The sequence below is a fragment of the Nicotiana tomentosiformis genome, chromosome 2 (assembly GCF_000390325.3).
Source record: "Nicotiana tomentosiformis chromosome 2, ASM39032v3, whole genome shotgun sequence".
Taxonomy (NCBI): domain Eukaryota; kingdom Viridiplantae; phylum Streptophyta; class Magnoliopsida; order Solanales; family Solanaceae; genus Nicotiana; species Nicotiana tomentosiformis.
In genome coordinates, this window is record NC_090813.1 from 120,791,119 (window position 1) to 120,863,207 (window position 72,089).

The window sequence follows — 72,089 nt, forward strand, 5'->3', positions numbered from 1 at the left end:
GACATACCAATCAGAGTTTTGAAAGCGGTACGATAGGCCCAGAGTGCATCATCTAACTTTCTTGCCCAATCCATTCTTGTAGCATTCATAGTCTTTGTCAAAACACTCTTTATCTCTCTGTTCGACACTTCTACTTGCCCACTCATTTGTGGATGATATGGGGTGGCAACTTTGTGACGTACACCATACTTTTCTAACAGCTTTGCGAAGGCTCGATTACAGAAGTGAGTGCCTTCGTCACTGATTATCACCCTTGGAGTGCCAAATCGGGTGAATATTTTCTTTCTCTAAAAGCCAATTACCCCCTTAGCATCATTTGTCGGGAGCGCTACAGCCTCCACCCATTTCGACATGTAGTACACAACTATGAGTATGTATTTGTTTCCATATGAGATGATGAAGGGCCCCATGAAATCGATTCCCCACACATCAAACACTTATACCTCTTGAATTGGGTTCATAGGCATCTCATGTCGGCGGGAAATATTCCCAGTTCATTGGCATTCGTCACAAACTTTCACCCATAAGTGTGCATCTTTGAACATTGTCGGCTAGTAGAAGCCCGATTCCAGCACTTTCGCAGCGGTCCTTACTCCCCTAAGTGGCCACCATATAGTGATGCATGACAAGCCTACAAAATAGAAGATTGGTCTATCTCGGGGATACATCTCCGGATCATGTTATCAACACAAATCCTGAATAGGTAAGGCTCATCCCAAAATACATGTGACAGTCACGAAAGAGCTTTTTCTTTTGAACAGAGGAAACATCATAGGGGACAACACCACTTGCTAGGTAGTTTGCAATGTCTGCATACCATGGTGTCTCCTCCAATGTCACTACTAGCAATTCTTCATCTGGGAATGTCTCAGTTATATCTTCTACCTCGACTTTCTTTTCAGCTCCTTCCAACCTTGAAAGGTGGTCTACCACTTGGTTATCTGTCCCTTTTCTATCGCGGATCTCCAAATTAAATTCTTGTAGCAAAAGAACCCAACGGATCAAGCGTGGCTTTGACTCCTTCTTTGCTATCAGGTACCTAAGTGCTGCATGGTCAGTATAAACAATCACTTTTGAACCATTCAAATAAGACCTGAATTTGTCGAATGCAAACACCACAACCAACATCTCTTTCTCAGTCACGGTATAATTGAGTTGTGCACCGCTTAACATTGTGCTTGCATAGTAAATTGGGTGCACCAGTTTGTCCCTCCGCTGCCCCAGGACTGCTCCTATAACATAGTCACTCGCATCACATATGAGATCAAACGGTTGCTCCCGGTTGGGTGCAACGATGATTGGTGCAGTCACCAGTCTCCTCTTCAGCTCCTCAAATGCTAACCTGCGGTCATCAGAAAACACAAAAGAATAATCCTTTTCAAGGAGTTTACATAAGGGGTTAGCAATTTTAGAGAAATCCTTTATAAACATCTTACTGCCTTGACTGAAGTGGGCGGTGGCAACTTCTCAATCACGTCAACCTTAGCATGGTCAACCTCAATACCCTTGCTGGACACTCGATGCCCCAACACTATACCTTCTTGTACCATAAAATGGCACTTCTCCTAGTTCGACACTAAATTTGTCTCCACACACCTTTTCAACACTGTTCTTAAGTTGTGAAGACAGTCTTCGAACGAATCCCCCACCACAGAGAAGTCATCCATAAAGACTTCCATAATATATTCAACCATATCAGTGAAAATGGATAACATACACCTCTAAAAGGTGGTCGGTGCATTGCATAGGCCAAACGGCATTCTCCGAAAGGCAAAGATGCCATACGGACAAGTGAATGATGTCTTCTCTCTATCCTCAGGGGCTATGGAAATCCGATTGTACCCTAAATACCCATCCAAAAATCAGAAGTGACACCTCCCTGCCAATCTATCAAACATTTGGTCAATGAATGGTAAAGGAAAATAGTCTTTCCGGGTGGCTGTGTTCAGTTTTCTATAATCCATACAAATTCGCCAACCCGTAACTGTATGAGTCGAGATCAACTCATTATTCTCATTGGGAACTATAGTCATTCCACCCTTCTTTGGCACACACTGAACTGGGCTGACCCAGTTACTGTCAGAGATTGGGAAGATGATTCCCGCATCTAACCACTTGATCACTTATTTCTTCACCACTTCTTTCATGTTAAGATTCAACCTTCTTTGATGTTCTCTGGAAGGTTTGTGCCCATCTTCCAGTAGAATCTTATGCATACAAAATGTCAGGCTGATCCCCTTAATATCTGTAATGGTCCAGCCAATTGTAGTCTTGCATTCCATTAACACCTGCAAAAGTTGTTATGCCTGCACATCTAACAAACTGGATGAGATAATAATAGATAAAGTGGATTTAGGTCCCAAGAAAACATACATGAGGTGAGACGGTAACGATTTTAGCTCCAACTGTGGTGGCTCTTCAATTGATGGCTTAGCTGGAGGTAGTTTTCTTTCTTCTAAGTGTAAGGTCTCAAATTCGAGCTCTCTTTTCCAGTACCCTCGCCCTTCAAGGGCCAAAACCCACTCTGCCAAGTTTTCACCATCCATTTCTTCTAAGTTCATGAGGCATGTAGCTAGAGGGTCTTTTGCATTCAGAGTGTCATCTTCCTCCTCCAAGATCACATCCACAGCTTCTATCATAGAGCAGTTAGCAAACTCACTGGGTCACCGCATAGATTTCTGCATCGTTCAGTCTCATATTTAGCTACCCAGTTTCAAAATCAATTAGGGCTCTCTCAGTGGCCAAGAATGGCCTTCCCCAAATTGGGGGAATCTCCTCGTCAACCCGGCAGTCTAGAATGAAAAAATCTGCTGGGAAAATAAACTTCCCCATCTGTACTAATACATCATCAAGGATACCATAGGGCCTCTTCACTGTCCGATCGGCCAACTGTAATAACATAGACGTGGGTCTAGATCTTCCAATGCCTAACCTTTTGTAGATAGCAAAGGGCATCAAGTTTATGCTTGCCCCAAATCACAAAGTGCCTTAGCAAACACATAGTTGCCTATTATGCATGGGATTGTGAAACTCCAAGGATCAGATAACTTCTCAGCTATGGGTCTTGTCACAACAACATTACATGCCTGAGTTAGTGTAACTGTGGCCAAGTATTGAAAGTCAAAATTACGAGACATCAGGTCCTTCATCATTTTAGCATAACCAGGCATTTCCTTTAAGGCGTCAATCAATGGAATGTTCACCTGAATTTGCTTCAACATCTCCAAGAATTTCTTATATTGCTTATATTTTTGATAGTTGGCCAATCTCTGGGGGAAGGGTGCTGGAGGCCGCTTCTTTCCTGTGATTTGATTTTGATCCTGCTCTGGAACTATTTCTACTGCTTTCTCTTTATCTGACTCGGTTTCCTTCGTGAACTCTTGTTCTTTGCTTGTTTCAGGTAGAGCATGTTGTACTGTCACCTCTGTTAACCCCGTTGAGTCATCTATCTCGATGGGTACTGGTATAAGTGTTTCAGTAGGCCGGCTTTCGCGAGCCATCTCTTGCTCCAGATCTAAGTCTCTACCATTTCGGAGACTCACTGCCATAAGCTGTTTCGGGCCCTGTTCTTTTAGATTGACTTGTGTATCTGCAGGTAACGTCCCTTGGGGATGATTGTTTAGGGCCAAAGAAATATGTCCTAATTGAATCTCAATACCCTTTATCGCTGATTCATGCGAGTCTACCCTCTGTTGTATTTTTCCCGTGGACCCAATCAATTGTTACATCATTCTATTGTTGTTGTCCAGCATTCTCTCAAGTTTAGTAAACCCATCATCTGGTCTCATAATCTATTGTTGTTGAGGTTGTTGATAAGCCAGCTGCTGATTTTGCTGGTTGTAGCCCCGTTGCCTTTGGTAAGGCGCAACTTGACCCAGTGGTCGCATAGCTCCAGGATTGTTGTTGTTATTGTACTGCTGCTGTGCTAGTCTATATTGTTGATTATGTTGACCCCAATTCTGACCACCTTGCCTCTGTCCCCCATAGTTGGCTACATAATTCATATCTTCCTGATATTATTGGTAGTCACCTTCCGCACTCCACGAGCAAACATATGGCTGGTTAATGCATGGTGTACATAAGCCCCCATTAGTTGTGTCAACTATGTGAACCTGCTGCTTCTGGCCTGATTCATCAATCTTTTTGGTGAGGATACTCATTTGTGTCATTAGAGTGGCCACATTCTTAACTTTGCAGTTGTTTGGGTCCAAAGCCACTGAGTGAACTATCGGAGTGATCGTAGAGGCTCTTGTCATCCATCCTGAGTTTTGGGCCATCGTATCAAGTGGGATCTTGCATTCTACGAACGTTGTACTCAGAAATGCTCCACCTAGTGAAGCATCAACATTGGCCTTTAAGCTGTCAGCCAGTCCTATGTAGAATATCTGCCCCAACATCTGATCTGGAATACCATGATGTGGACACTTAACCAGCATGCCCTTGAACCTCTCCCACATTTCTTGTAGTGATTCTGTTGGTCTCTCTGCATGTAGCTCAACATATCATCAATCTGTTGGGCAGTTTTATTTGGTGGGTAGAATTTGTTCAAAAATTGCTTGACTAATTCCTCCCAAGTAGTGATGGAATTTATGGGGAGTGAATTAAGCCAAGTCTGAGCTTCTCCTGTCACCGAGAATGGGAACAACAAAAGCGTTATTGCGTCTGGTGTCACGTTAGGTTGCCTTTGCGTTAAACATATTAACAGGAAATTCTTCAGGTGCTGCTGAGGATCTTCAATATGTGACCCTAAGAACAGTCCCTTGTTCTGCAACAAATGTAGCATATTGTTTGTGATTTGGAATGATTCTGCTTGTATCTGAGGGACTACAATTGCGGCTGCCAGATTATCGGCGGTGGGTTGTGCCCAATCATATAATGTTGTTTCTGGTACAAGAGGCACCACACTCCGATTGTTTGGTTCATTCTCATTGTTTTTGTTGTTGATTGGATTTTCTATTCTGTCATCTAAGTCTGGTTCGATTTGTTCTGTCGAGTTTCGTTGCCATTTGCTTTTCTTGTTTGCACGATTTAGTTCCTTGAAAACTTTCTCAGGATTTGATAATGCTTCGAGCAATTCACCAGTTCTTGAGGAGTTCCTAGGCATGCACCTGTAACACCCGAGACTACAAACGTTAAAATTTCAATGTATTTGGTTTAGAATGAAGAAAATTGACTGCACTAAGAATTCTAGCACTTCTTTTAGCTGCAATTAATAACACCGTTAATTCCGCGGCAACAGCGCCAAAAATTGATCACTCCCAACTATGCCTTATAAAAAGGACTTAGCGGTCGTTGCAAATATATTCCGGCTAATAAGTCTGGAGTCGAATCCCACAGGGAATTAACCTATCAAACACAACTACTAGACTCGCACAAATTCACGCAATCAAGCTTCAGAAATATTTAAGTAACAATTTGGGTTTTTATTAATTAAATATTACGTAATGAAAATAAAATAATTAATAACTAACTATGAACGGTTTGTAAACAAGAATTGGAATGATCTAAGGTTGTGATTTCCCCTATTGTCGGAATCTTTTCCACTACGTTTTTTACAAATTTGCCTAAGTCTTCTCTATCGACCATGAGCACTCTAACTGTCATAACTCTCTCCCAAGTAATTACCATAATTTACTAGATATATTCTCATGAATGACGCTAGCTGGCATTAAGTATAGCTCACTCAGATTGCACCAAGGTTTCGTTATCCCTAATCTCACCTTTAAACCTCCGTATTTATCCCTCATATACGTTTAGGAGTGATGTTGTTCCAAAACTACCTAAATATGCACTCTCTCCCCAGTAATATATACTAAATAGGCACAGCTAATTGAGGGCCCTTCAATCAACCACAAGACTAATATAGTTGAACAAATAGTGAAAATACTACGGCAAATTTATATCAACGTAACAAGAAAATCATCCTTCAATAGGTTTCATCAAAACCTTAGACTATGGATTTAGCTACTCATGATCAAAGTAACCATATCCAAAGTATGTTGCATAATTAAAGTACAAGATAAAGATAAAGTGATGTAGAAATTATTGACTCTAACTCCCGGCGGTTGTTCTATGAGCTATCCTTGCCTCCAGTGGCAAAACGTCCTTCCAAGTGGTGTTGTTAGGTCTATTTATATGTGTGAAAAAAGACCTAAACATGTAGGCCAAGTCCTAGTCAAACCCGAAAACGAATTAAGTCTTCAAAACTCGGATTGGACCTGGCCCCAGGCCTGGCGTCACCAGCCTAACGCATGATGAACCTGGCTCCAGGCCTGGCATCACAAGCCTAACGCCTAGTTCTGCTTGGCCTATGCCTTGCGTCGCCAGCCTAACGCCAGCTTCAAGCCTGGCGTCGCCAGGTTCTCTCATTCACTGCTCCCACGCACGCTTTCGACTTGTATGTCTCTTTTTTCTCCTACTTTCATCTCCAATTCACCTACACATAAAATGGACTCTATTACACGCAAATAAGGTGTACTTTATCATTAAAGCATATAAAAATGTAAGGCTAATTGTAAGCACGTAATTTTTGATCCGGCACGTTTTTGAGCTATTTTAGTGTTTAAAATATTTATTTAACTTAACTTTAATTTTTATAGAGTTTCAATCAATTTTTACTTCAAATTACAATTTAAAAACTCAAAAAATATTTTCATTTTTAGTTTAAGGTCAGTTAGTATATTTATGTTTATAGTATTTTAATTTTACCATGACTTTAGCCTATTTTCTCTATTTTTTACTTTATTATAACATTTAAAAATACAAAAATATAGTTTTACTTTTAATATTTAATTTTATTTTAGTAGTTTATTAAGAGTGATTTTTATAAATATATTATATTATTTTAGTCTTCTTAGCCCAAAATTAAAACCCAACAAGACATGGACCCAACCCAATTTCCTAAATCCAAGCCCAATCCCTTAACCCTAAGCCCCTTCTCCCTACCTAAAGATAAATACCTACTCTTCAACACCACCAAACAGACACACATATCAGAGGAGACCCTCCCCGCCCTAACATTAAGATCTCAGCAAGAAAAACAGCCGCAGCCTGCTAAAAAGGACATAGCTCTAGGATTGTTGTTGTTATTGTACTGTTGTTGTGCTGGTCTATATTGTTGATTCTATTGTCCCCAATTCTGACCACCTTGCCTCTGTTCCCCATAGTTGGCTACATAGTTCATATCTTCCTGATAGTGCTAGTTGTCACCTTCTGCACTCCACGAGCATACATAAGGTTGGTTAATGCATGGTGTACATAAGCCCCCATTAGTTGCGTCAACTATGTGTACTTGCTGCTTCTAGCCTGATTCATCGATATTTTTGGTGAGGATACTCATTTGCATCATTAGAGTGGTCATATTTTCAGCTATGGAGTTGTTTGGGTCCAAAGCCACTGAGTGAACTACATGAGTGATCGTAGAGTCTCTTGTCATCCATCCTGAGTTTTGGGCCATCTTATCAAGTAGGATCTTGCATTCTCTGAATGTTTTGCTCAAAATCGCTCCACCTGCTGAAGCATCAACATTGGCCGTTAAGCCGTCTGCCAGTCCCATATAGAACCTCTGCCCCAACATCTGATCTGGAATGCCATGATGTGGACACTTAACCATCATGCCCTTGAACCTCTCCCATGTTTCTTGTAATGATTCTGTCGGTCTCTGCCTGAAGCTCAATATATCATCAATTTATTTGGCAGTTTTATTGGGTAGGCAGAACCTTTTCAAAACTTGCTTGACTAATTCCTCCCAAGTAGTGATGGAATTTATGGGGAGTGAATTAAGCCAAGTCTGAGCTTCTCCTGTCACCGAGAATGGAAACACCAACAACTTTATAGCTTCCGGTGTCACATTAGGTTGCCTTTGCGTGACACATATCGACATGAAATTCTTCAGATGTTGCTAAGGATTGATAAGTAGGGATTTTAACCACTTATTTGCTCTCTTTTACTTGCGTTTTAGCTCAATAATGCTTAAAGGTATTCCCGAAAACTAATAAAATGTGCTTTTGTATAGGAACATTGGGAAACGAGCCAAAGGAGTCAAAATCAACTCATAAAGGAGTCAAAAGTGTACAAGGACCAAAACAAGGCAAAAGTCCTACAGTGTGGACCGCACAATACTGAGTGCGGCCGCAAAACAATGGAAGATCCATGTCAATTTTCTTTCAGAGTATGCGAACCGCACGAATATTATGCGGCCGCAGAAGAGGAGATTCAGAGAGCTGGTTTTGGGTAAGTTGAAGGACTGCGGACCACATCATAATTGTGCGGCCGCAGAATGACAAGTGTAACCACACTCAATATTATGCGGCCCACAGAAGTCAAAGATCAGAGAGATGGGATTTCAAGTTTAAGAAAAAATGCGGACCGTACCATTTTTGTGCGGCCGCATAATCAAGAGCATGGCCACACTCATTTTTATGCGATCCACAGAAGTCTCACACAACCAGAGCTTAAGATCAAAGAGTGCGGTCCGCACTATAATTGTGTGGCCACAGAAGCAAGAGTGCGGCCACACTCACAAATGTGCGGTCCACAGTAGTTGAAGGAATGCAGCCGCAATCCAGAATTGTGCGACCGTAGACCTATCAAGCCAAGTCTCGTTGTGCGGACCGCACATATAATTATGCAGCCGCACAACCTCCGCAGGGACATATTTGTCAAATATTTTCAGTTTAGTATAAATAGAATCTTTTGTCATTTTTAGGGTAAATTTTGTTTTAGGAGAGCACGTGAGCCATTTTCCTTTACTGTTTTGAGTAATATTGTACTAGATTAGCTTCTAAACATTAGATTTCCTTTCCCTAATCAATTATTATGCATTCTATCTTAATTTCTTCTTGTATTTCTTCATTTTTCATGAGTAGCTAAATTTCTAGCTAGGGCTGTGGTCCAACCCTAGTGTGGGTACTTAATGGGTGTTTGATTTAGGATTTGTTTGTGATTGGGTCAGTGATATTTAGCCTAGTTCTTTCTTGAATTCAAGAATTAATGGTTACAAACATTGATTCATGCCTAATTGACTTAGTCTCTACTTGAGAAAGAGAGACTAAGTCTAGGAAAACTTGGCTAACAAGAAATTGGGGTGAACTCAAGAAATTGATAGCCCCAATTAAAGGGTTGAATCTAGAGATAGTAAGACCCGACTTGAGCAGTTATCACTTGTTTTGTGCAATACCCATTTGGACTTGAGAAAGCCAAATTGGGCAAAACCACTTAAACTACCGAGAGGTATAAAGTGGGTAATTGTGTGTGATTGCTATATTACAACCCCAACCAATCAGGCTTGTCCTAGAGTTTTCAACCCATTAGGTAACCACCTAGGTGGAAGTCACGAACCTAGATCTTTTATCATTTGGAAAACAACCAAAACCAAAAATATTGTCTTCTAGTTTTATAATTGCAATCAATAGTCTAAAGTAGAAGTAGAAACAACAAACAAGAATATGGAAGTGTAATCTAAGGTATATTGTACAATTACACTAAATATATACCTAATCCCAATTCTAACTCCCTAAGGATTCGACCCCGACTTGCGTTGGGTTTTATTATTGCTTCGACTGCCTCACTACCTATATTTGTGGTGTGAGTTTGGGCGACATCAATTTTTGGCGCCGTTGCCGGGGAGTTAAACGGATTTAGCTATATATTTAAGTTTTTGTGTGATTTGTCTTCTTTTCCTTCCGAGTCACTAATTTTCTTTTTGAATTGCTTATAGGTACAATAATGGCTCTCAACAACGAGCCCATTGGTAATTTTCCATTGGGGGAGGAAGTGGACGATGAGCAAGGAGATGAGGTTCTTCCCGAACCTCAAGAAAATAGGCGAGGTCGACCGCCTAATGATAATGTTCCCGTCCCTCCCCCACCTCTACCAAGAGCGACAACGCACCGGGTGTTGCCGAACGAGGGTTATGCAAGTGCTATAGTCCCACCCCGCATTAGGGCGGGCAACTTCCAAATCACCAACGTGATGCTTACACTACTTGAGCAATGAGGATTCTTCACCCGGGCTCCAAATCAAAATGCTTACAAACATCTCAAGGGGTTTGTCGATACTTGTTGGGGGAGCAAGCAAACCAATGTTTCTGAGGACGCGCTGAGGCTGAGGCTATTTCCTTTCTCTTTACGGGGAAAAGCATTGGACTGGCTAGAGAGATTGCCCAATAATTCCATCCATACATGGGATGAGTTGGCCAAAATATTCATTGCCAAATTCTTCTCTCCGGGGCACATGGCTGCACTACGGGATGAAATTCTAGCATTCAAGCAAGAGTCCAATGAGCCATTGCATGAGATTTGGGAAAGATATCGTACCATGGTTAAAGAGTGCCCAAATAATGATATGACCGAGGCCATGATCCAACAAACCTTCTACAGGGGGATCAACACAACAAATCAATGTGTGGTAAATCAACTCGTCGGCGGGAACTTCATGAACACACCTTATGCCGAAGCTTGTGAAATTTTGGATGAGATGGCAGATACCTCATCTGCATGGCAAAGTAAGGCCAATGTTCCGCAAGGTGACCCCAATGTCATTCACCTACACAAGGAACTACATGATCATAGGCAAGCTATCACAGAGTTAACAACCACAATGAACCAATTGGCCAAAGCTCAGCTGCAACAAATTCAAGGTCCAAAACAAGTGAATGCGATGAAAGGTGTAAATATGATGATGAACAAGAGATGGCAAAAAGGTCAACAAGGGCAAAGCCGTACAGAACAATTCATGCAAGATGATAGTGGGTATGACCAAGGTGATTCATATATTGAGCTAGAAGAAGAAGTGCAATACGTCAACATTTATCAAGGTCAAAGAAACATTGCTCAAAATCAACAACAATGGAGATCACAAGGAAATCAAGGAAATTGGAACAACCAAGGCCACCAAGACAATTAGAGTGGTGGCAAAAACAATCAAAGCAATTGGAATAATCAAGGAAACCAAGACAATTGGGGTGGCAACAATCAAAGTAATTGGGGAGGTAATCAAGGAGGGTGGAACAACAACAATAACCGGGGGTCGGGGTTTCAAAGGCCCCCGATGTTCCAACAACCGAGCAATCCACCCCTATTCTTCTCAAGGCCCGAGCCCGAGCTCTTATAACAATGAGATGGGACAGATTGAAAGTATGTTCAAATAAATGATGGAGAAAAATACCGACTCCGATGCTCAATTAGCCTCCCACAACACTTCAATCCGTAATTTGGAGGCTTAACTTGGCCAAATCTCACAAACATTGAACACTCGTCCTAATGGGGCACTACCAAGTGATATAGTGGTGAATCCAATGGGGGGAGAATAATACGGGACATGCTATGACCATGATTACGAGAAGTGGAAAGGTGGAGATGCAACCACCTCAAATCAAAGAAGAATTATGGATGATGATGTTGTAGTTCAAGAAGATGAAATTCCAAGCAACGTGGTTCAAGCTAATGACGAAGTGAGAATTGATATTGATGAAAATGTGGAGGAGACGCAAGAAGAGGTGAACCCGTCTAGGGAGCACATGATTGACATACCGGAATCGGTAGTGCCAAAGGCTAAGGCATCAATGCCAAGGCCTCCTCCTCCATACCCCTAAAGGCTTGCAAAGCAAAATAGTGAGAACCAATTCAAAAAGTTTATTGACATGATGAAGAGTTTGTCTATCAATGTACCATTGGTTGAGGCGTTGGAACAAATGACGGGTTATGCAAAGTTCATGAAGGACTTGGTCACCAAGAAGAGGTCGATGAATTGCGAAACTATCAAGATGACACATCAAGTGAGTGCTATTGTGCACTCAATGGCTCCTAAATTGGAAGATTCGGGTGCTTTCATGATCCCTTGCACTATTGGGAGCGCCAACTTTGCCAAAGCTTTATGTGATTTGGGGGCAAGTATCAACTTGATGCCCTACTCCGTGTTCAAAACTTTGGGAATTGGGCAACCAAGACCCACATCTATGAGGTTGTAAATGACGGATCAGAGTATGAAGAGGCCATTGGGAATTATTGATGATGTGTTAGTCCGTGTTGATAAGTTCATCCGTCCAGCAGACTTTGTGATCCTTGATTATGAGGTGACTACGAGGTGCCTATTATCTTGGATAGACCTTTCCTTGCTACGGGGAAGGCTCTTGTTGATGTGGAAGCCGGTGAGCTCACTTTCCAGGTGGGTGACGAAAAGGTGGTTTTCCATGTGTGCACATTGATGAGGCAACCAAATAGCAATGAAGTCTGTTCATTCATGGATTTAGTGACCGAAGTAATTATTGATGATGCTAGTGCTGTAATGAATGTTGAGGATACCTTGGAAGCTGTGTTGCTAAATCATTATGATGATGAGAAGGAAGGATTTGTGGAATGTGTCAATGCTTTGCAAGGAATGGGGTCATATACTTATGAACCCCGATAATTGTCCTTAGATCTTAAGAACCGGAAGACTCCTCCAACAAAGCCCTCAATCGAGGAGCCTCCCACTTTGAAGTTAAAGCCTTTGCCTTCACATCTCAGGTATGAGTTTCTTGGCCCTTGTTCCACTTTACCTGTTATTCTTTCCTCTTGCTTGACTAACGCGCATGTAGATTATACTTTGGCGGTGCTCCAAAAGAGGAAGAAAGCGATAGGCTGGACATTGGCAGACTTTCGGGGTATAAGCCCCGCCTTTTGCATGCACAAGATTATTTTGGAGGAGGATGCCAAACCTTCTGTGGAGCATCAAAGAAGATTGAATGAAGCAATGCAAGAGTTAGTGAAGAAGGAGATAATAAAGTGGTTGGATGCCAGGGTTGTTTACCCCATTTTCGATGGCTCATGGACTTCTCCGGTGCAATGTGTCCCAAAGAAAGGGGGCATGACTGTGATAACTAATGACAAGAATGAATTGATACCCACAAGAACTGTCACCCGGTGGAGAGTGTGCATGGACTATAGGAAGCTTAACAAAGTCACTCGGAAAGATCATTTTCTGCTTCCATTTCTTGATCAAATGTTGGATAGGTTGGCCGGACGTGCCTTTTATTGCTTCCTGGATGGATACTCCGGCTACAATCAGATTCTTATTGCTCCTGAGGACCAAGATAAGACCACTTTCACTTGTCCATATGGTACCTTTGCATTCTCTAGGATGCCATTTGGGTTATGTAATGCACCGACGACTTTTCAAATAGAAGACTTTTTGGACAAGAAAGCTTGTAAGAATGGCCCCCACATGTAAAGACAAAGTAATAAAGTATAACTTGAAATAAAGAAAGCTTTACTTTGGAAAAAGCTTTTCAAAACCAAAATTTTACTCTTATGCTTCAAATGAAAAATCCCCTCTCAAGTGACCCACCAAATCAAGACTCAACGGAATATTTTCCTTTTCCTCTCACCAAAATCACAAGATCTGGCCGGGAAAGGAGCTTACTAATGGAGTCGGGTCAGAGGGTAACAAGATCAGACCGAAAACTACTTTGGAGATTTTAGAGAATATGATGAGTAAGATCGAAATAAATGGCTAAACCTCACGTATCTAAAATGAAAGTCAGAGATGGCCGAAAAAATCCGCCGAAGAAGTGGATGCCGAAAAAAGCAACTGGAAAAGGTGGTCAAAAAAATTCGCCGGAGTAGTGACTGCCGGAAAAAGCAATCGGAAAAAGTATTTGAGTCTCTACCGAGATCGTAGAGGCTCTGATACCATGTGAATTATGTAAATGTATTTCACTTCTTACTTCAAAAGAAAGATTACACCTAAAATATATACACAAAGCTAGAGACATAATTCAAAAGTGTATCCCTAAGATCATGGCTTTTACCCACAATCTTTGACTATACCATCAGATATAATCTAACATACAATCTAATTTTGAAATATTCTCTGACAAAATCTAAGTCTTAACAGAATTGAGAGTGAAACTTTGATGGATTTTGGTAGACAAAACTAAGAGGCATTGAAGAAAGATGGTGTAGAAGAAGTCATGTTTGCTTCTGTTTCTTCTTAAAATTGAGAAGATAAAAATAACTTTTATGAGAAATTACTGGGTGCTTCCATTTGTTTGATTGACATTGTGCTTACTTCTTTTTTGCTTTCTTTTTCTACCGCAGTACTATCACGACCCAAAATTGACCTAGTCGTGATGGTACCTAACTCAACCCGTCAGGTAAGCCAATTAATAACTATCCAATTAAATTAATATTTGACAGACTCTAATACACTCCCCAAGGATTGGTAGTACAAATCATGAGCTTCTAAGATTAGATTTTATAAAGCTAGTATGAAATAAATACATCATCTATTCGAAATGTACATAAACAGATTCTTATAAATCTAAGGCTACCTTGAACAAGAGGCAGCTACAACCGGAACACAGGTACATCTTCAAATCCAGCTCCCGTCAATCTCTACAACATTAGCATCCAACATCTACACGCAAGGTGCAGCAGTACAGTATGAGTACAACCGACCCCATGTACTTAATAAGTAACAAACCTAACCTAGGGTTGAAAGTAGTGACGAGCTAGAACAAAGGTCGGGTCCAACACCAATAGCCAACAACCGTCCATAACAACGTAAAGCAAGGAATAAAAGAAGTAACTCATAGATAAAAATACTCAGCTTCATTATGATTTCTGAAAATAGTTCTACCTTTCAAGTATATCAGTGAAAACCCAAATCGTTTACCGAAGTTGCCAAGAATATGAGTAAGTTTGAAAACAGTAATTTTCTCAAAAATTATTTCAACAATAAATAAGATGTTTCATTTTCTTTTCAGATAGCCAGTGTAAAATGCATCACTATGCCCATATGTCAATATGTGTGAGAAATCATGAATGATGTGATATCGTACAGCATGAGAAAAATGTATCTTTATGCCTATATGTCATGTGTGCATGCCAATGCAACGTATCCGTGAGATGAACTCATGTACTCACACTCTCAGAGTACTCAATCTCATTGTCTCACACTTTTCACTCATCATGCTCGATCACTCAGTACTGTATATGGCCACTCCGGCCCAGGAAAGATCCATCCCGAAATATATACATCAACTTACCATCGGTCACTCAGTACTAAGTAGGATCAATCCAACCCGTGGGGAAGATCCATCCCCAGGTATAAATGCTTCGGATAAGATCCATGTCCAGAGAAGATCCATCCCTCAATATAAATCAACCGCGCTCACTTGGGGTGTGTGCAGACTCCGGAGGGGCTCTTTCAGCCCAAGCGCTATCATAAATTAGTATAACCACTCTGGCGTGCAGCCCGATCCCATAAATGTCACTCATAATCAGGCATTCGGCCTCACTCAGTCATCAACTTCTCCAGTCTCTCGGGCTCACAATGATATGAACTAGCCCAAAAATGATGATATGATGTATCAATAAATAACAATAGAGAGTGAGATATGATATGCAATTTAATGAATATAACTGAGTATGACATTGCAATGTAAACAAATAACTCAACAGCAGTAATGACCTCAGTGGGTCCCAACAGAATAAGCATGTAGCCTAAACATTGCTTCTAACATGAATCATAGCTCGATAACTCTAGTACGTTGGAATTTCATGATTACAGACAAGTTCAAGTAACTACACAGTACCACAGAAATAACGGAATCACAGTTCACACGGTGCACGCCTACACACCCGTCACCTAGCATGTGCGTCACCTCAACACCAAACACATAACACGTATATTCAGGGTTCACACCCTCAGCTCTAAGATTAGAAGAGTTGCTTACCTCGAACAAGCCAATTCTAATATCGAGCAAGCCAAGCGATGCTCCAAAAATGCCATCTCGCGCGTACCGGCCTCCGAACGGCTCAAAACTATCCAAAAGCAACTCAAATACATCAAATAAAGCCCAAGGAAACAATTCCAAAGGATAAAGATCGAATCCTTACTCAAAATCCAAAACTGGCCAAAAGTCACACCCGGGCCCATGCCTCAAAACCCGACAAAACTCACAAAATCTGACACCCCATTCAATTACGAGTTCAACCATACTAGTTTCACTCAAATCCGACTCCAATTCAATGTTCATAACTAAAAAATTCACATTATGAAACTTTAGGCTAAAATCCCCAATTTCTCTTTAAAATTCATCAACCAATAGCCAAAAATAAAAATAGATTCATGGAATAAGATCAAAACCAAGTGTAGAACACTTACTCCAATCATTGTGATGAAAATTGCTCCAAAGGTCGCCTCAATCCGAGCTTGGAAATGTTAAAATGAAGCTAAAATCGGGAACCCTTGTATTTATCATTCTGCCCAGCACTTTTGCATATGCGGTTAAATTTTCGCATCTGCGACCTTTATTTTTGCGGAAAAACTTCACTTTTGCAAAAAATAGCCTTGCCCAGCAACCCCCGCACCTGCGGTATTAAACTCTGCATCTTCGAAGACCCTTGCGCCTGCGCATCTGCACCTGCGCCCTTTTTTCCGCTCCTGCGGGCCTCCTCATCCAGCTCTCATTCCGCTTCTGCGACTGCATTGTCGCTTCTACGACCATCGCACCTGCGCAAACCAGTCGCAGGTGCGGTCACACCAGAACCAACAGTAACCAGCAATAACAACATGAAGAAAAATGATCTGAAATCAATCCGAAACACGCTCGAGCTCTTGGGGACCCCGTCCGAACATACCAACAAGTCCCATAACCTACTACGGACCTACTCGAGGGCTCAAGTCACACCTAACAACATCAAAATGACGAATCGCACCTCAAATCAAAATCTATGAACTTTGAACTTTCAAATTCTATATCTTGTGCCGAAACACATCAAATCAATCCGGAATGACTTTAAATTTTGCACACAAATCATAAATGACACAACGAAGCTATTTCAATTTTCAAAAATCAGATTACGATCCCGATACCAAAAAGTCAGCCCCTCGGTCAAACTTTCCAAAAAATTCAACTTTCGCCATTTCAAGCCAAATTCTACTACAGACCTCCAAATAATTTTACGGACATGCTCCTAAGTACATAATCATCATACGAAGCTACTGAAAATACCAAAATTCAAATCCGAGGTTGTTTACACATAAATCAATATCCGGTCGACTTTTCCAACTTAAGCTTTCCATTATGATACTAAGTGTCTCAATTCATTTCGAAATCTCTCCGGACCCGAACTACTTACCCCGGCAAGTGACATAATAATTGTAAAGCATAAACTGAGCAGTAAATGGGGGAACATGGTTGTAATACTCAAAACGACCGGCCGGGTCGTTACAAGTACATTCTTAAATAATTTCTGGTCAATTTAGATTCTAATTTGGTTGATTTATAGCGGATTTGGTCATTTTGTTAACGGGTACTTATTACTCATTTTCAATGTTAATGAGTTTCCAACGAGATGTTAAATTTGTTGTTAATGAGTATTGGATATCTCTTATTTTTACTGTTCTTTTGGATTGTTTCTTGGATTATGTACATCTGACTATCACATGCATGTTTGAAATTTTCCTACATAGGTGCAGACATGCTTTGGGCACATTGAGTTTCCATCTAGAAGAGAAATAGAGAAGAAACAAGGCAAGAGCTTGATGCAGCTAACATGTTTGTCATTATGCCTTAAGTAACTTAAGCCAGGTAATTCTGGAGTGTTGAATTCGCCGTTTAGAGTATGATTTTCTACATGATGCTGGATTCATTTTTTTCTGTTTTTAAAGAACTCTATTGTTTGAGTTTTCTATAGGTTATGGGTACTTGTATGCTTTAAACATATCCAAACACAAAATTTCACTCTTTTATTTATAGAAAAAGAAACATAAAATGACTTTTACTATACTATTTACTCTGTTTTTTTTTTTTGAAAGCTCTCATCGAGAAACTGAACATGAAATATTAAATAAAAAAATTCTAACTAACAACTTTATGAATTTCTCCTACCCTCTCTCTAATGGATGTTCCACTTCAATGTAAGTAACACCTTAAAGGTCAAAGCGTAGTTTAATCGTTGGCCTTTGTTACATTATTGCAGAACTTATCATAGGTATTTGTATTCAAGATTTGAGATTTGACATAGGGTTAGAAATCGAGGTTTAAAGAATTGAGTTGGAGAATTTGTTTATTGATGATTCTCGCTTAAAGCTAATGGGAGATTTTCTAAGTGTTCATATGGCAAAGTAATGATATATATTCATTTATGCCTTTGAAGCTACGAGTGAGAGCGTAAAAAAATCATGCAGTTATAAAAGGAAATGAAACATGAGAGAAGACAAAGGAAATAAAATATGAGAGAAGACGTTAAAACTTAGAAGTGAAATAATAAATACCGAATCTTGGCTCTTAATCTCCAAAAATATATGCATAAGCGTGTATAAAAGTAATATAAAATATTTGTATGTTCAAAACCACAACACTGATTTTACTTTTGAAAATGGTAACTTTGCCTTATTCCTTTTAGTTTTATGCTCTATATATGAAGTCTAATGTTCTTACTTCTGAATTTTCTTATTATTCTTTTACAACTCACAATATAGTTATTTTTTTGACTTTATGTTGTTAATGTTGTTTCTTTATTGATGATAAGTTTTATTTCTTGGCATTATGTTTGTACTGGAGCGAGAATGTTAACTTGTGCTGGACAGAGGTAAGAATCAGTCATCAATGGAGATTCTATAGTGTGACATGCAAATCAGTGCACACCGATTCAGTAGCTAAGAACAATCGAGAGAGAAGAAGAAGAAGTAAAGAGAAGATCATTTATATTGCTCTGTCAACTAATACAAGTGTAAGTTGTTATATAGAAGAGGAGCGCACTAACTACCTTCTAATAAACTTCTACTTTTAACTCCTTCTAGTTTTAACTAATTACACATTGACCCCTCACTCATTAACTGAGTTGTTCTTCTAGTTATGTTGACACTCCCCCTCAAGCTGGAGGGTGGAAAATATTCAACACTCCTAGCTTGGAGTGCAACAACTCATGGTGAGTTGTCCCCGGTCCCTTAGTCATTAGGTCTGCAAGTTGCTGTTTTGTGGGTATATACTCTATCTTGATCAACCCCTGTTTGATTCTTTCCCTGATAAAATAGCAATTTATCTCTATATGCTTGGTTCTCTCGTGAGAGATTGGATTGGCAGCTATTTGTAGAGCTGCTTTGCTATCACAATGTAGGTGTACAGGTTCTTCCACATTATTTCCTAGCTCCTTTAGTAAGCCTGTCATCCATATTACTTCTGTAGCTGTTGCTGCCATGCTTCTGTATTCTACCTCTGCGGAGCTTTTACTCACTGTTTGTTGTTTCTTTGACTTTCAAGATAACAATGAGTCTCCCAATTTAACCACATAACCTGTGACAGATCTTCTTGTATTTGGGCATGCTGCCCAGTCTGAATCACAGTATACTGTGAGAGTATCAGTCTGTCTACTGCTCAAAAGTATCCCTAGTCCAGGGCTTCTTTTGATGTATCTGACCACTCTTAATGCTGCTTCCATATGGGACTCCTTGGGAGACTGCATAAATTGGCTCAGTACTTGGATTGCAAAGCATATGTCCAGTCTTGTAATTGTCAGATATAGCAGTTTACCAATTAGTTTCTGATAGCTACATGCATCTTCCAGCAGAGCATCTCCAGTATTACCAACATGTTTGTCATAATCAATAGTGGTAAGTTTGTGATTTTGCTCCATAAGTGTTGAGACTGGCTTGCAGCCACTCAACCCAACCTCTGAAATCAGCTCCAATACATAATTTCTTTGGTTTAGGAGAATGCCTTTATCTGACCTCATCACTTCAATTCCTAAGAAGTATCTGAGGTCACCTAGATCCTTCATTTTGAAGTTCTTGTGTAATGTTGCCTTTGCCTCTTCAATGAGACTATTACTACTTCATCTTAACAGAAGATCATCAACATACACCAAGACAACTACAATGTCTTTGTTGCTTTTCTTTGTGAATAGGGAGTTATCATAACTGCTCTACATAAAACCATCTAGAAGAAGTGCATTTGTCAACTTTATATTCCATTGTCTTGAGGCTTGTTTCAATCCATATAAGGATTTTAGCACCCTGCATACTTTGGACTCCCCCTGGCTGTGAAATCCTTTTAGAAGCTGCATATAGACTTCCTCAAACATATCACCTTGGAGAAAGGCATTATTAACATCCATTTGGAACAGAGGTCAACCTTTGGATGATGCAACACCAATGACTGCCCTCATTGTCACCATTTTTGCCACAGGTGAGAAAGTTTTATGGTAGTCAAGTCCCTCTTGTTGAGTGTAGCCTTTAGCTACTAACCTTGCTTTGTACCTATATATCTCACTATTAGCTTTATGTTTAACTTTATAGACCCATTTAGAGCCTATAGCTTGTTTGTCAGCAGGCAGATCTACTATCTCCTATGTGTGATTATCTTTAAGAGCCTTCATTTTATGTTCCATTGCATGAACCCAATTCTGATCAGCTGCAGCCTCCTTGTAGGTCTTTGGTTCAATGAAAAATGAGAAGTCCTTTAAGTAGGATTGATATGTTGGAGATAAGTGTTCATAAGTAACATGATTGGAGATAGGATATTTGCTCTTTCCTGGTAGGTTGCCTGTAGTGATGTAGTCCTTGAGCCAAATTGGAGGTCATGCATGTGTGTGGGGTCTAGAAGCAATCACTGCTGGTGGAGAAGGTGACTGAGAAGGTGAAGAACTAGCTGTATCAACCTGCTGAGGTAGTAAAAGACCAGTAATATATGCATTGTCTGGAATTGAATCCTCTTCTGCAGAGGTTGTGTTGGTATCTGTTGAAGAAGGTTCATGAGGTTCGGGAGAATTTGGATGAGGTTCATGAGGTTCTGGTGCAATGACAGGAGATTCTAGTAGATTTTGCTCACTATAAGTTGGAGCGGATTCCCACTTTGTTTCAAAATCATATAATCTATAACCCTTCTGGGTTTCAGAATACCCAATAAACACTACCCTTGATGCTCTAGCTGCAAACTTGTCCTTTCTAAGCAATATGCTAGCATAACATTGATATCCAAACACCCTCGGATGATCTATGTTTGGTACTCTCCTATATAACATAGTATAACGAGTCTTGCCTTCTAGGACCTATGTAGGTAGCCTATTGATCAAGTAGACTGGTGTTCTAACACACTCACCCTAGAATTTAATAGGTATACCACTCTGAAATCTCAAGGCTCTAGCTACCTCCAAAATGTGTCTGTGTTTTCTCTCCACAGTCCCATTCTGTTGAGGTGTATATGAGCAATTGCTTTGATGAATAATGCCAAAAGAGGACATCAATTCATTACATTTGGAATTGAAGAACTCTGTACCATTGTTACTTCTCAGAATTTTGATATTCACGTCAAACTGAGTTTTTATTACATAAATGAAATTCTTCAGAACAACATAGACTTCACACTTTGATTGTATCAAGCATACCCAAGTATACCTACTAAAGTCATCAACAATAGTCTCAGATGCCATAGTTTGGTGCTTTCCTCCTTCTTTACAGCATAGACTGTTATTCCTGCTGCCTTTGCACATTCTTTCAATATGTAAATACCTTCAGATTCCTTACCAATCCCTAAGACCTTGCCACTGTAAGACCCTGCAGCCCACAAAAATCAGGATAGAATTTGATTATGCAAGTGAAGTCCCTAGTGAGTTTAGCCACAGATAAGAGATTGAACTTAAAATCTGGTACATGTAGTACATCTTTTATGCACAGGCCTCCTAGTATTACTGCATCTCCTGTGTGTGTTATCCCTGCCTTGTTACTAGTTGGCAACTACACGCCATTACTTCCTTATTTTCCACTTGTTTTAACATTGTTTAGTGCTTCCTTATTATAAGTAATATGGTGAGTAGCTCCTGAGTCTACCACCCAACTACTTATGGTAGAATTAGACAACAAGGATATAATACATATCATATTAGTATAACATTCACCTTCTGCAGGTTTATTCAGCAGTCCCACCAATTGCTTGTATTGTTCTTCTGTGAGATAATGTCCTTGTGGTTGATTAGTGCTCCCAACAGTATCATCTGCACTAGCAGTGTTGGCATAGGTTCTGTTTCCACCAAATTGAGGCTTCTTCTTGCTCTTAAAATAAGCTGGATATCCAATTATTTTATAGCAATTCTCTTTCAAGTGACCATTGTATCCTGTTCACAGATCAACCCAGTTTTTCTTGGCTTAAATCCCTGAGTCGTCCCTGCTAACATAGTTAGAGGATCTCTGTTGGTGTCTGTCACACCTAATGTCCTCTGACTCTCTTCCTGTGTAACAATGGCATATGCCTCATTTACAAACACTACTCGGCTTCTCAGCAACACATTACTCTGCGCATTGTTGTAGCTCTCATTTAGCACCATGAGGAACTGAAGCAATTGAGGTTCTATAGTGTGACATGCAAATCAGTGCACACCGACTCAGTAGCTAAGAACAATCGAGAGAGAAAAGAAGAAGTAAAGAGAAGATCATTTTTATTGCTCTGTCAACTGATACAAGTGTAATGTACCGACCCTCATATTTTCTGACCAAATTTGCTGCCTAAAGGGCTACAATCTGAGCTAAACTTGGCTGCCAAAGACCAAAGGGTCTTTGCACATGGAGGCAACAATCTCACAGGCTGTCCGTGCCCTTATGGAGGCTACACTCTACCAGCAAAGTCACATGCAGCACAACTGGGCAGGACCACAGCCCGCCAGGACAATCATGGAAGCAACTCACTGCTAGCAAAGGCATGTGCTGCACAGTCGGGTAGGACAACAGCCTGTCTGGCAATCATGGAGGCAACTATCTGCCAGCAAGAACTAGGGCACAACAACTGGACAAGACCATTGGAACATGGGTTGCCAACACATTCATGGAGATCACATGATGCCAACATAAAGCAGTGCAACACAGCTGGACGGGTCCACAGCTAGCCTAGCTACCTGTGGACATTTATTGTATATATAGACATGTATATGTCTTGTTAGAAGACAGATCTCATATCTTTGTATTTCCTTCTTTTGTACAGGAATTAAACACGAAAATTGGCTTTGGTCTCCCAACCTTTGTGTGTCTTTCATTTTATTATTTTCCAACCTTTGAGTTTGTGTGATTGCCTTGGTTCAAGCACGACATTGTGCTTATTTCTTGGTTAGGACTGAAGCAAGAGTAGCAGTCAGGCTATCTTGTTGTCCTCACGGAACCCTCAGAAAATGGTCCTGTGACAAGTGGTATCAGAGCGAGGTTAATCGACCATGGCAACCGATGGAGATGATGTTACCTTAGACAACATTCGTGGGAGAGACGAATCACCAACAAAGAGACCGAAACCAAAGAAGAGAGGAACGAGCAAAGCGTGAGATCCCGCCATAGCCGTAACAAGTGAGGCGCCAGCTTTGGTGTTTCCCCCACAACAGGTTGGCCGTGGTGAAGATTGTGAGGTTTCTACCTCAAATCTCTTAAGCGTGAGAATGGATCTCACTGAAGCTGGTTTAGATGCTTTAAATCGGCACACACAAGTTGTTGAACACAACTTCACCTCTCTTGAGTCTACTATTCTAGATGCACTAGGAGATGTCAAAGAGACGTTAGATCAAGTGATTGATGAGCACAAGGAAGGACTGACCAACCTTGAGCTTAAGCTTACCAAGGTTGTATCAGCGTTGCATGGGGAAATTGAAGCCCTAAAGCAACAACTGCAGGCAGCAAGGTTCGCTGGTGGCACTGGACATGTAACAGTGCGTGAAACCAAAATCGAGGGCCCAAAACCGAAGGAGTTTAGGGGCAAACAAAATGCTCAAGAAGTAGAGAACTTCATCTGGAAGATGGAAGACTATTTGAGAACCTTAGCATCATTGATGAGGCTGCCAAGATCCGGGCAGCAACGATGTATCTTGCCGACACCACTATGCTTTGGTGGAGGAGGAAGAAAGCCAACATGGAGAAGGGAACTTGCTCCATCAAGAGCTGGGAACAATTCAATTTCGAACTGAAGTGCCAGTTCTACCCCTAAAATATTGTCAATGAGGCACGTAGGAAATTGAGAGAGCTCAGGCAAATAACTTCCATTAGTGAATACGTGAAGGAATTCACTAAACCTATCCTGCAGATTCCAAACATGGCAAGCGATAACTTTCTATTCACTTTCATAGATGGCCTTCAAAACTGGGCCAAATAGGAATTACATCGACGTCAAGTCCAAGACGTCTATGAAGATATCGCGGTGGACGAGTTCTTAAATGATTATAGGACAGAATCCACAAAGTCAAGGGACACTAACTTCCAACCTAGCGGAGACTATGGACATCGAGACAAGGGCAAGCAAGTTACTGCCCCGGATCGCGATTCCATAGAACAAGGCAACAAGGCGTACTGGCGCGACCGGTATAACCAAAGGAAGAAGGAAGTTGGTCCCCGCAATGGTTGTTACATCTGTAAGGACCCTAGTCATGGCTACAAGGACTGTCCTTCTTTGAAGAAACTAGGTGCTTTAATTGCGGTCTAGCGGAAGCTAACAGAGGAGAGGGTCCAAGTTGACGAGGAGGCCGGAGAAGTAGTTCAACAACAGGCGGGCATAGCTCATCTTGGCAACATGATACTGGGTGCAGTAATAGCCAAAAAGCCTGCCTTACAGCCAACTACCCAAGGGAAGCATGACATTACCAAATGGGTTCACTGGTTAGGCGACAATATGATTGGAAAGGAGCCCCGATCAAGAGAGCCAGGATCCTTGTTCGTGGATGCAAGATTGAATGGACAATCTATCCGTATCACGGTAGACACCGGTGCGACACATAACTTTGTGTCGAAAGCAAAGGCTAAGTCACTTGGCCTTGCATTTGGTCCTAGCAGTTCCGTGCTGAAGACCGTAAATGCCAAACCCACCAACGTGAAAGGAGTTGCCCGCAATGTGCAGTTCAACTTAGGAGCTTGGCAGGGAAATGTGAGTTTCTTTGTCGCTTCCCTAGATGTGTTTGATCTGGTACTGGGGCTGGACTCTTGGGATGAAGTGAAGGCCTTCATTTGCCCATATCTTAACCAGATCTACATTTATGACCCGAGGGGTCCATGTGTGGTACCGACAGTTCGGGTGCCGCAAGTTGTTAGTCAGCTGTCCGCGATGCGAATCATGAAAGGCTTCAAGGAAGAGGGAGCAACGGTTTTGGCAGTCGAGACAGAGACTAAGAAGGTCAAGGTGGACGAAGCCTTGACTCCTTGTGAACAACGAGTCCTTAAGGAGAAAGACTTCATACCGTGGGCGAAGCCACCTGCCATGGGTCCGTAAATGGCACCTCCAGAGTTGGAGGATTCAAGGAAGCAACCTGAAGAGTTGCTTGGGTCAGGGCATGTCAGTCCGTCAGAGGCACCTTGTGGAGACAAGGGTGATATGGAGCGGAGGCAACCCAGCGGACCAAATATTTTCGTAACTCCTTCGGTCGTCGACAAGGAAGTCGAGGCCATTATCAACCATCGGGTGGTACAAGGAGTAGATTGGGGCGATTCAAGCGCCCAATTTCTTGTCCGTTGGAAGGGGCAACCACCAGGGGGGCATCGTGGGAAAAATATGAGGCACTATGGTCGTTCAAAGATCAAGTTCACGATTACTTGAACTCTTATGGCGTCGCGGTCGTCGCCATTTCAAGTGGGGTAGAGTGTACCGACCCGCATGTTTTCTTACCAAATTTGCCGCCTAAAGGGCTACAATCCGAGCTAAACTTGGCTGCCAAAGACCAAAGGGTCTTTGCACATGGAGGCAACAATCTCACAGGCTGTCCAGGCCCTCATGGAGGCCACTCTCTACCAGCAAAGTCATATGCAGCACAACTGGGCAGGACCACAGCCTGCCAGGACAATCATGGAAGTAACTCACTGCTAGCAAAGGCATGTGTTGCACAGTTGGGTAGGACAACAGCATGTCTGGGCAATCATGGAGGCAACTATCTACCAGCAACAATTGGGGCACATCAGTTGGACAAGACCATTGGCACATGGGCTGTCAACACATTCATGGAGATCACATGATGCCAGTATAAAGCAGTGCAATACAGCTGGACGGGTCCACAACTGGCCTAGCTGCCTGTGGACATTTATTGTATATATAGACATGCATATGCCTTGTTAGAAGGCAAATCTCATACCTTTGTATTTTTTTCTTTTGTACAGGAATTAAACCCGAAAATTGGCTTTGGCCTCCCAACCTTTGTGTGTCTTTCATTTCATTATCTTCCAACCTTTGAGTTTGTGTGATTGCCTTGGTTCAAACACGACATTGTGCTTATTTCTTGGTTAGGACTGAAGCAAGAGTAGCAGTCAGGCTATCTTGCTGTCCTCACGGAACCCTTAGAAAATTCCGTGACAGTAAGTTGTTATATAGAAGAGGAGCACACTAATTCCTTCTAACAAACTTCTAATTTTAACTCCTAGTTTTAACTAATTACACATTGACCCCTCACTCATTAACTTAGTTGTTCTTCTAGCTATGTTGACAGAGAAGCAAACAACAACCCAAGTTCGCGGCAAGATGCAGGCTGCTTGTTTTTTAGGATGATTGTATCTCATATTATATTTTCCAAGACAGGTGAATAGTTCTTTGCAATTTTCATTTTCAAATGGATTTAGGCTGCTATGATTACCTTATTTGCTTTATTGACTTCATTCTTTTTCAGTCCAAGATTATTTTATTAAAGTTTGGTCAACAACCATTTTGAAATAAATGCAGACCGTACAATTTGCCTCCGCTCTTGCTATTATTCACCTTATTGCTTCAAAAGAAGGTCTTAAAGCTCTACGAGATGATTTCTTTAATTAATGTATTTAAAATTAAAAATAATCATTACATATCGACCTTTAATCCCCCACCCTTTTGTGTTTATATAGAACATTGTTGATGATCAATTACTCTCCAAAGAATAAAGAAGTTCAAGAAAAAATTTATCTTTGCAGAACTTGTTAAAACCTTAAATAAGGAATCGTGTTAGGATTTTTTTGTTGTGTTCCTCTCTATTTGCATGGTCCTTTATGTGGGCCTCTGTACTTCTAATGACATTTAAGAAAACTGGATCTTATAAGAACATGTACTAACTCTTATGTTGTCGGTTGACCAAAAGGTTTCTTCTGATTTTGTTTATCTCTCAAGTAATATTCTACTCTATTTAGAATAGCTATGTCTATTAGATGTGTGTCTCCTAATCAGAATGTGTTCTTTTTTATATGTTACTTGTCATTATACATTTATATGTATATACCTTTATCCCTCCCTTGGAAATGAATTTCATTTAAATGTCATAGCACTTAGAAATAAGTTATTGAGCTTGCAGTGAAATAGTGTTGACAAATAATTCAGTTATTGTTGGTGAACTTTTGGATGATACAAATAATTGCAGTATGGAGGTATAAAAGTATGTTTCCTCCAAGGAAAGGCATCTTGAATGAGGATGGAGGTAAAAATAAAATACTTGTTTCTAACACTGTTCATATTAATTCCACTTGCCTTTCCATGGAAGCCATAATACGTCATACATTATGACTTGTTAAAACGCTACTGAAAGTATATAATTACTGTCTGGGACGAGGTTATGATGCAACTCCTTTGTTGCCAGAATTTTTTATTTACATTTAGCAAAGTCTAAATACTACTATGATTCACTACATTAGGCAGGGATAATGGAAAATTCAATTGACAAAGAAAGAAAATACTATCTCTATTCTCCCAAATTCCAAACTATTTCATGCTTAATTTATTGGACCTCGATACCAGTTTGTCTGGGTAAAATTTCATAAATGATTATATAACTATGACTTTTTTTCACCAAAGTCACATAACTTTGTTTTCTTACACAAAAATCATATAACTGACTTTTTTTTATCAAAGTCGCATAACTATGTGTATACGGTCAAAATAGATTTCGACTTTCCTAAGTTCGATCGAGATCGAGTGGCAAGAAAGCGGAGTAGGATTTTGGGAGTAAGCTCCGAAGACGGCACAAACGAGCCTCGAGTCCGAAGGCTGCTCGAGGAGTCAGCTCGATAACCTTATCGAGCCCGTGACCAAATCGATCCGCAAGGCATCGCTTCGAGGTCAGAAATGCGCCACGCCCATCCTGAAGGTCGAACTCAAGCCAAGACCGAAGGGCCGACCCAGTGACGAGTTCGAGCCAGTATCGAGCCCACAGACAAGAGCCGTTACAACCGCACCAGGAGAGAGAATCTTGGCAGGAATCGAGGAAGAGACAAATCATCATGGGTCCTCCACTAGATACTTTATTTTATTATTTTATTATAAATAAAGTAATGACCCTCTATTATAAAGGGGGATCCTTGTAAGCTATCAGATAAAAAATAGATTGGAAAAACAGATCTTTTCTCATATACAACGATATCTCCTTGTGCTTGTTTTACTTCATCTTATTCATTCTTTCTGTTCATCATTCCTATTCTCATAGTCAAAATATTTGTATTGTTATCTTTGTATCAAAGGATATTATGTATCCTTAGAACCATACATAAATTTAACGTTATCTGATTTTTCGGATAAACAGTTTGGCGCCCACCATGGGGCTAAGGATAACAGTGATTGTTTGATATAAATCTACAGTACACACCAGCTTACAACTTCAAATCAGCAATGGCTTTACCTATCGACCGTGAAGCCGGCCTTCAAGATGAAACCAACAACTTGGCACCCGGGGCCGGAAGGCCACTTGACGATGGCACTGAGGCTCGAATCGAAATACCTGAAATTCGAGCCGAAGTACCATTGGATGTCAATTCACAAATAGCTCTGGAGGCGAATCAGCGTTCCGAACCAGAAAGAAGCATTCAGGGCGGTACTCGATCCGTAGCCCGAGACACCCATAATGCAGGGGAAATCGGGGCTAGCTTGCGTATGATCTTCGAGATGCTACAAGCCCAACAAGTAGCGATAGCTCAGTTACAAAGCCAAACTCATATACAAAGCAGGCCGGATTCCAATCCGCTTCGAGAAATCACCCCCAGAACGGAGCCTGCCATAGTGAAATCAAACGAGCAAGAATCGGGGACCACTCCCGAAATTACTAAATTACTCGAAGAACTCACAAAACGAGTCGAAGTCAATGATAAGAGAGTGGAAACATACAATGACAGGGTCGATCAAATCCCGGGGGCTCCACCAATGATAAAAGGACTTGATTCGAAAATATTCATACAAAGCCTTTTTCCTCGAGTGCGGCCCCAAAACCAATCCCCAAAAAATTTCGTATGCCCAAAATTCCCAAATATAACAGTACGATCGATCCTAACGAACATGTCACCTCTTACACATGTGCCATCAAAGGTAACGATTTGGAGGACGATGAGATCGAATCCATGTTGTTGAAAAAGTTCGGGGAGACCCTCTCGAAGGGAGCAATGATCTGGTATCACAATTTACCACCGAATTCCATCAATTCTTTTGCCATATTAGCATATTCGTTCGTAAAGACACATGCTGGTGCCATAAAGGTTGTAACAAGGAAATCAGACCTCTTCAAAGTAAAGCAAAGGGGTAATGAAATGCTGAGGGAATTCGTATCTCGATTTCAAATGGAACGCATGGAATTGCCACCGGTCACAGACGATTGGGCCGTACAAGCTTTCACCCAAGGGTTGAACGAGCTAAGTTCGACAGCATCACGTCGGCTGAAATAAAATTTGATCGAGAATCCAGCAATAACTTGGGCAGATATACACAACAGATATCAATCGAAAATTAGGGTCGAGCATGATCAGTTGGGAGCTCCGTATGGACCCGTGCATCAGAACAGGACAACTACTAAAAACCAAAGGGAGATCGACAAAGAACAAAGATCGAACAGAGACCGATACCAACCGTACGTCACAGATCGGATGAACAACGGTTCAGCACGCAATACAGTTCGGAACAATCGAAGGATTGATCGAGGGAAAAATTCTCGGGGACTTATGAGCAAGAGCGGCTTTGATAAATATGCTGATCCTGTAGAAGCACCTCGATTATCAGAGTATAAATTCAGCGTTGATGCATCCGCCATCGTGTCAGCTATCGGACGCATCAAAGACACTAAATGGCCTCGACCCATGCAGACCGATCATGCCCAAAGGAATCCCAATCAAATGTGCGAATATCATGGCACCCATGGCCACAAAACGGAAGATTGCAGGCAATTAAGAGAGGAAGTAGCCCGCTTATTTAACAAAGGGCACCTTCAGGAATTTCTGAGTGATAGGGCGAAGAATCATTTTAAAAATAGGGATTTCGGCAAGTAAAACGAGTAAGAAGAACCGCAGCACGTCATTCACATGATCATCGGCGGCGTCGATACCCCTCAGGGATCGGTGCTTAAACGCACTAAAACATCGATTGAAGCGATCTCGGACTCAAGATTACGCACCCATAGGGACTTTGTCCTTCGATGATGAAGATGCAGAGGGAGTCATCCAACCTCATAACGATGCACTGGTAATATTTGTACTCATGAATAAAACTAAAATTAAGCATGTGTTAATCGATCCAGGTAGCTCGGCCAATATTATCAGATTGAAGGTCGTAGAACAGCTCGGCCTGCAGGACCAGATCGTACCCGCAACTCTAGTTCTAAACGGATTCCATATGGTATGTGAAGCCACCAAAGGCGAGATAATCACACCAATAAACGTGGCTGGAACCATCCAGGAAACAAAGTTTCACGTGATCGAAGGCGATATAAGATACAACGCCCTTTTTGGAAGGCCATGGATCCACAACATAGAGTTGTACCTTCGACCCTACACCAGGTCCACAAATTCCCAACATTGAGAGGTGTCAAAACAGTGTACGGAGAACAACCGGCCGCAAAGGAAATGTTCGCTGTCGAGGAAGCAAAGTCAATATCCTCGCCTTTGCCGATAAAGGGATCGGGTTCAGAAGGAGAACTGAACACCAAATAGCAATCATAGATGTCGGATTCGGCCCAGCCAGATAACCATAACATCGAAGAAGATGATGATCAGTGGATCCCTCGATCCTTCGTGATCCCCGATGATTTCGACGCCACCAAATCAACAATTGAGGAACTGGAGCAAGTAATACTAATCGAGCACTGGCCCGAACAAAAGGTATACTTGGGAACTGGGTTAAGCCCCGAACTCAGGAAGAAACTTGTTCGATTTCTTATCGATAACATTGATTGTTTTGCCTTGTCCCATTTAGATATAATAGGGATCCCACCAGACATAACGACGCATCGGCTAAGCTTGGACCCTAGGTTCAGACCGGTGAAGCAAAAAAGAAGACCCAGTCCGAGGAAAAACACACATTCATAAAGGACGAGGTAACCAAACTTCTCAAGATAGGGTCCATTCGGGAGGTAAAATATCCCGAATGGTTAGACAATGTAGTTGTAGTTCCTAAAAAGGGGAACAAACTTAGAATGTGTGTGGACTATAAGGATTTGAACAAAGCATGCCCCAAAGATTCCTTTCCGCTGCCCAACATCGATCGCATGATCGATGCCACGGCCGGCCACGAGATCCTCAGCTTTCTCGATGCCTATTCCGGGTATAATCAAATCCAGATGAACCCGGAGGACCAGGAAAAGACTTTATTTGTCACTAAATATGGAACATATTGTTATAATGTGATGCCCTTCGGGCTAAAAAAAAAGCAAGGGCTACTTACCAACGCCTAGTAAATAAAATGTTCGAAGAACAAATAGGTAAATCAATGAAAGTTTATATTGATGACATGCTAGTTAAGTCCCTACGCGCAGAGGACCATTTGGCCCATTTTCAGGAAACGTTCGACATTTTAAGGAAATACAACATGAAGCTCAACCCCGAAAAATGTGCTTTCGGGGTCGGTTCGGGCAAGTTCCTCGTACAAAATCAAGGCCATCGAAGACATTGCCATCGTGGACAGCGTGAAAGCTGTACAAAGGCTAACGGGATGAATTGCAGCCTTAGGCCGATTCATTTCGAGATCATCAGATCGAAGTCACAAATTTCTCTCTCTACTCAAAAAGAAGAACGATTTCGCTTGGACACCGGAATGCCAACAAGCAGTAGATGAACTGAAATGATATCTATCGAGCCAACCACTACTTCACACTCCAAAAATAGACGAAAAACTTTGCTTGTACTTGGTAGTATCGGAAGTCGCCGTAAGCAGTGTCCTAGTTCGAGAAGATCAAGGTACGCAATTTTTCGTTTATTATATAAGTCGGACCTTAAAAGAAGCGGAAACTAGTTATCCGCACCTAGAAAAATTGGCACTTGCACAGATAAGCACCTCTAGAAGTTAAGACTATACTTTTAATGTCACCACATATGCGTATTAACAACCTACCCACTTCGTAATATTTTGCATAAGCCCGAACTATCAGGCCGGTTGACCAAATGGGCCGTCGAACTCAGTGGGTACGATATCGAATATCAACCCCGTACGGCCATCAAGTCTCAACTTTTAGCAGACTTCGTGGCCGGCTTCACGCCAACCCTCGTACCTCAAGTCGAAAAAGAACTCATGTTGAAATCGGGTACATTATCGGGGGTATGGATCTTTTTTACGGATGGGGCTTCGAACGTGAAGGGGTCCGGGCTAGGCATAGTTTTGAAACCACCCACGGGTAACATTATTAGGCAAGCTATTAAAACTATCAGGTTGACTAACAACGAGGCCGAGTACGAAGCCATGATTGCAGGTCTCGAGCTAGCTAGAAACTTGGGAGCAGAAGTCATTGAAGCCAATTGTGACTCTTTGCTGGTGGTGAGTCAAGTAAACAAAACCTTCAAAGTCCGAGAAGGTAGAATGCAAAGGTATTTAGACAAACTGCTTGTCACTTTGCACTATTTTAAACAATGGACTCTATGGCATGTTCCACGAGAACAGAATAATGAGGCCGATGCACTTGCGAATTTGGGATCATCGGTCGAGGTAGATGACTTGAGCTCAGGGACTGTCGTTCAACTTTCGAGATCGGTAATCGAAGAAGGTCACGCCGAGATAAATTCTACTAGCTTAACCTGGGATTGGAGAAACAAGTATATTGAATATTTAATAGCGAAAAGCTCCCATCGGACCCTAAAGATTCCAGGGCCCTACGGACTAAAGCTGCTCGATTAACGTTGGCTTCGGACGAAACGCTATATCGAAGGATATTCGATGGACCGTTGGCAGTATGCTTGGGTCCGGGAGATACCGATTACATCCTACGGGAAGTGCACGAGGGCACTTGTGGGAATCACTCCGGTGCCGATACATTAGTTCGAAAAATAATCAGCGCAGGATATTATTGGATCGATATGGGCAAAGATGCGAAGAAATTTGTTCGTAAATGTGACAAATATCAAAGGTTTGCGACAATGATCCATCAACCCGGAGAGAAACTTCACTCAGTCCTATCCTCATGGTCGTTCATGAAATGGGGAATGGATATCGTCGGCCCTCTGCCATCGACCCCAGGTAAAGCCAAATTCATTTTATTTATGACTGACTATTTTTCTAAATGGGTTGAAGCATAGGCATTCGAGAAAATAAGAGAGAAAGAAGTTATAGACTTTATTTGGGATCATATCATATGCCGATTCGGGATACCCGCCGAAATAATATGTGACAATGGGAAGCAATTCGTTGGCAGCAAAGTAACAAAATTCTTCGAAGATCACAAAATAAGAAGGATACTATCAACACCATACCACCCCAGTGGGAACTGAAAGGCCGAATCAACGAACAAAACTATTCTTCAAAACCTAAAGAAGAGGTTGAATGACGCTAAAGGAAAATGGAGAGAAATCCTGCCCGAAGTACTATGGGCATACCAGACAACGTCAAAATCCAGTATGGGGGCAACCCCATTCTCCTTAGTATATGGGTCCGAAGCATTGATACCAGTCGAAGTCGGTGAACCTAGTACCAGATTTTGATTCACGACGGAAGAATCAAATAACAAGGCTATGAATACCATCCTTGAATTATCGGACGAAAGACGAGAAGTTGCTCTTGTCCAATTGGCCGCCCAAAAGCAACGAATCGAAAGATATTATAATCGAAGAACCAAGCTCCGCTATTTCAAGCCCGGGGACTTAGTGTTAAGAAAAGTCACCATCAATACCCAAAATCCGAACGAAGGAAAACTAGGACCAAATTGGGAAGGACCATATCAGGTGCTCGAGAACGTCGGAAAGGGATCGTACAGGCTCGACATTATAAACGGCAAATAGCTATCAAGCAGCTGGAATGTATCACATCTAAAATGGTACTACTGCTAAGGTATGACCCTTCCATATTCATTTACATTTCAAAAACTGACCCCTGCAGAAGTCCAAACAAGAGCTAAGATGGATCTTTCGCTTGAAGGCACGCGTTGCACTCTTTTTCCCTTAGACCGGTTTTATCCCAAATGGGTTTTTCGGCAAGGTTTTTAATGAGGCAACCATTAATCGTGATGCACTTACAACAATGTCCGAGGCCTCTTTACAATCGACCTCGAATACTGGGGGGGCATTAGGCCCTCAAATACATCGAGTTCAGATGCAAGAAAGTTATTTCACAACAATAGGGTTCCAATAGGAAGAATTGTAAGAGCCAAATGGTCGAAATGAACCATGCTCATGTAGATTGGCCCGAACCCAGGCGCAAAACATGAACACATGTGTAGTGACTTGAGAAGAAAGTTCTCCTCTTTACCGACATCTTATATCCAAGGGAAAATCCTCTATTTGGAGATTTATTATGCAAACAGAATTAAGTTAAATTCGACGACTAAGCCTACGGGCTACTTTTATTTCGAGTTCGAATCATTTCACTCGACTAATAAGCCTACGGGCTACTTTCATACCGAGTTCGAGCAAGCACTCACTCAACCATTATGCCTACGGGCTATATTTCTTCGAGTTCGGATCATCCACTCGACGACTAAGCCTACGGGCTACTTTTATTTCGAGTTCGAATCATTTCACTTGACTAATAAACCTACGGGCTACTTTCATTCCGAGTTCGAGCAAGCACTCACTCGACCATTACGCCTACGGGCTATATTTCTTCGAGTTCGGATCATTCACTCGACGACTAAGCCTACGGGCTACCTTTATTTCGGGTTCGAATCATTTCACTCGACTAATAAGCCTACGGGCTACTCTCATTTTGAGTTCGAGTAAGCACCCACTCAACCATTATGCCTACGGGCTATATTTCTTCGAGTTTGGATCATCTACTCGATGACTAAGCCTACGGGCTACTTTTATTTCGAGTTCGAATCATTTCACTCGACTAATAAGCCTACGGGCTACTTTAATTTCGAGTTCGAGCAAGCACTCACTCGACCATTATGCCTACGGGCTATATTTCTTCGAGTTAGGATCATCCACTTGACGACTAAGCCTATGGGCTACTTTTATTTCGAGTTCGAATCACTTCACTCGACTAATAAGCCTACGGGCTACTCTCATTCCGAGTTCGAGCAAGCACTCACTCAACCATTACGCCTACGGGCTATATTTCTTCGAGTTCGGATCATCCACTCGATGACTAAGCCTACGGACTACTTTTATTTCGAGTGTGAGCAAAACTCACTCAACCATTACGCCTACGGGCTACATTACTTCGAGTTTGAATCATTCACTCGAATAATAAGCCTACGGGCTACTTTCATTTTAGAGCAAGCACTCACTCAACCATTACGCCTACGGGCTATATTACTTCGAGTTCGAATCATTCACTCGACTAATAAGCCTACGGGCTACTTTCATTTTGAGTTCGAGCAAGCACTCACTCAACCATTACGCCTACGGGCTATATTTCTTCAAGTTCGAATCGTTGACTCAGCTAGTAAGCCTAAAGGCCACATCATAGAGACTACGAAGTCCAAATTTGATTAAAGTTATTTAGATCCTTGTGAAAACATTCATAAAGGCATGAATAAAAGTCTTCACGAAACAAAAGCAAGTCGGCAGAATTATCGATATACAAAATTATCTACATGGTTGATTACAACGTAAAAACTAAGGACTAAATTTCTTGATCATCGGGAGCGGTCTCTTCTTTATCAGACTCCTCCCTCCCCCCCCTCCCCCCTCCCCCATTCTCGGAGCTGCTCTCGCTCATATCATCATCATCATCATTGTCGTCATCATCGCCATCGGAAACCAAAGCTTCAGCATCAGCTTTGAGCTCTTTGGCCCTTTTTATTTCTTCAGCGAGGTCGAAACCACCAGCATGGATCTCCTAGAGGGTTTCCTTTCGGGATCGGCACTTAGCTAGTTCGGCAACCCGATGTGCTCAAATATTGGTGGACTCGGCTGCCTCTCTTGCTTGGACCTAGACAGCTTCAGCATCGGCCCGATAAACAGCCATGAGTGCATCCGCATCGGCCTTTGCCTTTTCGGCATCAGTTTCGAGCACAGAGGCCAACCGAGCCTCAAGCTCCTCTATCCTTCTTGCCTGAACCGAGCCTTTTTCCTTCATTTTCTGAAGTTGGGTTTCGGCCGATGATAACTAGGCTCTAGCAGTTTCTTTTTCTGCAGGAAAGCAATCCATACCTTCTTTCCACTGCAAAGACTCCGTTTTTATTACGTCAACCTTCTCACGAAGCTTCCCGATCATCTCAATTTTTTGTTGCAGCTGTGAGACCGAAAAGTTAGCCATCATTCCAGTATCGAGCCCATAGGCTTTCAAAAGTATCAATACCTACTCAGACAAATCGGTCTGATCTCGGTAAGCCTTGGCCAACTCAGCTCGGAGGTCTTTTATTTCCTCGTCCCTCTGCCCTAAGAGAAGTCTTAGGGAGTTCCTCTCATCAGTAACCCGTTGAAGGTCGACTTCGTATCGACGTAGCTCGTTTTGGGATCGAGAACATACTTCTCGATGAACTGCCGCTGCCTACAAAGAAACAAGAAACGAAGTTAACGAAAAGTAAAACATAAAGGTAATACCGGCAAAACAATTTTAAAAGCTTACCTGATTCAAAGCCTGTCGCACCCCGTGAAAAAGGTCTGATTCATCACCAGTACCGGCAACGCCCTCGATACCGGTAAACAGGTCACGAAAGGGATCCTCTCCATCGTGAGACCTGTCTAGGTCGAGGGCACCCCAGAGCTTGGGCTTCCCGAATCACCCCAGCATAAAAAGCGGGAAAGGTAGGCGAATCTTCGATTCCTGCTGCCCCGAATGAATCACCTGGAGCATTCTCTTCGGTTCGAAGGGATTCGAGGGCCCCTTCGATCATATCCCCTGCCCGTTGGCTCCGATGAGCTACGTCTTCGATCTCCGATAATTCGGGGACTCTACCCAAACCTTTCTCCGGTATACCCCCAGTTCAAGGCGGAGCCTCGTGGAGCATCATCGATCCAGTTGTCGATGGGGCATCGATGGTTTTCTTCGTTCGGGCCGCCAGCGCTGACCCATCGTCTTCTTCTTCTTCTTCTTCTTCATCCCTTAGACGTAGAACTAATTTCGAGGTCAAAGGAATGGCATCCTAGTTCGGCTTGCGAGCAATCCTCTTCTTCGGTTTTGGGTCTTCGGGAACGGGGGCGCTTTTCCTTTTGTTTCCCTTCGCCGGTTTTGGGACTGGGGCCAAGATTTCTTCCTCGTTGTACAAAGGCCTCAAAACCGCATCCTTACCCAAACCTGCATATGGAAAATTTTAATAAGATATTTGAAAACCACCTCGTTCGAAGAATACAAGAAATGGGCTTACCATGATTTTTGGCCTCCCACCGATCCTTTGATAAATCACGCCATGAGCGTTCGACGTATGTGGAGGTCGAAACTAGAGCTCGTACCTAGTTCTTGAGATCGGGAACTGCTCCGGACATCCAAGGAACCGCTACATCATAAAAAGAGGAGTGTCGATAAGAGAAGAAATGAAAGAACAAAGTAGAAAGAACAGCAGGATCACACTTACGTTTCATATTCCACTCCTTGGGAAAGGGCATCTTTTCAGTCGGAATCAGATCCGAAGTCCTTACTCGAACAAACCTGCTCATCCAACCCCGGTCCCTGTCCTCGTCAATACTCGAGAACAGAGCCTTGGAAGCCCAACGCGGAAGTTTTATTAACCGTCCTCGAAAAAGTCGAGGACGGTATAATCGTATAAGATGGTCGAGGGTGAACGACATCCCCTCGATTTTGCTCACGAAATATCGGATCAGGATAACGATCCGCCAAAATGATGGGTGGACCTGGCCTAGGGTAATTTGGTATTGACGACAGAAATCAATGATAATGGAATCGAGAGGACCCAACGTGAAAGGGTAAGAATACACATTCAAAAACCCTCTCACGTGCGAAGTGATATCTTCGTCAGAATAAGGAATCATTATTTCATTTTTATCCCACTTGCAATCCTTCTTTAGCTGTTGGAGGTGCTTCTCGGTTATCGAATATATATACCTCGATATCGGTGCACATCGACCTGGGACCGATGAGCCTTTATCGACCTTGAAATCAGAAGTAAGACGCACCCCCCGGGAATGCACTCCTCAGGTTGTGGTTCTACCGGCGCATCATCGGCGGCACACTATGAAGATGAAGCTTTCTCTTTTTGAGGGATGGTCTGTGACGTTTTCGCCATTTTTGAATTCAGAAGTAAGGAATAGAGAAAAGTGGCAAAGATTTGGTAGAATTGAATAGGGGCTTCTGCAGAAAGAAATCACAGAATTAGTGGGGGGTTGGAAAAGGGATTTGGGAAATTTGGAAGATAGAAAATGTAAAAGTAGTAAAGGATAAAAGAAAGGGTTATTTATAAGCTCGCATCATGACGGTTCAATATCAGAGGTGGCCGACCACCGTCTGACAAGCATTAAAAACCTTGAAAGACTAAATCGATGGGACAGCTATCACATACGTCATAATCGATCCCTGTTAAAACGTCAGCTTGTTAATCGATCGAACCGTCGAAAATCATATCGATTCTCACTGCATCCTTCATGAGAATCGAGGGGACTATCTGTATACGGTTAAAATAGATTTTAGTTTTTCTACATTCGATCGAGTGGCAAGAAAGCGGAGTAGGATTTTGGGAGTAAGCTCCGAAGATGACACAAACGAGCCTCGAGTCCGAAGGCTGCTCGAGGAGTCAGCTCGATAACCTTATCGAGCCCGTGACCAAACCGATCCGCAAGGCATCGCTTCGAGGTCGGAAATGCGCGACTCTCATCCCGAAGGTCGAACTCAAGCCAAGACCGAAGGGCCGACCTAGTGACGAGTTCGAGCCAGTATCAAGTTCGAGCTAGTATCGAGCCCACAGACAAGAGCCGTTACAACCGCACTAGGAGAGAGAATCTTGGCGGAAATCGAGGAAGAGACAAATCATCATGGATCCTCCACTATATGCTTTATTTTATTATTTTGTTATAAATAAAGTAATGACCCTCTATTATAAAAGGGGGGATCCTTGTAAGCTATCAGACAAAAAATAGATTGGAAAAATAGATCTTTTCTCATATACAAAGATATCTCCTTGTGCTTGTTTTACTTCATCTTATTCATTCTTTATGTTCATCATTCTTATTCTCATAGTCAAAATACTTGTATTGTTATCTTTGTATTAAAGGATATTACGTATCCTTAGAACCATACATAAATTTAACGTTATCCGATTTTTCGGATAAACACTATGTTTTCTCACACAAAAATCATAGTGATCGAAAAATATATTTTTTTTAGTAAGTAGTATTTTCTTATTTTGTGATTTTTTATTTTTTATTTTCAGTCTAATAAATAATAATTCAATTAAAATGGGAATGACTCAACCCGACATGGCCCGCCCAACCCAATACTCATTTAGTGAATAGTAAATCCTTCAAAACATGATATTTTTATCTTTTATTTTATTTTTCAAGATATTTATTCAAATTGATAGCATTTTTATTTCAAGCGCTCTCTAATTATACCTTTTATTTCTTTGTTTTTTGTTAGAATCTCATGCATTCCGAACTAAATTTTTTATGATGGAAGAATTCACTTTTAGTGTTATTTTAACTTATGTATATGGGTACTGGGTCAGGATGGGTTGGGTCATTCCTATTTTAAGGGAAAAATATAAAATTAACTGGCCGGCCGATAGTAATTGCATTTGCCAGCCAATATATATATAGAATATGTATGTTATATGTATATAATATACATATGTATATAATACACACACACACACACATACACACACACACACACACACACACATATATATATATATATATATATATATATATATATATATATATATATATATATATATATATATTTAGGAGCGGATAAAAATATACTCATATTTCTTCTATTTTAATTGGGTAATTATTAATTAAACTGAAAATAAAAAATAAAAAAACGTAAAATAAGAAAATACTACTGAAAAATTTATTTTCCGACCACTACGATTTTTGTGTGAGTTGGTGAAAGTTTTATGAATTTTGTGTGAGAAAACAAAGTTATATGACTTTAGCAAAAAAAAAAGTCATAGTTATATAATTATTTGTGCAATTTACCCGTTTTTGTCTCCTGGTCTGGTTTCATGGCAAGTTACTTCTTCAGGTATATTATGATTGATGTTGCTTTCTTTGAGTATTTTCATTATGGATATTTAAAAGATGACTAAATCCTTTAGTTAATTTACATTGAATTACACATATTGTATTTCTTAAGTGTTAATTATTGGTAGTCTTTATGTGAGAACTTTTATATCAAATGGCCCAATTTGAAGAAACCAAGGGCTTTGCAAAGATGAACTAGGAAATCTTCTTCCATATAATATGTGCAAGCGACTGGTCATCCAACTTTTCTCTTTTCTCTTTACTATTTTCTAAGTCCATTTCTCTGTTGTTTTTGTTTTTCCATTACTATGATGGTTACATCAAGCTCATAATATTGTACTCCATTTTGTAAGTGTAACTAGGGGAGAACAGCTGATGTGGGCCACACAAAATGTAGTCAACTCAAGTTTGAATAGAGAATAGGGATTGTGACAGTTTGCCAGACCGCAACAAACGAAGTGCTATGTAAAAGACCAAGCTCTATGTATGTCTGCGATTGCACCTTAATATATGAGGAGGTATTAAAATATTGTTCGAGTGTCGACGTAGAACTAATTTTGAGATGGGAAACAATTCATTCAACATCTATTTCATTATTTGAGACAGTAGTAGAAGCGGAGTTGATGGAGATGTGTGCATATGTATTGACTTTCTACACTTTGTTATTTTGCACCTGTTAGTCTGGTGCAAAATGTCTTTGAATTTTTTTTTTTGCTTATTTGAAACCTTCTAAGTCATCTTATAAATTTGTAATTTACATTTATATGACAAAGTCATAGTATCATCTAGATATTACCTTAAACTTATTAGTTGTGTTAGAGTAACATCATTCTCAATCTTCCATTGGAGCACTAGTAAAAACTATGTAAGGCTGAAATGCGTGAAATCAAATACAAGTTCATCCTACATTTGTATACATATGTTGTACTATTATTACATGCTGAATCACATTCTATTCGGGAAATATCCCCTTGAAGTAAGCAAAACGTCAACGCCCCGTGCTATGCACCGGCACCAAACATCTAGTAACTTCTATTTGTTAGTGCTTTAGCCCAAAAAAGATACGTTCAAAAAAGTAAATCCACAAAAACCGCGTGTGACTATCGTTGCATATTTTCAGCCACGACATCTGGCATTAGATTATTCTTTCCGTCTTCTTTCTTGCTTTACACACATACTCGCAAAAATGGATAAAAACTTTTCTCTTCAATCTTCATCTAGTATTTTTTCTATATATATATATATATAGAAAGAAGCACTGTCATTTCTGTAGTCATTTAACTAAAAAATAATGGAAACCTGGTTTGTCATCGTCGTCACTCTCTTCATCTCTTTCTTCCTCAAATCCCTCTTTAATCTTATCTCCTCCAATTCCAAATCCAATCACAAAAACAAGAAACTCCCGCCGGGACCCTACACTTTTCCGTTGATCGGCAGCTTATTATGGGCGAGAAGGTCCTTCGCCGACTTGGAACCAATCCTCCGTAACCTCAAGGCTAAGTATGGTCCTCTCATCACCCTCAATATTGGGTCTCGTACCGCCATATTCGTATCCAGTCACTCCTTAGCTTACCAAGCTTTAGTCCAACAAGGCGCTGTTTTTTCCGACAGGCCAAGAGCTGTCCCCACCAGTGCAGTCGTCAGCAGTAACCAGCGTAACATCAGCTCCGCCCCTTACGGCCCCGTTTGGCGTCTTCTCCGGCGAAATCTGATGTCTGAAATCCTCCACCCTTCGCGCGTCAAGTCCTACTCCAAGGCCCGGTCGTGGGTGCTGGGTATCCTCCTTCAACAGCTCCTTCACGCCCAAGCCGATTATTCTGTTAGGTTAATTGATCATTTTCAGTATGCTATGTTTTGTCTACTTGTGTTGATGTGTTTCGGGGATAAGCTCGACGAGGCTCAAATCAAACAAATTGAAGGTGTTCAGCGCAGGTTGCTCCTGGGTTTCCGACGATTCAATATGCTCAATTTCTTCCCTAGAGTTGGAAAAATAATCTTTAGGAATCGCTGGAAAGAACTGATTGAACTACGTCAAGAGCAAGAGAAAATCTTCATTCCTTTGATTGAAGCTCGAAGTAGTAGGGCCAAAGAACAAAAGCCTGAGGAAGAAGTGGTGGCTTATGTGGATACGCTGTTGAATTTGGAATTGCCAGAGGAAAACAGGAACCTCAATTATGGGGAAATGGTTAGCCTCTGCAGTGAATTCCTAAGCGCCGGAACTGATACGACGTCCACCGCCTTACAATGGGTTATGGCCAACTTGGTCAAAAAAACTTCCATTCAGGAAAAACTATATCAAGAAATTGCTAGTGTAGTGGGAGAGAAACAGAGCAAGTTGACAGAAGAGGTGGTAAAGGAGGAAGATCTGCATAAAATGCCATACTTGAAAGCAGTGGTCTTAGAGGGTCTTAGGCGACACCCGCCTGGTCACTTTGTGCTGCCGCATACAGTGACTAAGGAAGTAGAACTCAACGGCTACGTCGTCCCCAAGAATGCCACCATCAATTTCATGGTTGCAGACATGGGTTTGGACCCAAAGGTGTGGGAGGATCCCTTGGAATTCAAGCCAGAGAGGTTCTTAATGGAGGGATCAGATAAAGAAGGTTTCGATATAACAGGAAGTAGAGAGATCAAGATGATGCCATTTGGCGCTGGTAGGAGAATATGCCCAGGCTATGCTTTGGCTATGCTTCATTTAGAGTACTTTGTGGCTAATTTGGTTTGGCATTTTCGATGGGAGGCTGTGGAGGGAGATGATGTTGATCTTTCAGAAAAGCTAGAATTCACCGTTGTGATGAAGAATCCACTTCGAGCTCGTATCTGCCCCAGAGTTAACTCTATTTGAATTTGGTAATTACTAGTTCTTTCTATTTGCGTTGTTCCCTGTTGATGGACTTCCCCCATATAGTACTGGAAGTTAGAGGGAGAATGATTATTAATGCCTTGCTGCAATATTAGCTTAGTAGTTAGTAGTGAATATAATTGAAACTGGATATTTCTATCTTATGTGTTGTACATTTGGTTCATTGCAGTTGTTCCTCTCCGTCGTATTAGTTAAGCTTTTGGTGCTTGTCCTGATGTTCATTTTCCTTGTCATAAATAGATCTTCCAATGAAGAGATCAGTATAACTAGAAATTTGTTTATGCTCTTTTTGGTTATTTGCCTGTGCTCTGGCAGGATGGAAAATTGTTTACATTCCCAAAGAAATTGTTGTTTTGGTCTTTGAAGGAATATATGAATTCCATGTCAGCTGAAGTTGCTCACATTTACTTTTCTGATAATGCTATTAGGCAAAACAGAAAAATAAAAGAGAAGTGGATAGAGAGAGATTATGACCTAACTATATTATTTTGTTGAAAAGTTGTAATTGAAGGATGTTAAGCAGCATCCTGTGAGGTTATTAGGAGTACAAAAAATGGAGAGATGGCTACTTGCGTGCATAGATGGCGTATGGAGATCATTAATCAAGGATACAGATTACTGCTAAACTTGCTGCAACACCTCTTGATGAGGATGTGGAAACTGCTTCGGCTCAGCCTTTAGATCAACGCTTTCGTTGTCAAGCAGCTTGGCATAACTATAGGTGTACTACTACTACTACTGTTAGAGTTTTGATCAGTACTCTCTGCCGGTGGAATATAAAATGAAACGTGCGGTAATGGTCACTTGCTCCTGATTCAGTGTGAAGTCTACTACAGTTAATGAGAAGGAGGTTGCAGTAGTACTATCTGGATTATAAGGAACCAGCTTGTGCTTTGGCTGATGATCATGATGATGTTGGTGATGATTAAGATGATGATAGTTGATGGACGGTCCAGCTGATTGACGACGAATCCCTTGGAGGGGTAATTAGGAACCCTGTTGAACCCATATTGCATCGCCGATGAAGGATAAAGACTTCACCGGCTTTCCTTTGATGAACCCTCAGACCTTGCGGCTTGACTCCATTTCTCCTCTATCTTTCACAAGAATGTACAGTAAATGTTCTTAAATTACAGATTGATAGATGTTTGATTGAGTTCTGCTTTGAGTAGAGCGATGGGAGAGATCTTTATATAGTACTCCATAGTAGAAATGAGTACTCAGCTTGCATGAGCATGCAATGGGAGGTACTATTCCTGTTAGCTATATCCTGTCTTCGCTCATTATACGCCTGGAATCTTTCTTCTGCTCTAACATGTTTCTTTTAAGACTACCAATAGTAGCTAAACCAAAAAGTTCTATAAATATCTAGAAGCATAAATAATTAAATACATGATTCGCTTTTCCAAGTTATGTTAGGCTGTAATAGGCTCCTGATCTTTGTGAAAGAAAACTATTTGGATTTCAGTGCATCTTGCATAAATTTATGGAGTCTAGGTATATGCGATGTTTATAATGCTGTGCGTGATTCTAATCTAGTTTCTGCATCATTTTAACTGGGCAGCCGATGTTTAATTCCCTGAGCTTGCTTAGCTAGAAAATCACATAAGAATCAAATTTACTTTTTCATTTTAGTTGCATGTAACGGATAAGAACAGTGTCTTTGTCAACAATTTCCAGCGTGCACTGGGAGCACGTTTTCCATCTAAGTTCAAAATATGTATTCGATCTAAGGTTTTTAACACTGAATTCACTATTTAAAATTATGGGCTCAATTTTAATATTTTTCGAAATTTTAGTGAATTTTCACATATATATTTATGCTCCACATCCAACATATTAGATTAGGATGAACCCGGTACCTAAGGACTGCATTCGCCCCGGTTTCCGAGCAAACATTACTGCCTCCCATGCCATCCTTTTCATGGCCATTCAATGTTGTAAAAGGCACGCTTTCTTAAGCCCTGAAGTAAGGCACAAAACGTGTTGATCGCTTCGTCTCGCTTAGCTTCAGAGTCGTCGTCAAGGTTCTAAGGCTACTTTTCCTTTGCCTATGAGAGAAGAGGCGGTATCATATTTTTTCAATTTCTTTGTCCATATATTTATTATTTATGCTTATAATTATTAGTTTTGGAATACATATACATATTTATATTTTTTCTCCATTTGCACATTCCTTCATTAAATAAAGTCCCAACATACCTCAAAGCTCTTTTGTGCTTTTGCCTTTGATAACCCTGTGGCCACTACAAGAACAAACCTACTGTGTGTTCAGTGTTCATATAATGCAAAGGAAGATGTTCATCTACCTTTTGCCTCTTGAATCGTTGCCTCCTAGTCGTACTTGCCAGTATATATTTTAATTTTGATTGATTTTTCCTAATATGGTATTGGATGTCAATAACATGCTCAACAAATCTTTTTAATATGCTACCGGATTGGACATCATTACGTCAATAACATGGAGGGAACAAGGTCGGATAGAGGAACAGTTCTTTCTTTTCTGTGGTTCCCTTGAGAACAAGAAGTGCTAGAAGCCCCCCATATAGTTGCAATGAGTCAAATCACAAGTATTGCAATAATACTCATATGTTTTTATTTCTCAAATCTCAAACAATATATCAAGGTTTTGTGGCCAATTCGACGCCCTACACTGTCGCTGCACTAATGTTATGTAAGTATACGTAGATAGGTCATGACTTTACCATTTTTTAGAGAGGTTAATAAGGAAAAACATGGGAACGAGAAAGAAAGAGGATACAATTTGTAACTTAAAAGACATAATCGTCAGGGAATAAAAATGATACGACAAGTTATAAGGGGCGGCTCAACATTTTGTGGCCTAAAGCCGAAAGAAGGCCCAAATTTTTATAAAATCTCTGGGATAATAAGACACAAAAAAAGCTCAAATGATTTTAATCTAGTGGTAAGAGCACAACGCGTGATGTATAGGTTAGGCTCATATCACTTTTTCGAACTCTCCCGTGTATAAAAGGATAATATTTAAGTGAAAAATAATAGAAGTGTGGGCTCATTATCCATCGAGTTCGAATCTTGCGCCATTGCCTTTGAGAATTTCTTAGTTAAAAAAGATGAGACACAAAGGAACTTGCGTTCTAATGTATGAATCAATAAACTATGACAAAAACAAAATAGCTAATAAGAGAATTTGAGTTGAAATTAGATAGTGAAATCAGCAAAGAGAAGGTATATATACTATTTAATTTAATAAGAGAAAATTTATCATTATTTACTCTATCAATCATACAACCTCAATCAAAATTTTAAAATATTAAAAAATTAAGTCCTTACTATTTGGGGGCCTAATACAAGGGCTTTATCTGCCGGCAGAATAGCCTCATAGAGACTTGTACTTGTTTGCGCTTGTCATCCAGGTCCTTGTATTCAATAAAATTTCATCCAGATACTTATAATTATTCAAAATCAATATTTTAAACACTCTAACCGCATGTGTTCTTCAAACGCGCTGATGTGGATGCCACATCAGACTTTCTTTATTATTTAAATTATTTAAAAATTATATTTTTTCCTTTTCTATTCCACCATCCCCTTCATCACCTTCCTCCTCACTCACCATCTTTATTCTCTATAATTCACCACATATTTACCACCACCTTCAAAATACCCCCTCCCCAAACCCAATACAAAGCTCCCCATTTAATCGTCCCAATTCACGTAAGAAATATAAAAATCAATACCCAAAAACATATTGCAAGAACTCTGTGTTCAACTCCAGCCCGTCCATTATTTTCGGGGACAAAACCACCTCCAAATCAAAGTTTCTCCACATACTCTTCCTGGAATCGCCGATATCTTCCTGTCAAACTTGTTCGCCCACCCGCTCCGAAACGCCAATATCTTCCCGTCAACAAGTTTTTGTAAGATTCCTCTACCGGACAATGGCTCGTCCGAGATCTTTTTGTACTTTTTCTATGTTTATTCCTTGCAAAAACTTGTCTTCAAAAGCTTGGGGAAGGGAGAGGGGGAATCTAGAAAAGAATTTTCTTCAGAAGTTATTACCAATTTGAGAATCTTTTTGCATATGTGGCGACATGAATATTTATGGTGGATGAGAGGTGATGAAAACGGTTGTATTATAGTTGGGTTTTGGGTTAAAATTGGGGAAATGGTAATAAATGGAAGAAGGGAGGAGGAGAGAGAAAATGGGAAGGGGAGGTGGGAAAAACGCAAAGAGAAAGTACTCATTGATTTTTTTTTGTATTTAACTTTTTGTCTTTTTCTTTTTCTATTATTTTAATTATTTTTTAGCTTAAATAATTATACTCACGCTCCATATAAGTGTGAAATACATGTGTTTTGTTCAGTTCAGCTGTCAAGCAGCCACATAGACCCAGTCAACGGTCAGAGAGATTTAAAATATTGATTTTGAACAACTATAAGTGTATGAAACTTTGTTGAATACAAGGACCGAGATAACAAACACGAACAAGTACAAGTATCTACGAGGCTATTTTGCCTTATCTGCCCTGCAAGTTACGAAGATAATTTTGCTTTACTCACATCTACGAGCACTAAATAAGAAGAAGATAGCTTTTCTAAAAATATATTCTGGTGAATGGTCTTCAGATAAGATATTCTACATCTGGCTCCTGGCCTGGATTGATGAGTCGAACATCGCACATATTCCTCTTTAATTTGTTTACCATTTTCCTCTTCACTCTTCCTTTTTTACCACACGAGACTTCTGTTAGAGACAAATTCTCTAACCTGTCTATGCATTAACAATTATTATTTCTTGCTCTCCTCTGTTCAAAGAGACTAATTGTTTTAAAATTAGGCTCAGAGAATTAAGTACATGATCGTTTCACTGCACATCCAAAGGCAGAAAAAATTACAAGCTTAACAATTTATAAAAACAGGTGATTCTCAATATGTCTTTCTTTTAATGTATTCTTCAATTAAAACATAAACAAGAAGAAGTCTTGTTTATAATGTATTCTTCTGTTAACTATGAACTTCTCCTTCTTTTTTGAAAAAGAACAATTTAAGAACTCAGGGCAGAAAACCCTCAATTTCATTAGGAGCTAGATGTATAGTTTATGACTAATGTGCAATAATTCTTTTATGGATTGCACTGTACAAAGATCAATGTGGCTCATTATAGAAAGAGCCTGAAAGAAAATTCAAACAAGGGATTTTCACATAAATAGTCAGATTCACTGTTTATTTTTTCTAACCGGTATATATATTATACATTGATTATATATAATTTTATATATATATATATATATATATATATATATATATATATATATATATATATATATAAATTATATATATATTATATATCTACCGGATATTTTTCATTTAAGCGATTAGGTGAGCGGGTATGTGAGTTGAGTAAAGAAAATGGAAGCATGTGTAATACTGCGTAAACAATTTGGAATCTTTACTCAAATAGTCGGTCAAATTTATTGTTTACTTTTTCTATCCGGTATATATAAGTTATACAATGATTATATATAATTATACATATAGAATACATATATTATACATGTGCCCGCTATTTTAAGTTTAAGCACTTGAGTGGGGACTACCTAAGTTAATTCTTCACGCAATTTTACAAAAGCCCACGAGAGGAGTATAGGCTTCGGCCCAAGTTCCTGAATTTATGCTCATCTTTGAGTAGAAATAGCAACAAGTAACCGCTTCGACACGCTATTTAAACTATAGTCAATTTTTATAATGTGTTTAAAGTTTAGTCAAATAAAGCAAATTCTATGACCTTTTTATTGGAGCAGCTATCGCTTCTTCATCTTCTTCAGACCTGAAAGCTGAAGTTAGGATTTTTTTTCCCCCAAAAAAATATTTTTTTAGAAATTTAAGTTGTTTGGCCAATACTAAAAAGAACTTTTGGCTAACAGCAGAAGCAGTTTTTCTGCTTTTGGGAAGAAGCAAAAAATTCTAACTTCTTCCAAGAAGCAGAAGCAGAAAATTAATTTTGTTCAAGACAAAACTATCATCACCATAAATATATATTTTCCATTTTTTTGGTAATAAACTGTGAATGATTACCATAACAAGCAAAAAATAATACACCTAAAGAGCACCTTAACCTCACAACCACCTTTCCAGGAAGGGTATTGTTAGTGTCAAGGCCTCCAACAGCAAAGAAAAGACTAGTTACATAACTTGTTAATTAGTCGAGAACACCTACGGGCTCTCTTGGAGGATTGCATCATATCTATTCTACTTCTAATTTTCTATTGTATCTGTATGTATACAAAACTCATATATACAACAACTCCCTTAAAAATCTTCCAATTCCAAGCTTTTTATGTATGATATACCATTGCACCGTATACAACTGCCACTATTTCTTTGTTAAACCTCCCCCAATGCTTCCCGTTGAAAAATTCCAATGTGCCTGATATCCTCAGTTGTGGAAATAGGCAACCTATCCAATTTTGAAGTTTACCTCTAAGTGTTGAAGTCCATCTGCAATCCAAAAATAGGTGTTGGTGGGATTCTTGGCCCTCTCCACCACACAAGCAGCAACTCACATCATCACAAGGAATGTTCATCAACAACAATCTATCTTTGGTTAGCAATTTTTCCTGCATAGCCAGCCACAAAATGAACTTATGCCTAGGTAAGGACAATGCTCTCCTGACCAATTCAGAATATTCCATCCTATTCAATACCCCCCACATAGCAACCCCACATAGGAATGTACCTTTTTGAATCAGAGTAAACTCCATTAGAGGTCAATTGATATCTATCATTCAAATATCAGGTCTGCATATTAGATTTCAGCTTGTGCAACCTTTTTCAGTACCAACTACAATCTGCTGGAGGGACATGATTCCAGAAATCAGTGCCATTCTTTATATAAAGACCATGCACCCACTTAACCCAGAACCCTTCTTTCTTAACAATAAGTAACCAAATTAGCTTCCCAACTAATGCAATATTCCACTTCTTGCAACATCTGATATTTAAACCTCTCCACTTTTTTGAAACACAAAGAGTGTTCCAAGCTACTAGAGCCACTTTCCTATAATCATCTGTACATCCCCAAAGAAAGCTCCTACATTTTATGTTAACCTCAGTCAAGATACTCTGAGGTAATATAAAGACAAACCCCCAAAAATTGTGCAACGAGAATAATACTGAATTTATGACTGGTAGTCTCCCTGCATATGAGAGATGTCTGCTGAAAGTTGATTTAATCCTGGTAATGATCTTCTCTATTAATTGGTGACACTCGATCTTGCTCCACTTCTTGTATGAAAGAGGTAACCCAAGGTATCTGATAGGGAACTTAATGTGTGGCTATAATTTCGTATTTTAGTACATTATTTGCCTTGTATTTTATACGCGTTAATAATAAACTATATTTTAATTGCACATAATGGAGTCTATTTTATGTGTAGGTGAATTGGAGATGAAAGTATAGCAAAAGAAATATTTAAAGTCTAAAGTGTGCTCGAAAACAGTTGAAAAGAAGAAAGAAAGAAGTGAGCAGCCTACAAATGAAAAAGCTGGCAAAGCCAAGCCTAAAGTGGGCATTAGAGCAGGTTGGGCGAGCCTTTTAGCTCGCGTTGGAGTAGGCTAGGCGAGGGGTAACGCGAGATTCACCAGGCGTTGAAGCTGGCGATGCCAGGTCTGGGGCGAGCTTCAGCTCGCGTGAAGCCTCGCGAGCCAGGTCTGAGGCGCGCATATTTCGAGATTTGAAGACTTATTTCGTCTCCTGGCTTGACTAGGACTTGGCCTATGCATTTAGGTCTTTTCCTTCACATATAAATAGACCTAAAAATGCTACTTTTGAGTACTCTTGGCAACCGGAGGCAAGGATAGCTCGTGGAACAACAGTTGGGAGCTAGACTCATCGATTTCTACATCCCTTTATCCTTACTTTATAATTTAATTATGCAAAATATTTTGGATATTGTTACTATGAGTATGAGTAGATAAACTCCTAATCTAAGGTTTTGATGGAACCTATTGAAGGATGATTTTCTTATTACGTTAATATAGATTTACCGTAGTATTTTCTCTATTTGTTCAACTATAATATTATTGTGGTTGATTGAAGGGCCCTCAATTGGCTGTGCCTATTTAGTATGTATCACTCGGGAGAGAGTGCATACTTAGGTAGTTGTTGAACAACATCACTCCTAACGTATATAAGGGATCAATACGAAGGGTTTAAAGGTGGGATTAGGGATAACGAAACCTTAGTGCGATCCGAGTAAGCCGTACTTAATGCCAACTAGCGTAATTCGGGAGAATATGTCTAGTAAATTATGGTAATTACTCGAGAGAGAGAGTTACGACAGTCAGAGTGCTCATGATCAATAGAGAAGACTTAGACAAATTTATAGAAAACGTAGCGGAAAAGATTCCGACAATAGGGGAAATCATAACCTTAAATCATTCTAATTTTTATCTACAACCCGTTAGTAGTTAGTTATTAATTGTTGCATTTTCATTACGTAATATTTAGTTAGTAAACATCCAAATTATTACTTAAATATTTCTGAAGATTGATTACTGAGTTCATTCGAGTCTAGTAGCAGTGTTTGATAGGCTAATTCCCTGTGGGATTTGACTCCAAACTTATTAGCCGGAATATATTTGCAACGACCGCTTAGTCCTTTTTATAAGGCATAGTTGGGCGTGATCAAATTTTGGCGTCATTGCCGGAGATTTAACGGTATTATTAATTGCAGCTAAAAGAAGTGCTAGAATTCTTAGTGTAGTCAATTTTCTTCATTTTAAACTAAATACATTAAAATTCTAACGTTTGTAGTCTTGGGTATTACAGGTGAATGCCTAGAAACTCCTCAAGAACTGGTGAATTGTTTGAAGAATTATCAGATCCTGAGAAAATTCTCAAGGCACTGAATCATGCAAACAAGAAGAACAAACAGCAACAGAACTCAATAGAACAAATCGAACCACAGATGGATGACGTAATAGAAAATCCAAACAACAGAAATAATGCGAATGACTCGAACAATCAAGGCGTAGAGCCTCTTGTACCATAAGCAGCATTATATGATTGGGCACAACCCACCGCCGACAATCTGGAAACTACAATCGCAGTCCCTCGGATACAAGCGGAATCATTTTAAATCACAAACATCATGCTACATTTGTTGTAGAACAAAGGACTGTTCTCAGGGTCATACATTGAAGATCCGTAGCAGCATCTGAAGAATTTCCTGTCGATATGTGTCACGCAAAGGCAGCCTAATATGACACCGGAAGCAATAAAGTTGTTGTTGTTTCCATTCTCGATGACAGGAGAAGCTCAGACTTGGCTTAATTCACTCCTCATAAATTCCATCACTACTTGGGAGGAATTAATCAAGAAATTTTTGAACAAGTTCTACCCACCCAATAAAACTGCCAAATAAATTGATGATATATTGAGCTTCAGGTAGAGACCGACAAAATCACTACAAGAAACATGGGAGAGGTTCAAGGGTATGCTGGTTAAGTGTCCACATCATGGCATTCCAGATCATATGTTGGGGCAGAGGTTCTATATGAGACTGGCAGACGGCTTAAAGGCCAATGTTGATGCTTCAGCAGGTGGAGCATTTTTGAGCAAAACATTCAGAGAATGCAAGATCCTACTTGATAAGATAGCTCAAAACTCAGGATGGATGACAAGAGACTCTACGATCACTCCTGTAGTTCACTGAGTGGCTTTGGACCCAAACAACTCCATAGCTGAAAATATGGCAACTCTAATGACGCAAGTGAGTATCCTCACCAAAAATATCGATGAATCAGGCCATAAGCAACAGGTACACATAGTTGACGTAACTAATAGGGGCTTATGTAGACCATGCATTAACCAACCTTATGTAAGCTCGCGGAGTGTGGAAGGTGACAACCAGCACTATCAGGAAGATATGAACTATGTAGCCAACTATGGGGGACAGAGGCAAGGTGGTCAGAATTGGGGACAACAGAATCAACAATATAGACCAGCACAGCAACAGTACAATAACAACAACAATCCTGGAGCTATGCGACCACAGGGTCAAGTAGTGCCTTACCAAAGGCAACAGGGTTACAACCAGCAAAATCAGCAGCTAGCTTATCAATAACCTCAACAACAATAGATTGTGAGACAAGATGATGGGTTTGCTGAACTTAAGGGAATGCTGGACAACAACAACAACAGAATGCTGCAACAACTAATTGGGTCCACTGGAAAAATGCAAGAGAGAGTGGACTCACATGAATCAGCGATAAAGGGTATTGAGATTCAATTAGGACAGATTTCTATGGCTCTAAACAATCGTCCCCAAGGGATGTTACCTGCGGACACACAAGTCAATCCAAAAGATCAGGGCCCGAAACAGCTTATGGCAGTGAGTCTACGAAATGGTAGAGACCTAGATCTGGAGCAAGAGATTACTCACGAAAGCTGACCTACTGAAGCACTTATGCCAGTACCCATTGAGATAGATGATTCAACAGGTTTAACAGAAGTGACGGTACAACATGCACAAAAGAGCATAAGCAAAGAAAAAGAGGTTGTGAAGGATACTGAAATAACAGAAGAAACGACAGTAGAAGCAGTGCCTGCGCAAGAAAAAAGTCAAATCACAGGAAAGAAGTGACCTCCAGCACCGTTCCTGCAGAGATTGGCCAAATATCATAAGGACAAGCAATATAAGAACTTCATGGAGATGTTGAAACAAATACAGGTGAACATTCCACTGATTGATGTGTTGCGGGAGATGCCTGGGTATGCCAAAATGATGAAAGATTTAATGTCTCGCAAATTTGACTTCCAAGACCTATCCACTATTACATTAACACATACCTGTAGTGCAGTCGTGACGAGACCCATAGCTGAGAAGTTGTCAGACCCAGGGAGTTTAACAATCCCATGCACGATAGGCAACTATACTACTTTGCTAAAGCATTGTGTGATTTGGAGGCAAACATAAATTTGATGCCCTTGGATATCTACAAAAGGTTAGGCATTGGAAGAGCTAGACCCACGTCCATGTTACTACAACTAGCCGACCGGACAGTGAAGAGGCCCTCTGGTATCCTTGATGATGTATTAGTACAGATTGGGAAGTTTGTGTTCCCATCAGATTTTGTCATTCTAGAGTCTACACTGCCGGGTTGACGAGGAGATTCCCATAATTTTGGGAAGACCATTCTTGGCCACTGGGAGAGCTTTAATTGACTGTGAAACTGGAGAGCTCAAAATGAGACTAAATGATGAAGAAATAACATTCAACGTGCAGAAATCTATGCGGCGACCAAGTGAATTTGCTAACTGCTCTTTAATAGAAGTCGTGGATGTAATTTTGGAGGAGGAAGATGAGACCTTAAACGCTAAAGACCCTCTAGCAGCCTGTCTCATAAACTTAAATGAAGCAAATGGAGAGGATTTGGTGGAGTGGGTGCTGGCTCTTGAAGGCCAAGGGTTTTGGAAAAGAGAGCTCGAATTTAAGCCTCTTCACTTAGAAGAAAGAAAAATTCCTCCAGCTAAGCCATCAATAGAAGAGCCATCAAAGTTGGAACTAAAGCGCTACCACCTCACCTCAGGCATGCTTTCTTGGGACCTAACTCAACTTTACCTGTTATCATATCATCTGGTTTATTAGATGTGCAGAAAGAACAGCTTTTGCAGGTATTGAGTGAGTGCAAAACTGCAATTAGTTGGACAATTGCAGACATTAAGGGTATCAGCCCAGCCTTCTGTATGCATAAGATTCTACTGGAAGATGGCCACAAACCTTCCATAGAACATCAAAGAAGGTTGAGATCCAACATGAAGGAAGTTGTGAAAAGGGAGGTGATAAAGTGGTTAGATGCGGGGATCATTTTCCCCATCTCCGACAGCAACTGGATTAGCCCAGTCCAATGTGTGCCTAAGAAAGGTGGGATGACTGTAGTGCAAAACAAGAACAATGAGTTGATATCAACAAGAACAGTCACGGGATGGAGAATTTGTATGGACTACAGAAGATTGAATAAAGCCACCTGAAAAAACCACTTTCCCTTGCCGTTCATTGATCAAATGCTAGATAGATTGGCTGGGAAGTCCCGCTTTTGCTTTATGGATGGATACTCGGGGTATAATCAAATCTCCATTGCTCCGAAAGATAGAGAGAAAACAACATTCAGCTGTCCATATGGCGTCTACACCTTCCGGAGGATGCCGTTCGGCCTATGCAATACACCCGCCACATTTCAAAGGTGCATGATGGCCATCTTCACTTATATGGTAGAGGACATCATGGAGGTCTTTATGGATGATTTCTCGGTGGTGGAAGACTCATTCGATGATTGCCTAAAGAATTTGAAAAGAGTACTGAAAATATGTGTGGAGACTAATCTGGTGCTCAACTGGGAAAAGTGCCATTTTATGGTACATGAAGGTATAGTCTTGGGGCACCTAGTGTCGAGTAAGGGCATTGAGGTAGATCGTGCAAAGGTTGATGTGATATAAAAGCTTCCACCACCCACTTCCGTCAAAGCAATAAGAAGTTTCCTTGGCTATGCCGGGTTATATAGATGGTTTATAAAAGATTTTTCCAAAATTGCTAACTTCTTATGTAAATTGCTTGAAAAAGATCACCCTTTTGTGTTTTCTAATGACTGCAGGGTAGCTTTTGAGGAATTGAAGAAGAGGCTGGTAACAACACCTATCATAGTTGCACCTGACTTGGAGCAACCATTTGAGCTGATGTGTGATGCAAGCGACTATGCTGTGGGAGCAGTACTCGGGAAGCACAAAGACAAAGTCATGCATCCAATATATTACGCAAGTAGAACTTTGAGTGGTGCCCAACTAAATTACACAGTGACCGAGAAGGAGATATTAGCAGTGGTGTTCGCATTTGACAAATTCAGGTCATACCTGATAGGCTTAAAGGTAATTGTTTATATTGACCATGCTGCTCTCAGGTACCTGATTGATAAGAAGGAGTCAAAGCCGCGCCTGATTCGATGGGTGCTACTGCTGCAAGAATTTGACTTGGAAATCCGTGAACGAAAGGGAACGAAGAACCAAGTGGTTGATCACTTGTCTAGGCTGGAAGGAGCCGAAAAGAAGGTTGAGGTAGAAGAGATTGTGGAGACTTTCCTGGATGAACAACTACTAGCCACGAGTCTTGAGGTAGCGCCATGGTATGCAGACATTGCAAACTACCTGGCAAGCGGTATTGTTCCCTATGACCTTTCCTCTGTTCAAAAGAAAAAATTCTTTCGTGACTGTTGCATATATTATTGGGATGAGTGTTATCTGTTCAGGATTTGTGTTGATAACATGATCCAGAGATGTATCCCCGAGATAGACCAATCTTCTATTTTGCAGGATTGTCACGCGTCACCATATGGTGGCCATTTTGGAGGAGTAAGGACAGCTGCGAAAGTGTTGGAGTCGGGCTTCTACTGGCAGACATTGTTCAAAGATGCACACTTATGGGTGAAGGGTTATAACGAATGCCAACGAACCGGGAATATTTTTCGCCGACATGAGATGCCTATGAACCCAATTTAGGAGGTAGAAGTGTTTGATGTATGGGAAATCAATTTCATGGGGCCTTTCGTCAGCTCATATGGCAACAAGTACATACTCGTAGCTGTGGACTACGTGTAAAAGGCCGAGCCATAAAATGATAAAAAAGGGCGATGCATTTTAATGCATGAGCTATGAACCCTAATTTTTAAAACACGAACTATAAACTCTAACTTTTACTCTTACATTTTAAAACCCCAAATGTAATACTAATCTTAGATGATAAACATCTAAACACTAAATAAAAACTGTTTACCTTAAAGATAAAAGGGAAATGCATAAGTGCCACTGACCTATTGTCGGATTTTTAATTATACAATTTATTTTTACGGGAATTCTATTACCCTGAACCTTTTTAAAATAAAATAAACATATCCTTAAAGCTTGTTGTGCATGCACTGCCAACTAATATTGTTTTTTCTTTTTTTCTTATTATATTCCAATTTCTTTCTTTTTCGTTCCTATAGCTTCTTCTCGGCCAACCCCTTAACGTTTTCTTCACCATAAAGACATGCCACCACCGAAAGCATCCATTCAATCTTTTTTCCCCATCCCCCCCCCCCCCTTTTCTTTCCCTATTAGCTGGAACAATGGATGAGAATCTACGTCTTTATTGACAAAATATAAGTTTGATTATATCCAAAATGTACATTGTTTGCATAAAACCCAATTGGGTTTTTTGGTGTAATTCAAATAGTTTTTTTTTTTAAAACGAAAGTACTTAATTGTAGGGTAAGAATGAAATCTGAACCAAAAGGAGTTAAAAATATTATTAGGATTGCAAAATAGAGGTAGAGTTCGAAGATCAACTTGTGTAAATTTATAAGGGGGTTTAAGTATTGGTTCAATATATGGGGATAATTCTGGAAATTGGGTTTGGAGAAGAGATGAAATTGGTAGATTCAAAGTGAAGATTGAGCCCCTTAACCTAAAATATAGACCTTACAAATTGTTCTGCAACTCAAGATACCAATGATAGGTAGACCATCGATGAACTTGCGACCGACATTAATGGAGTTCATGATCTTCGGGCAACAAGACCAAATGACCAATTTAAAAAAGGAAAAAGGGACTGAAATTTTTTAAAAAAAATATTTAAAAAATACTATTAGTCTTAGGGTGTGTTTGGTATGACGGAAAATATTTTTCGAAAAATATTTTTTCATTTTTCACTGTTTGGTTGCACAAAATAGTTTGAAAAATATTTTTCTAGATATCACATTTTCCTAAAATTGAAGGAAAATGACTTACCTAGAAAAAGTTAGAAAAACATTTTTCAAAAACTCCACCTACCCTCACATCTAATCCCCCCACCCCCCAAAAAATGTATTTCCAATTTTTTATTTTTTTGTTTTTCTGAATCACCCATCCCACCCCATCCCACAATTTTTTTTTGTATATTCAATTTTCTATTTTTTTTTGCACCCCCGCAAAAAAACGTCTTTTTTTTGTATTTTCGATATTCTGTTTTCTGGTTTTTTGTTTTTCTGCACCACCCACCCCCTCTCCCCCCCCCACCCCACCCCGCACAAAAAATATATTTTTTTTTTATATTTAGTTCTGATTTTTTTATTTTTCAGTTTACAAGTTCGAAATTTTACGAGTTCCAAAGTTATGAGTTAAGAGGTTTATGTGTTTGAAAATTTGCGTGTTTAGAAATTATAGAGTTTACGGGTTCGAAAGTTTAGTTGTTCAGAATCGAAAGGTTGTTGGTTCGAAAGTTTATGGCTTCATATTTATTATATCTAAATTATCATTTATGAGTAAACTTGAGAAGCTATTTTCCTTAATTTGCGTATCAAACACCGGAAAATGAGTAAGATTACTAAATGTTTTTCAAGAAAATATTTTTTAGGGAAAATATTTCCCGTTATACCAAACACACCCTTAGTTATAACTAATTAAGTCTAAAATAATGATATCATTTTCAATTAAAAGTTGTCACTTATATAAACTAATCATTTTTAAGCTTAAATTTTGCCTCTCACATGCTTTCAAGAGAGTGAATACACTCTCCTTGCCATGTCATCATTTAAGGATGTGTTTATTTTATTTTAAAACAGTTTAAGAGGGATAATAGGATCCCCGTAAAGATAAAGTGTATTTAAAAATCTGGCTATAAGTCAGGAGTACTTATACATTTTCCTAAGATAAAAACACTACGATCAAAAAGGTTTTCTCTTAAGAGATAGATGTAAAAGAATATATCTTTCAATATAATCCTATATATTAAAGACAATAAAATTCGTTATGCGAAAATCGATATTGAAAGAAGAATCCCTTTGTCAAGTGCTCAATAAAACTATGTAAGGACCTTCGCAGATGGTAAATCATTAACTTTTAAGCTGAGATTGGATATCTTTGTCGAGCAGCTCATGCTTTTTTATGCGTAATATGAATGTCAACCAAATAGTTCAATCAATATGCATCTACACCAGGCAATTCTCCAGTAAACAAAGAAACACGCGAGACTCACAATCTCATGCTTTATACTAAATAGTGTGGAGGTTCGAATCCTACATAATACTAAAAATGCTCATTGAATATCAAGGTTTTAATATACCGATTCGATTTGAGCTCTTAAATTGAAAGAAATTCGGCATCGTAAATTGAAATCTTTGTGACCTTCTCTATATAATGGATGGGGAGTCCACTTTAAAATCGCCTGCCCTGTACCCACCCACCCTGAGTATATGCTTCAACGAGAATGACAAAAGGGTAGATTAGAAACCAATGATAAAATACCCGCACATAACTCAACAGATAAAGTACATTACATAGTCCAGGGATTAGCGACTTGCCTATTCAGTGACTTAGGTACTGGACTCTCCCAAAATGAGGATGACTATCGGGTTAATTTAATATAATAGACACATGTTAGCTGAATTGTCATAATAGTTTGACATGCGTTCAAAAGATCAACGGTATGAAATGTGTATTGTCTATTACCACAGATGGATTTCCACAACACAAGGTTGAAAGCAAAAATGAGTGAAAGATTAGAAAGATCAGGATACACAAAGGATTAAGTAATTGACAAAAACATATGAGAAATAATATACAATTGTTATAAAATAAAGATTATAAAGTAAAGATAAGTATAGAGAGAAATTGATATATTATTCAACTTTCAAACTTATATTCATAATGAACTGAAAACTCCTTTATTTATAGAAGAAAGGAAGCAGTTGCGAGACTTTTTAGCTGCAAGGCTTTTCTTTAGCTGCTTGTAAGTTGTCTGCATGAGTTGCTTGCAGCCTGCCTGTTTCATAAGAAGTTGTTGCAAATCATTTTATTGAGTTACTTGCAACTTGCCTGCATCAGCTACTTGTAGATAAACTTCAACAGAGTACTAAATGGAGGAAGATTATCTATAGCGGAGTAATAAATGGTCATCCATAATATAATATTTTCATAACACTCCCCCTTGAATGTTCACTAAAAGATAATGTGCCTCGTTAAAATCTTACTAGGAAAAATCCAGTGAAAAAAATCCTAGTAAAGGAAAAAGAGTACACATATTTAGTAATACGCATTTTTAAATGCCTCATTAAAAACCTTACAAGAAAAACCCTATGGGGAAAAGCTTAGTAAGGAAAAAAGAGTACAACGCGTATTTTACTCCCCCTGATGAAAATCTTGTTTCAAATATTTGAGTATCTGCATTCCAATTTTGTATACCATCTTCTCAAAAGTTGATGTTAGTAAAGATTTAGTGAACAAATCTGCTTGATTGTCGCTTGAACGGATTTGTTGCACATCGATGTCACTATTTTTCTGAAGATTATGTGTGTAGAATAATTTTGGTGAAATGTGCTTCGTTATATCTCCTTTTACAAATCCTCCCTTTAATTGAGCTACGCATGCAGCATTGTCTTCGTATAAAATTGTAGATCTTTTATCACATTCCAAACCACATTTTGTTTGAATAAAATGAATCATTGATCTCAACCATATGCATTCACTACTTGCTTCATGAATAGCTATTATCTCTGCATGATTTGAAGAAGTAACAATAATTAATTACTTTGTGGAGCGCCATGATATGACAGTACCTCCACATGTAAACACGTACCGGTTTGAGATCGAGCTTTATGGGAATCAGATAAACAACCTGCATCTGCATAACCAACAAGATCTGCACTACCTTTGTTAGCATAAAGCAAACCCATATCAAGAGTTCCCTTTAAATATCACAAAATATGCTTAATTCCATTCAAATGTCTCCGTGTAGGAGAAGAGTTATATCTTGCTAGTAAATTAACAGAAAATGCTATGTCAGGCCTTGTAGCATTAGCAAGATATATAAGTGCACTAATTGCACTGAGATAGGGTATTGCAGGACCAAGGAGTTCCTCATCCTCTTCTGGAGGTCGCAACGGGTCCTTATTCACTTCAAGTGATCGAACAACTATTGGTGTACTCAATGGATGTGCTTTGTCCCTGTAAAAGCATTTTAAGACCCTTTCTGTATAGGCAGATTGATGCATAAATATCTCATTTTCTAAATGTTCAATTTGTTGTCCAAGACAAAGTTTTGTCTTTCGAGATCTTTTATCTCAAATTTTTTCTTAAGATATTCAATTTCCTTTTGGAGCTCTTCTGAAGTTCTAACAAGATCTATGTCATCAACATAAACAACAAGTATAACAAACTCTGATGTCATTTTTTTTATAAAAATACATGGACAAATAACATCATTTATGTTACCCTCTTTCAACAAATATTCACTAAGGCGATTATACCACATGCGCCCAGATTGCTTTAAACCGTACAAAAATCTTTGTAATCTGATTGAATACATTTCCTGAGATTTTGAATTTGCTTCAGGCATTTTAAATCCTTCAGGGATTTTCATGTAAATCTCATTATCAAGTGACCCGTATAGATAAGCTATAACCATATCCATCATATGTATTTCAATAATTTCATATAAGGCTAAACTGATGAGATATCGAAATGTTATGGCATCCATAACGGGTGAATATGTTTCTTCATAATCGACTTCAGGTCGTTGTGAGAATCCTTGTGCGACAAGGCGAGCCTTGTATTTTTCAACTTCATTTTTGTCATTCCTTTTTTGCATAAAAATCCATTTATGACTAACTGATTTTATACCAACGGGTGTTTGGACTACTGGTCCAAAGACCTCTCTTTTAGCAAGTGCGTTCAATTCTGATTGAAGTGCCCCTTGCCATTTTGGCCAATCAGATCTTTGTCGACATTCTTCGACAAATCGGGGCTCAAAATCCTCACTATCTTGCATAATGTTAAGTGTAACATTATAAGTAAAAATATTATCCACCACTATTTCAGATCAATTTAAATTAATTCCATCACCAATAGAACTTATTAAAAGTTCCTCGCTCACTTGAGTCTCGGGTTCAGTGATTTCTTTAAGAATCTCAGAACTAATCAGATCTTGGGTCTCTTCAGGAGATCCCTTTATAGTATCGTTTTGATCATTTATCGATTTTCTTTTTCGAGGATTTCGATCCTTAGAACCCAATGGCCTACCACGCTTCAGGCATGCTTTAGGTTCACTAGTTCTCATGCTAGTAGATGGTCCTGCTGGGACATCAATTCGTATAGGCACATTCTCTGCAGGGATATATGACTTAGTTATTCTTTTCAAATCAGTAAACGCGTCTGGTATTTGATTTGCTATATTTTGTAAATGGATGATCTTCTGGACCTCCTGATTACATATAGGGGTACGTGGATCAAAATGATATAATGATGAATCTTTTCACACAATTTCTCTTTTGATTTACTTTTTCTCTCCCCCCTAATTATGGGAAATTTATTTCATCAAACTGACAATCTGCAAATCGAGCAGTAAATAAATCTCCCATCAATGGTTCAAGATAGCGAATAATAGAGGGTGATTCAAACCTAACATAAATTCCTAACCTTCTACGCGGGCCCATCTTACTGCGATGTGGTGGTACTTTAGCATATATACAACACATCCAAAAATTCGTAGATGGGCAATATTTGGTTCATGACCAAAAATTAATTGTGACAGAGAATATTTATTATAATGTGTCAATCTAAGACGGATAAGCGATGTTGCATGCAAGATAGCATGGCCCCAAACAGTAGTGGGCAATTTTGTTTTCATAAGTATTGATCTTGCTATCAATTGCAGGCGTTTAATAAATGACTCTGCAAGGTCATTTTGAGTATGAACATAAGCTACAGAATGTTCAACTTTTATCCCAACTGATAGACAGTAATCATCAAAAGCTTGAGATGAGAATTATCCAGCATTACCAAGGCGAATAGCCTTTATAGAATAATCTAGGAATTGTGCCCTTAATCGAATTATTTGGGCTAATAGCTTTGCAAACGCCGGGTTGCGAGATGATAGTAGGCACACATAAGACCATCTTGAAGATGCATCTTTTAGGACCATAAAATATCTAAACAACCCACTTGGTGGGTGAATAGGTCCACATATATCCCCATGTATACGTTCTAAAATGGCAGGGGATTTAATGCCAACCTTCATTGGTGATGGTCTAGTGATCATTTTGCCTTGATAACAAGCATCACAAGAAAATTCATTATTTGTAAGAATCTTCAGGTTCTTTAATGGATGCCTAATCGAATTTTCAGTAATTCGTCTCATCATTATTGATCCAGGATGGCCCAAACGGCCATGCCAAAGCACTAAAATATTTGAATCAGTAAACTTCTGATTTACGATAGAGTGTGCTTCAACTGTACTAATCTTTGAATAGTATAATCTAGAATATAAAGTTGGTAACTTTTCTACAATACACTTCTGGCCTGAAACATTCTTTGTAATACAAACATATTCCATATTCATTTCATCTATCGTCTCAACATGATACCCATTTCGGCGGATATCTATAAAACTTAACAAGTTTCTTCCGGACTTGGAGGAGAATAATGCATTGTCTATTATAAGTTTTGTTCCCTTAGACAGAAATATAGTAGCTATTCCGGAGCCTTCAATCAAACTTATATTACTAGAAATTGTAGAAACATTTGCTTTTTCCCTATGCAAATAAGAAAAGTATTTATGATCTTTAACTATGGAATGAGTTGTTCCACTATCAATTACACAAATATCTTCATGATTGGTCTTTGATCCAAACATAATTTGAGGATTATCCATATTCTCTGATACTTTTAAAGTATTTGCTCGAGATGGCAGAGTCTCGTGTTGATAACGTGTTATAAAATAAAGACTGTAAAGTAAAGACAAGTATAGAGAGAAATTGATATATTTTTTAACTTTTAAACTTATATTCATAATGAACTGAAAACTCCTTTATTTATAAAAGAAAGGAAGCAGCTGCAAGGCTTTTCTTTAGGTGCTTGTAAGATGTCTGTATGAGCTGCTTGCAACCTGCCTGTTTAATAAGAAGTTGTTGCAAATCATTTCATTAAGTTGCTTGCAACCTGCATGCATCAGCTGCTTGTAGATAAATTTCAACAGAGTACTAAATGAATAATCTTCTTCAGAAAGATTATCTATAGCGGAATAATAAATGGACATCCATAATATAATATTTTCATAACAACAATGCAATAGACTATAATTCCAACAAAAGCATTCTGAATCCCATAATTCACAAGGAGAATATGTTTGTATCCATCCTTTCAAAAGGATAAGCACATAAACATCTTCTCTTCCCAAAATCACCAATCGTGCTCCAACCTGTACCCCAAAAAACAAAAAAGAAATAGACGAATCAAATACTTTACTAAATTTAAGAAATTTCAATTCAACGCACTTGTGATTCAGGAAATATAAAAACTAAAAATGCCAAGGTATATAGAAAGAAAACACCAGGCAAAACAAATACTATCACCTAATAACTGTACAGGCAATTGACTGCGCATAAATTGAGCAGAGGCAATGTGAAAGTTGGGAGAAAAAGAGTTGTCTTAAAATTATTTAGTTCTACTTTTCTTATAGATATCGTTGATCATATTTAGGAAGCTTTTATAAAAGATTTAAAATCAAGCTCTAGATAAAAAATAAAGAAAATATGTATGAAACAAAAATTTGGAATAATTTCATGTTTTATTGTCATAAACGATAAAGTGCATAACTATATTGATTTATGCCATTACTACTCATAGGATTAAGAATAGTGTTGGTCCCGTGTTTACAACGGGCCTACAACCACTAGTGTATGCATATGTTGTACTATTATTACAGGCTGAATCACAATCTATTCAGGAAATATCCCCTTGAAGCAAGCAAAACGTCAACGCTATCGGGCCCGTGCATGGCCGAACATCTATTAACTTCTATTTGTTAGTGCTTTAGCCCAAAAAATATAGTTCAAAAAAGAAAAATCGCAAAAACCGCGTGTTGTTATGAAAATAATTAGATTGTGGATGTCCATTTATTACTCCATTATAGATAATCTTCCTGAAGAAGATTATTCATTTAGTACTCTGTTGAAGTTTATCTACAAGCAACTGATGCAGGCAGGTTGCAAACAGCTCAATGAAATGATTTGCAGCAGCTTCTTATTAAACATGCAGGTTGCAAGCAGCTCATGCAGATAGCTCATAAGCAGCTAAAGAAAAGCCTTGCAGCTGCTTCCTGAAAAGCCTCGCAACTGCTTCCTTTCTTCTATAAATAGAGGAGTTTTCAGTTCATTATGTACATAAGTTTGAAGTTTGAATAATATATCATTTTCTCTCTATACTTGTCTTTACTTTACAATTTTTATTTTATAACACGTTATCAGCACGAGACTTTGTCATCTCGAACAAATACTTTGAAAGTATCACAGGTACGAACTTTCTTTTTCTAAATAATGTCAAATCTTTCTAAACTTGAATTTGTAACCCTGGATATATCGGGCAAAAGCTACATGTCTTGGGTGCTTGATGCCGAAATTTATCTTGATGCGATGGGTCTGGCAGACACCATCAAGGACAAAAATCAGGCATCAAACCAAGACCGTGCCAAAGCAATGATATTTCTACGCCATCACCTTGATGAGGGCCTGAAAATGGAATATCTTACTGTTAAAGATCCAGCCATACTGTGGGATAATTTGAAAGATAGATATGACCACCTGAAGATGGTCGTTCTTCCACAGGCACATTATGATTAGACTCATCTAAGGCTACAAGTGAGTATAATTCTTCTATGTTCATAATTATTTTCCAATTGAAACTATGTAGTGATAATATTACTGATCATGATATGTTGGAGAAAACTTTCACCATTTTTCATGCCTCGAATATGCTCATGCAGCAGCAATATCGAGAAATGTGATTCAAAAAGTATTCTGAACTTATCTCACATCTTCTTGTAGCCGAGCAACATAATGGGCTATTAATTAAAAACCATGAAAGCCGACCTACTGGTTTTTGTCCATTCCCTGAAGTGAATGAGACGAACTTCCACCAAGCTAAGCGTGGAAGAGGACGTGGCCCCAGTCGTGGTCATGGCCGTAGTCGGGGAAGAAACTCTAATCATGGTAATAATAATGCACCAAAGATCCCTTCTCACCACCAGCAGTGGAAAGGGAAGGAACAAAATCATGAAGCGGTGCAAGAAGCAAAGCCAGAAAATGCATGTTATAGATGTGGAGGAAAAGGGCACTGGTCACGTACATATCGTACGCCAAAGCACCTGGTTGAGCTGTATCAAGCTTCCATGAAGAAGACAGAGAAAAATGCTAAAGCAAATTTTATTTCTGAAGATAATTTAGACTTCATACATTTGGATGTAGCTGATTACTTTGCACTCCCAGAAGGAGAAACAAGTCATATGATCAGTAATGAATCTGTAGAGATGTAAATATTTTAATTTTTGTTGTTTGTAGTAGATAGTATGGTTATGTAATAGTTGTAAATAAATAAAAGTTATTCTTTGATAATAATATTTACTATCATATTCATTTTGTTTATGTTATTTTGAAGAATATGGATAATCCTCAAATTATGTTTGGATCAAAGACCAATTATGAAGATATTTGTGTAATTGATAGTGGAACAACTCATGCCATATTCAAAGATCAGAAATACTTTTCTTATTTGCATAAGGAAAAACAAATATTTCTACAATTTTTGGTAAAATAAGTTTGATTGAAGGCTTCGGAAGAGCTATTGTATTTCTGTCTAAGGGAACAAAACTTATTTTAGACAATGCATTATTCTCCTCCAAATTTCAAAAAAACTTGTTGAGTTTTATGGATATCCGCCGAAATAGGTATCATGTTGAGATGATAGATGAAATGAATATGGAATATCTTTGTATTACAAAGAATGTTTCTGGCCAGAAATGCATTGTAGAAAAGATACCAACTTCATCTTCTGGCTTATACTATTCAAAGATTAATACAGTTGAAGCACACTCTATCGTAAATAGGAAGTTTACTGATTCAAATACATTTGTGCTTTGGCATGGTCGTTTGGGCCATCCTGGATCAATAATGATGAGGCGAATTACTGAAAATTTGAGTGGGCATCCATTAAAGAACCTGTAGATTCTTACAAATGATGAATTTTCTTGTGATGCTTGTTATCAAGGCAAAATTATCACTAAACCATCACCAATGAAGGTTGGCATTGAATCCCCTGCCTTTTTAGAACGTATACATGAGGATATATGTGGACCTACTCACCCACTAAGTGGGTTGTTTAGATATTTTATGGTCCTAATAGATGCATCCTCAAGATAGTCTCATGTGTGCCTACTATCATCTCGCAACCTGGCGTTTGCAAAGCTATTAGCCCAAATAATTCGATTAAGGGCACAATTCCCAGATTATCCTATAAAAGCTATTCGCTCTGATAATGCTGGAGAATTCTCATCTCAAGCTTTTGATGATTATTGTCTATCAGTTGGGATAAAAGTTGAACATCCTGTAGCTTATGTTCATACTCAAAATAGCCTTGCAGAGTCATTTATTAAACGCCTGCAATTGATAGCAAGAACACTACTTATGAAAACAAAATTGCCCACTACTGTTTGGGGCCATGCTATTTTGCATGCAACATCACTTATCCGTCTCAGGCCAACACATTATAATAAATATTCTCCGTCACAATTAAATTTTGGTCACGAACCAAATATTGTCCATCTATGAATTTTTAGATGTGCTGTATATGTGCCAGTAGCACCACCACAACGCAGTAAGATAGGCCCGCAGAGAAGGTTAGGAATATATATTGGGTTTGAATCACCCTCTATTATTCGTTATCTTGAACCATTGACAGAAGATTTATTTACTGCTCAATTTGTAGATTGTCGGTTTGATGAAATAAATTTTCCACAATTAGGGGGAGAGAAAAAAGAAATCAAAAGAGAAATTGTGTGAAAAGTTTCATCATTATCTCATTTTGATCCACGTACCCCTATATGTAATCAGGGGGTCCAGAAGATCATCCATTTACAAAATATAACATATCAAATGCCAGACGCGTTTACTGATTTGAAAAGGATAACTAAGTCACATATCCTTGCAGAGAATGTGCCTATACGAATTGATGTCCCAGCAGGACCATCTACTTGCATAAGAACTAGTAAACCTAAAGCACGCCTGAAGCGTGGTAGGCCTTTGGGTTCTAAGGATCGAAATCCTCGAAAAAGAAAATCGACAAATGATAAAAACGATACTATAAAGGGATCTCCTGAAGATACCCAAGATCTGATTAGTTTTGAGATTCCTGAAGAAATCAGTGAACCCGAGACTCAAGTGAGCGAGGAACTTTTAATAAGTTCTACTGCTGATGGAATTAATTTAAATCGATCTGAAATAGTGGTAGATAATATTTTTGCTTATAATGTTGCACTTAACATTATGCAAGATAGTGAGGATTGTGAACCCCGATCTGTCGAAGAATGTCAACAAAGATCTGATTGGCCAAAATGGCAAGGGGCAATCCAATCAGAATTGAATACACTTACTAAAAGAGAGGTCTTTGGGCCAGTAGTTCAAACACCTGCTGGTATAAAACCAGTTGGTCATAAATGGGTTTTTGTGCAAAAAAGGAATGACCAAAATGAAGTTGAAAGATACAAGACTCGCCTTGTCGCACAAGAATTCTTACAACGACCTGGAGTCGATTATGAAGAAACATATTCACCCGTTATGGATGCCATAATATTTCGATATCTCATCGGTTTAGCCTTACATGAAAGGCTTGAAATACATATGATGGATGTGGTTACAACTTATTTGTACGGATCACTTGATAATGAGATTTACATGAAAATCTCTGAAGGATTTAAAATTCCTTAAGTATATTCGAAATCTCGGGAAATGTATTCAATCAGCTTACAAAGATCTTTGTACGGTTTAAAGCAATCTGGGCGCATGTGGTATAATCGTCTTAGTGAATATTTACTGAAAGAGGGTTACATAAATGATGTTATTTGTCCATGTATTTTTATAAAGAAAATGACATCAGAATTTGTTATACTTGCTATTTATGTTAATGACATAAATCTTGTTGTAACTCCAGAAGAGCTCCAAAAGGCAATTGAATATCTTAAGAAAGAATTTGAGATGAAAGATCTTGGAAAGACAAAACTTTGTCTTGGACTGCAAATTGAACATTTAGCAAACGGGATCTTTATGCATCAATCTGCCTATACAGAAAGGGTCTTAAAAGGCTTTTATATGGACAAAACGCACCCATTGAGTACACCAATGGTTGTTCGATCACTTGAAGTGAATAAGGACCCGTTCCGACCTCTAGAAAAGGATAAGGAACTCCTTGGTCCTGAAATACCCTATCAGTGCAATTGTTGTACTTATGTATCTTGCTAATGCTACAAGGCCTAACATAGCATTTTCTGTTAATTTACTAGCAAGATATAGCTCTTCTCCGACTCGGAGATATTTTAATGGGATTAAGCATATTTTGCAATATTTAAAGAGAACTCTTGATATGGGTTTGTTTTATGCTAACAAAGGTAGTGCAGATCTTGTTGGTTATGCAGATGCGTGTTATTTCTCTGGTCCCCATAAAGCTCGATCTCAAACCGGGTACGTGTTTACATGTGGAGGTACTGTCATATCATGGCGCTCCACAAAGCAGTCAAATGTTGCTACTTCTTCAAATCATGCTGAGATAATAGTTGTTCATGAAGCAAGTAGGGAATGCGTATGGTTGAGATCAGTGATTCATTTTATTCAAGAAAAATGTGGTTTGGAATGTGATAAAAGATCCACAATTTTATACGAAGATAATGCTGCACGCATAGCCCAATTGAAGGGAGAATTTATAAAAGGAGATAGAACGAAGCACATTTCACCAAAATTATTCTACACACACGATCTTCAGAAAAATTATGACATTGATGTGTAACAAATCCGTTCAAGTGATAATCCGACAGATTTATTCACTAAATCTTTGCCAACTTTAACTTTTGAGAAGATAGTATATAAGATTGGAATGCGGATACTCAAATATTTGAAACAAGGTTTTCATCAGGGGGAGTAAAATACAAGATGTACTCTTTTTTCCTTACTAAGGTTTTTTCCAAGAGGGTTTTCCTTATAAGGTTTTTAATGAGACAGCTAGAAATGCGTATTACTAAATATGTGTACTCTTTTTCCTTCACTAGAATTTTTTTCACTGGGTTTTTCCTAGTAAGGTTTTAACGAGGCACAATACCTTTTAATGAACATTCAAGGGGGAGTGTTATGAAAATAATTATATTGTGAATGTCCATTTATTACTCCGCTATAGATAATCTTCCTGAAGAAGATTATCTATTTAGTACTCTGTTGAAGTTTATCTACAAGCAGCTGATGCAGGCAGGTTGCAAGCAGCTCAATGAAATGATTTGTATCAGCTTCTTATTAAACATGTAGGTTGCAAGCAGCTCATGCAGACAACTTACAAGCTGCTACAGAAAAGCCTTGCAGCTGCTTCCTGAAAAGTCTCGCAACTGCTTACTTTCTTCTATAAATAAATAAATTTTCAGTTAATTATGTACATAAGTTTGAAGTTTGAATAATATATCAGTTTCTTTATACTTGTCTTTTACCTTACAGTATTTATTTTATAACAAGTGTGACTATCGTTGCATATTTTCAGCCACTACATCTGCCATTAGATTATTCTTTCCGTCTTCTTTCTTGCTTTACACACACACACAAATAAAAACTTTTCTCTTCAATCTTCATCTAGTATTTTTTTAAATATAATATATAGAAAGAAGCACTGTTATTTCAGTTGAGTCATTTAACCAAAAAATAATGGAAACTTGGTATGTCATCGTCGTCACTCTCTGCATCTCTTTCTTCCTCAAATCCCTCTTTAATCTTATCTCCTCAAATTCCAAATCCAATCACAAAAACAAGAAACTCCCACCGGGACCCTACACTTTTGCGGTGATCGGAAGCTTATTATGGGCGAGAAGATCCTTCGCTGATTTGGAACCAATCCTTCGTAACCTCAAGGCTAAGTATGGTCCTCTAATCACCCTCAATATTGGGTCTCGTACCGCCATATTCGTATCCAGTCACTCCTTAGCTTACCAAGCTTTAGTCCAACAAGGCGCTGTTTTTTCCGACAGGCCAAGAGCTGTCCCCACCAGTGCAGTCGTCAGCAGTAACCAGCGTACCATCAACTCCGCCCCTTACGGCCCCGTTTGGCGTCTTCTCCGGCGAAATCTGACGTCTGAAATCCTCCACCCATCGCGCGTCAAGTCCTACTCCAAGGCCCGGTCGTGGGTGCTGGGTATCCTCCTTCAACAGCTCCTTCACGCCCAAGCCGATTATTCTGTTAGGTTAATTGATCATTTTCAGTATGCTATGTTTTGTCTACTTGTGTTGATGTGTTTCGGGGATAAGCTCGACGAGGCTCAAATCAAACAAATTGAAGGTGTTCAGCGCAGGTTGCTCCTGGGTTTCCGACGATTCAATATACTCAATTTCTTACCCAGAGTTGGGAAAATAATCTTTAGGAATCGCTGGAAGGAACTAATTGAACTACGTCAAGAGCAAGAGAAGATCTTCATTCCTTTGATTGAAGCTCGAAGTATTAGGGCCAAAGAACAAAAGCCTGAGGAAGAAGTGGTGGCTTATGTGGATACGCTGTTGAATTTGGAATTGCCAGGGGAAAACAGGAGCCTCAATTATGGGGAAATGGTTAGCCTCTGCAGTGAATTCCTAAACGCCGGAACTGATACGACGTCCACCGCCTTACAGTGGGTTATGGCCAACTTGGTCAAAAACCCTTCCATTCAGGGAAAACTATATCAAGAAATTGCTAGTGTAG

The 72,089-nt window shown here is 39.4% G+C and overlaps 3 protein-coding genes, 1 long non-coding RNA gene and 1 other non-coding gene across 5 annotated transcripts in view; 4 read left to right on the forward strand and 1 right to left on the reverse strand.

Moving 5' to 3' along the window:
• Nucleotides 1–7,586: 7,586 nt before the first annotated feature.
• Nucleotides 7,587–7,693, forward strand: LOC117277309 (small nucleolar RNA R71). Its single transcript, XR_004507584.1, has one exon. It is a non-coding gene; the product is annotated as a small nucleolar RNA R71 (small nucleolar RNA).
• An 11,554-nt stretch (nucleotides 7,694–19,247) lies between these two features.
• On the reverse strand, nucleotides 19,248–19,769 carry LOC108945547 (uncharacterized mitochondrial protein AtMg00810-like). Its single transcript, XM_018771578.1, has one exon. It carries the CDS (start codon nucleotides 19,767–19,769, stop codon nucleotides 19,248–19,250), a length of 522 nt encoding a protein of 173 aa, XP_018627094.1.
• Nucleotides 19,770–26,079: 6,310 nt separating this feature from the next.
• Nucleotides 26,080–28,358, forward strand: LOC117277308 (uncharacterized). Its single transcript, XR_011413533.1, has 2 exons — nucleotides 26,080–26,289; nucleotides 26,409–28,358. It is a non-coding gene; the product is annotated as an uncharacterized lncRNA (long non-coding RNA).
• Nucleotides 28,359–41,603: 13,245 nt separating this feature from the next.
• On the forward strand, nucleotides 41,604–44,560 carry LOC104098554 (cytochrome P450 89A2-like). The gene is made up of 2 exons (XM_009605321.4): nucleotides 41,604–43,281; nucleotides 43,794–44,560. The coding sequence occupies exon 1, from the start codon at nucleotides 41,723–41,725 to the stop codon at nucleotides 43,274–43,276; it is 1,554 nt and encodes a 517-aa protein (XP_009603616.2). The 5' UTR covers nucleotides 41,604–41,722; the 3' UTR covers nucleotides 43,277–43,281; nucleotides 43,794–44,560.
• A 26,446-nt stretch (nucleotides 44,561–71,006) lies between these two features.
• LOC104113923 (cytochrome P450 89A2-like) overlaps nucleotides 71,007–72,089 on the forward strand; it is a 2,787-nt gene continuing 1,704 nt past the window's right edge. Inside the window, exon 1 of the mRNA XM_070196036.1 lies at nucleotides 71,007–72,089. This exon is cut by the window's right edge and continues 535 nt beyond it. Coding sequence (XP_070052137.1) covers nucleotides 71,066–72,089 — 1,024 coding nt within the window. The 5' untranslated portion in view covers nucleotides 71,007–71,065.

What these genes read in the sequence shown, in the direction of transcription:
- LOC104098554 (XM_009605321.4), top strand. Translation starts at nt 41,723, where the DNA reads ATGGAAACCTGGTTTGTCATCGTCGTCACTCTCTTCATCTCTTTCTTC.
- LOC108945547 (XM_018771578.1), bottom strand. Translation starts at nt 19,769, where the DNA reads ATGAAGGATCTAGGTGACCTCAGATACTTCTTAGGAATTGAAGTGATG.